Source organism: Coregonus clupeaformis, chromosome 8 (assembly GCF_020615455.1).
Source record: "Coregonus clupeaformis isolate EN_2021a chromosome 8, ASM2061545v1, whole genome shotgun sequence".
NCBI lineage: Eukaryota > Metazoa > Chordata > Actinopteri > Salmoniformes > Salmonidae > Coregonus > Coregonus clupeaformis.
In genome coordinates this window covers 62,166,301-62,238,389 of record NC_059199.1, presented here as the reverse complement: position 1 = coordinate 62,238,389, position 72,089 = coordinate 62,166,301, and the positions used below count along the sequence as shown (strand labels likewise).

General features: G+C 44.3%; 1 protein-coding gene across 1 annotated transcript; it reads right to left on the bottom strand.

Moving 5' to 3' along the window:
• Positions 1-24,862: 24,862 nt before the first annotated feature.
• On the bottom strand, positions 24,863-69,339 carry LOC121572220 (tribbles homolog 1). Its single transcript, XM_041884160.2, has 3 exons — positions 68,080-69,339; positions 65,780-66,072; positions 24,863-25,743 (listed from the first exon to the last, which is right to left on the bottom strand). Exons 1-3 carry the CDS (start codon positions 68,383-68,385, stop codon positions 25,281-25,283), a joined length of 1,062 nt encoding a protein of 353 aa, XP_041740094.1. The 5' UTR covers positions 68,386-69,339; the 3' UTR covers positions 24,863-25,280.
• Positions 69,340-72,089: the final 2,750 nt, after the last annotated feature.

The following is a 72,089-nucleotide window of genomic DNA, read 5'->3' as shown; positions in this document are numbered from 1 at the left end:
TTCCAGAAGGAGACACTGGGAATAATGAAGGATATTCCAGAGAGAGACCCTGTGAATAATGAAGGATATTCCAGAGAGAGAGACACTGGGAATAATGAAGGATATTCCAGAGAGAGACACTGGGAATTATGAAGGATATTCCAGAGAGAGACACTGGGAATAATGAAGGATATTCCAGAGAGAGAGACTGGGAATAATGAAGGATATTCCAGAGAGAGACACTTGGAATAATGAAGGATATTCCAGAGAGAGACACTGGGAATAATGAAGGATATTCCAGAGAGAGACACTGGGAATAATGAAGGATATTCCAGAGAGAGACACTGGGAATAATGAAGGATATTCCAGAGAGAGACACTGGGAATAATGAAGGATATTCCAGAGAGAGACACTGGGAATAATAAAGGATATTCCAGAGAGAGACCCTGGGAATAATGAAGGATATTCCAGAGAGAGACCCTGGGAATAATGAAGGATATTCCAGAGAGAGAGACAATGGGAATAATGAAGGATATTCCAGAGAGAGACACTGGGAATAATGAAGGATATTCCAGAGAGAGACCCTGGGAATAATTAAGGATATTCCAGAGAGAGAGACACTGGGAATAATGAAGGATATTCCAGAGAGAGAGACACTGGGAATAATGAAGGATATTCCAGAGAGAGAGACACTGGGAATAATGAAGGATATTCCAGAGAGAGACACTGGGAATAATGAAGGATATTCCAGAGAGAGACACTGGGAATAATGAAGGATATTCCAGAGAGAGACACTGGGAATAATGAAGGATATTTCAGAGAGAGACACTTGGAATAATGAAGGATATTCCAGAGAGAGACACTGGGAATAATGAAGGATATTCCAGAGAGAGACCCTGGGAATAATGAAGGATATTCCAGAGAGAGACATTGGGAATAATGAAGGATATTCCAGAGAGAGAAACTGGGAATAATGAAGGATATTCCAGAGAGAGACACTGGGAATAATGAAGGATATTCCAGAGAGAGACACTGGGAATAATAAAGGATATTCCAGAGAGAGACCCTGGGAATAATGAAGGATATTCCAGAGAGAGACCCTGGGAATAATGAAGGATATTCCAGAGAGAGAGACACTGGGAATAATGAAGGATATTCCAGAGAGAGACACTGGGAATAATGAAGGATATTCCAGAGAGAGACCCTGTGAATAATGAAGGATATTCCAGAGAGAGAGACACTGGGAATAATGAAGGATATTCCAGAGAGAGACACTGGGAATTATGAAGGATATTCCAGAGAGAGACACTGGGAATAATGAAGGATATTCCAGAGAGAGAGACTGGGAATAATGAAGGATATTCCAGAGAGAGACACTTGGAATAATGAAGGATATTCCAGAGAGAGACACTGGGAATAATGAAGGATATTCCAGAGAGAGACACTGGGAATAATGAAGGATATTCCAGAGAGAGACACTGGTAATAATGAAGGATATTCCAGAGAGAGACACTGGGAATAATGAAGGATATTCCAGAGAGAGACACTGGGAATAATAAAGGATATTCCAGAGAGAGACCCTGGGAATAATGAAGGATATTCCAGAGAGAGACCCTGGGAATAATGAAGGATATTCCAGAGAGAGAGAGACAATGGGAATAATGAAGGATATTCCAGAGAGAGACACTGGGAATAATGAAGGATATTCCAGAGAGAGACCCTGGGAATTATTAAGGATATTCCAGAGAGAGAGACACTGGGAATAATGAAGGATATTCCAGAGAGAGAGACACTGGGAATAATGAAGGATATTCCAGAGAGAGAGACACTGGGAATAATGAAGGATATTCCAGAGAGAGAGACACTGGGAATAATGAAGGATATTCCAGAGAGAGACACTGGGAATAATGAAGGATATTCCAGAGAGAGACACTGGGAATAATGAAGGATATTCCAGAGAGAGACACTGGGAATAATGAAGGATATTTCAGAGAGAGACACTTGGAATAATGAAGGATATTCCAGAGAGAGACACTGGGAATAATGAAGGATATTCCAGAGAGAGACACTGGGAATAATGAAGGATATTCCAGAGAGAGACACTTGGAATAATGAAGGTTATTCCAGAGAGAGACACTGGGAATAATGAAGGATATTCCAGAGAGAGACACTAGGAATAATGAAGGATATTCCAGAGAGAGACACTGGGAATAATGAAGGATATTCTAGAGAGAGACACTGGGAATAATAAAGGATATTCCAGAGAGAGACCCTGGGAATAATGAAGGATATTCCAGAGAGAGAGACACTGGGAATAATGAAGGATATTCCAGAGAGAGACACTGGGAATAATGAAGGATATTCCAGAGAGAGACACTGGGAATAATGAAGGATATTCCAGAGAGAGACACTGGGAATAATGAAGGATATTTCAGAGAGAGACACTTGGAATAATGAAGGATATTCCAGAGAGAGACACTGGGAATAATGAAGGATATTCCAGAGAGAGACACTGGGAATAATGAAGGATATTCCAGAGAGAGACACTGGGAATAATGAAGGATATTCCAGAGAGAGACACTGGGAATAATGAAGGATATTCCAGAGAGAGACACTGGGAATAATGAAGGATATTTCAGAGAGAGACACTTGGAATAATGAAGGATATTCCAGAGAGAGACACTGGGAATAATGAAGGATATTCCAGAGAGAGACACTGGGAATAATGAAGGATATTCCAGAGAGAGACCCTGGGAATAATGAAGGATATTCCAGAGAGAGACATTGGGAATAATGAAGGATATTCCAGAGAGAGACACTGGGAATAATGAAGGATATTCCAGAGAGAGACACTGGGAATAATGAAGGATTTTCCAGAGAGAGACACTGGGAATAATAAAGGATATTCCAGAGAGAGACCCTGGGAATAATGAAGGATATTCCAGAGAGAGACCCTGGGAATAATGAAGGATATTCCAGAGAGAGAGACACTGGGAATAATGAAGGATATTCCAGAGAGAGACCCTGTGAATAATGAAGGATATTCCAGAGAGAGAGACACTGGGAATAATGAAGGATATTCCAGAGAGAGACACTGGGAATTATGAAGGATATTCCAGAGAGAGACACTGGGAATAATGAAGGATATTCCAGAGAGAGAGACTGGGAATAATGAAGGATATTCCAGAGAGAGACACTTGGAATAATGAAGGATATTCCAGAGAGAGACACTGGGAATAATGAAGGATATTCCAGAGAGAGACACTGGGAATAATGAAGGATATTCCAGAGAGAGACACTGGGAATAATGAAGGATATTCCAGAGAGAGACACTGGGAATAATGAAGGATATTCCAGAGAGAGACACTGGGAATAATAAAGGATATTCCAGAGAGAGACCCTGGGAATAATGAAGGATATTCCAGAGAGAGACCCTGGGAATAATGAAGGATATTCCAGAGAGAGAGACAATGGGAATAATGAAGGATATTCCAGAGAGAGACACTGGGAATAATGAAGGATATTCCAGAGAGAGACCCTGGGAATTATTAAGGATATTCCAGAGAGAGAGACACTGGGAATAATGAAGGATATTCCAGAGAGAGAGACACTGGGAATAATGAAGGATATTTCAGAGAGAGAGACACTGGGAATAATGAAGGATATTCCAGAGAGAGAGACACTGGGAATAATGAAGGATATTCCAGAGAGAGACACTGGGAATAATGAAGGATATTCCAGAGAGAGACACTGGGAATAATGAAGGATATTCCAGAGAGAGACACTGGGAATAATGAAGGATATTTCAGAGAGAGACACTTGGAATAATGAAGGATATTCCAGAGAGAGACACTGGGAATAATGAAGGATATTCCAGAGAGAGACACTGGGAATAATGAAGGATATTCCAGAGAGAGACACTTGGAATAATGAAGGTTATTCCAGAGAGAGACACTGGGAATAATGAAGGATATTCCAGAGAGAGACACTGGGAATAATGAAGGATATTCCAGAGAGAGACACTGGGAATAATGAAGGATATTCTAGAGAGAGACACTGGGAATAATAAAGGATATTCCAGAGAGAGACCCTGGGAATAATGAAGGATATTCCAGAGAGAGACCCTGGGAATAATGAAGGATATTCCAGAGAGAGAGACCCTGGGAATAATGAAGGATATTCCAGAGAGAGACACTGGGAATAATGAAGGATATTCCAGAGAGAGACACTGGGAATAATGAAGGATATTCCAGAGAGAGAGACTGGGAATAATGAAGGATATTCCAGAGAGAGACACTGGGAATAATGAAGGATATTCCAGAGAGAGACACTGGGAATAATGAAGGATATTCCAGAGAGAGAGACTGGGAATAATGAAGGATATTCCAGAGAGAGACACTGGGAATAATGAAGGATATTCCACCCACAGCTAGGATGGAAGGTCATTCAAATATCACTACATGACTGTTCATAGATGTATAATTTTTTTGCGGCAGCAGAACCCCCCTCCATCCATCCATCCCTCCCCCCTCCCCTAAGTATCCTTTTTGATCCCCAGAGGTGTCTAGGGAGTGTAATAGGGTAAATGAACACAGTTGTATTAATTGCTGATGATTTGCATAAATGCATCATGAATGATTCCAGCATGGTGACATTTGAGGTGGCAGCTGTGGATCCATCCAATCTAATGGGCTGCTGGTATGCCTCTGGAGATATCTACAGAAGTGCTCTGTCCTGTAAAAGATTGTTACACCGTAGCTACTGAAGGTAGTTGCAGTGGGACTGGCGATCCATCGTCTCACTGAGATTGACCTCTAAACTAACTGTCTCTCTATCCTTCTGGTGTGTCGAAAATCCTGGTAAACCACAACACCACTCTGGGTAGAGAAAGGTTATAGTTGCCTGTTGGCCAGAGAATGAAAGTTAACCCTAGCTCGAGGGGGGCGGTGATGTCGCTGTTAAAAAGAGTTGGGTGATATAATTCCATGGTAGGAATAACAGGACAGGGGTTATCTAGTGGATCTAAGGTTGAGGTCAGTGATAAAGTAGTCTACAGTACTACTGCCAAGAGATGAGCTATAGGTGTACCTACCATAGGAGTCCCCTCGAAGCCTACCATTGACTATGTACATACCCAGTGTGCGACAGAGCTGCAGGATTTGTGACCCGTTTTTGTTGGTTATGTTGTCGTAGTTGTGCCTAGGGGGGCATATTTGGGAGGGAATGCTGTCACCTCCAAGTAGGTGTTTGTCCCCCTTTGTGCTAAGAGTGTCAGGTTCTTGTCCAGTTCTGGCATTTAGGTCGTCACAGACTTGTACATGTCCCTGGGCCTGGAAATGGTTGATCTCTCTGTCTCTGTCTCTGTCTCTGTCTCTGTCTCTGTCTCCCTCTCCCTCTCCCTCTCCCTCTCCCTCTCCCTCTCTCTCTCTCTCTCTCTCTCTCTCTCTCTCTCTCTCTCTCTCTCTCTCTCTCTCTCTCTCTCTCTCTCTCTCTCTCTCTCTCTCTCTCTCTCTCTCTCTCTCTCTCTCTCTCTCTCTCTCTCTCTCTCTCTCTCTCTCTCCCTCTCTCCATCTCTCCATCTCTCTATTTTATCACCCCTGTCTTCATTTGAACCCCTCACACTATCAGTTCTCTTGTCTTCCTAGAATATTGAAAATATTCAAACAACAGCCTTTTTCTTAATTCGTCTAACAACACTGAACATGTTTTTCTTGGTGTTAACATTGTCATGAATATTCCACAAGGGGTTCATCTCCAGCAGAGTTCCTTGTATGTCATTATGATGTTGGTCTAAAACACAGGCAGTCAGTTAGAATGATCTCACATATCCAAATGCTTGACTTTTCATATACAGAGTACAGTTAGTCGTAGGTCATTATGATGTTGGTCTAAAACAGTTGTAGGTTATTCTAGCAATGGCCCAAAGTACTATACACAAGTAAAATCCCCCGAATGCTTCACTGCCTTCTCCATTAGGAGTGAGTGGCTAATATTACTGGCAGACTTTACAGAGGCTTATCTGGACCAACTGCTTAAGCCTCAGCACTATGCATCAAGACTGAAAGAAAAGAAGGAAAAGCCTTTTCACAACCAACCTCTCTGCTCCTGACCCTGTTCACCCAGCTAAATGCCAAGAAGGAGGGGAAGGAGGGTGGCAGCCATTGTGTAACTACGACTGATGGAGACTTAATTCAGTCCTATTTCCAGCACTGCTGGCTCTATGCTCTAACAGTGTTGTCCTGTCTTACCATATAACTTAAGGAGTATCCTCTGCCACTGGTTCTATGCTCTAACAGTGTTGTCCTGTCTTACCATATAACGTAAGGAGTATCCTCTGCCACTGGTTCTATGCTCTAACAGTGTTGTCCTGTCTTACCCTGTAACTTAAGGAGTATCCTCTGCCACTGGTTCTATGCTCTAACAGTGTTGTCCTGTCTTACCATATAACTTAAGGAGTATCCTCTGCCACTGGTTCTATGCTCTGACAGTGTTGTCCTGTCTTACCATATAACTTAAGGAGTATCCTCTGCCACTGGTTCTATGCTCTAACAGTGTTGTCCTGTCTTACCATATAACTTAAGGAGTATCCTCTGCCACTGGTTCTATGTGCTAACAGTGTTGTCCTGTCTTACCATATAACTTAAGCCTCTACCACTGGCTCTATGCGCTAACAGTGTTGTCCTGTCTTACCATATAACTTAAGGAGTATCCTCTGCCACTGGTTCTATGTGCTAACAGTGTTGTCCTGTCTTACCCTGTAACTCAAGCCTCTACCACTGGCTCTCATCTCAACATGAGTGAAGTCTGGGGGCCGAGGCCACTTAAGGACAACAAGTCTTCCTGACGATAAAATTGTAAATACTGTGAAATGCCCATGACTCCCCTGCCTGAGGGCAGACCTAGCCAATAGACAGACCTAGCCAATGGACATACCTATCCAATGGACAGACCTAGCCAATGGACATACCTAGCCAATGGACAGACCTAGCCAATGGACAGACCTAGCCAATGGACAGACCTAGCCAATGGACAGACCTAGCCAATGGACAGACCTTGTCAACGGACAGACCTTGTCAACGGACAGACAAGCCAGTGGACAGACCTAGCCAATGGACAGACCTTGTCAACGGACAGACAAGCCAGTGGACAGACCTAGCCAATGGACAGACCTAGCCAATGGGCAGACCTAGCCAGTGGACAGACCTAGCCAGTGGACAGACCTAGCCAATGGACAAACCTAGCCAGTGGACAGACCTAGCCAATGGACAGACCTAGCCAATGGGCAGACCTAGCCAATGGACAGACCTAGCCAATGGACAGACCTAGCCAATGGACAGACAAGCCAGTGGACAGACCTAGCCAGTGGGCAGACAAGCCAGTGGACAGACCTAGCCAGTGGACAGACCTAGCCAATGGGCAGACCTAGCCAGTGGACAGACCTAGCCAATGGGCAGACCTAGCCAGTGGACAGACCTAGCCAGTGGACAGACCTAGCCAATGGGCAGACCTAGCCAGTGGACAGACCGAGCCAGTGGACAGACCTAGCCAATGGGCCATGGGGATATAAAGTGATGAGCCTGTAGAAACCATCATTAAGTGGGTGGATTAAGATTTAAAGATGTATTCCGCAGTAGGGGGAAACAGCAGCACTATCATTGTTATTGTTTTTGTTGCCGAGCTGAGGAGTGTCACGCAGCTTGGTAAAGAAAAAATATCAGTACATATTATGCCCTTTTATCACACATGACATGATGTCCGTGGGGAAAAAAACTGTGTTCGTTGTCTACAATAACTTCTTAGTTGTTGTAATATCGCAAACGGATGTGGCAGTTTCACCACTAAGGATTCCAGCTTTAAGTTACACTGCAGTTCATATCAGGATACATCTATTGTTGTTGTTGCTTACACTGCAGTTCATATCAGTTCACTACAGTTCATGTCTAATCCGCGGGGGAATTGTTGTCATACCAAGGATCATTTAGTTATTTGATTTGGAATTTTAAGACCCCTTAAGGTATCCCAAAAAATATATATACACTACCAATCAAAGGTTTGGACACACCAACTCATTCAAGGGTTTTTCTTAATTTTTTTACTATTTTCTACATTGTAGAATCAAAACTATGAAATAACACATATGGAATCATGTAGTAACCAAAAGGTGTTAAACAAATCAAAATATATTTTATATTTGAGATTCTTCAAAGTAGCCACCCTTTGCCTTGATGACAGCTTTGCACACTCTTGGCATTCTCTCAACCAGCTTCATGAGGATTGCTTTTCCAACAGTCTTGAAGGACTTCCCACATATGCTGAGCACTTGTTGGCTGCTTTTCCTTCGCTCTGCGGTCCATCTCATCCCAAACCATCTCAATTGGGTTGAGGTTGGTTGATTGTGGAGGCCAGGTCATCTGATGCAGCACTCCATCACTCTCCTTGGTCAAATAGCCCTTACACAGCCTGGAGGTGTGTTGGGTCATTGTCCTGTTGAAAAACAAGATGGGATGGCATATCGCTGCAGAATGCTGTGTGCCTTAAATTCTAAATAAATCACAGACAGTGTCACCAGCAAAGCACCCCCACAACATCACACCTCCTCCTCCATGCTTCACAGTGGGAACCACACATGCGGAGATCATCTGTTCACCTAATCTGCGTCTCACAAAGACACGGCGGTTGGAACAAAAAATCTCAAATTTGGACTCATCAGACCAAAGGACACATTTCCACCGGTCTAATGTCCATTGCTCGTGTTTCTTGGCCCAAGCAAGTCTCTTCTTCTTATTGGTGTCCTTTTGTAGTGGTTTCTTTGCAGAAATTCGACCATGAAGGCCTGATTCACGCTGTCTCCTCTGAACAGTTGATGTTGAGATGTGTCTGTTACTTGAACTCTGTGAAGCATTTATTTGGGCTGCAATTTCTGAGGCTGGTAACTCTAATGAACTTATCCACTGCAGCAGAGGTAACTCTGGGTATTCCATTCCTGTGGCGGTCCTCATGAGAGCCAGTTTCATCATAGCGCTTGATGGTTTTGCGGCTGCATTTGAAGAAACGTTCAATGTTCTTGAAATGTTCCGTATTGACTGGCCTTGATGTCTTAAAGTAATGATAGACTGTCGTTTCTCTTTGCTTATTTGAGCTGTTCTTGCCATAATGTGGTCTTGGTTGTTCTCTCTCTCTCTCTCTCTCTCTCTCTCTCTCTCTCTCTCTCTCTCTCTCTCTCTCTCTCTCTCTCTCTCTCTCTCTCTCTCTCTCTCTCTCACTCACTCACTCACTCACTCACTCACTCACTCACTCACTCACTCACTCACTCACTCACTCACTCACTCACTCACTCACTCACTCACTCACTCACTCACTCACACACACACACACACACACACACACACACCACTTTATGCTTCCTGGTAGATTCCAGCTGGTCCACTCCATTTTATTTTTTTGACCCTTATTTTACCAGGTCAGTTGACTGAGAACACATTCTCATTTACAGCAACAACCTGGAGAATAGTTACAGGGGAGAGGAGGGGGGATGAATGAGCCAATTGGTAGCTGGGGATGATTAGGTGGCCATGATGGTATGAGGGCCAGATTGGGAATTTAGCCAGGACAACGCCTCTTACAATAAGTTCCATGGGATCTTTAGTGACCACAGAGAGTCAGGACACCCGTTTAACGTCCCATCGGAAAGAAAGCATCCTACACAGGGCAATGTCCCCAATCACTGCCCTGGTGAATTGTGATATTTTTTGGACTAGAGGAAAGAGTGCGGCCTACTGGCCCTCCAACATCACTTCCAGCAGCATCTGGTATCCCATCCAGGACCAACCCTGCTTAGCTTCAGAGGCAAGACAGCAGTGGGATGCAGGGTGGTATGCTGCTGGCCCATCACCTTATTCTTCCTGGAAGATTCCAGCTGGTCCAATCCATCACTTTATTCTTCCTGGAAGATTCCAGCTGGTCCAATCCATCACTTTATTCTTCCTGGTAGATTCCAGCTGGTCCAATCCATCACTTTATTCTTCCTGGTAGATTCCAGCTGGTCCAATCCATCACTTTATTCTTCCTGGTAGATTCCAGCTGGTCCAATCCATGACTTTATTCTTCCTGGTAGATTCCAGCTGGTCCAATCCATCACTTTATTCTTCCTGGTAGATTCCAGCTGGTCCAATCCATCACCTTATTCTTCCTGGTAGATTCCAGCTGGTCCAATCCATGACTTTATTCTTCCTGGTAGATTCCAGCTGGTCCAATCCATCACTTTATTCTTCCTGGTAGATTCCAGTTGGTCCAATCCATCACTTTATTCTTCCTGGAAGATTCCAGCTGGTCCAATCCATCACTTTATTCTTCCTGGTAGATTCCAGCTGGTTCAATCCATCACTTTATTCTTCCTGGTAGATTCCAGCTGGTCCAATCCATCACTTTATTCTTCCTGGTAGATTCCAGCTGGTCCAATCCATCACTTTATTCTTCCTGGTAGATTCCAGCTGGTCCAATCCATCACTTTATTCTTCCTGGTAGATTCCAGCTGGTCCAATCTATCACTTTATTCTTCCTGGTAGATTCCAGCTGGTCCAATCCATCACTTTATTCTTCCTGGTAGATTCCAGCTGGTCCAATCCATCACTTTATTCTTCCTGGTAGATTCCAGCTGGTCCAATCCATCACTTTATTCTTCCTGGAAGATTCCAGCTGGTCCAATCCATCACTTTATTATTCCTGGTAGATTCCAGCTGGTCCAATCCATCACTTTATTCTTCCTGGTAGATTCCAGCTGGTCCAATCCATCACTTTATTCTTCCTGGTAGATTCCAGCTGGTCCAATCCATCACCTTATTCTTCCTGGTAGATTCCAGCTGGTCCAATCCATGACTTTATTCTTCCTGGTAGATTCCAGCTGGTCCAATCCATCACCTTATTCTTCCTGGTAGATTCCAGCTGGTCCAATCCATCACCTTATTCTTCCTGGTAGATTCCAGCTGGTCCAATCCATCACCTTATTCTTCCTGGTAGATTCCAGCTGGGTCGCGTGGGGAGAAGAAGGAGAACAATGGCTGAGGTTGTTGCTGAGACAACTGATCCAGGATTTAACCAGAGGTACAATGGGAGCTGTGTGTGTGTGTGTGTGTGTGTGTGTGTGTGTGTGTGTGTGTGTGTGTGTGTGTGTGTGTGTGTGTGTGTGTGTGTGTGTGTGTGTGTGTGTATGTGTGTGAGTGGGGGCTGTTTTGTTAGATTTCAGTGACATTATCGATCATAGTCTGCTGCTGGAAAAACGTATGTGTTATTTCAAAAACTAAAAGCATTGTATTTGGGACAAATCGTTCACTAAACCCTAAACCTCAACTCAATATTGTACTAAAAATTTGGAAATTGAGCAAGTTGAGGTGACTAAACTGCTTGGAGTAACCCTGGATTGTTTTTTTAATTTTTTAATGTAAATTTTTTTTTATTTCACCTTTATTTAACCAGGTAAGCCAGTTGAGAACAAGTTCTCATTTACAACTGCGACCTGGCCAAGATAAAGCATAGCAGTGCGATAAAAACAACAACACAGAGTTACATATGGGGTAAACAAAACATAAAGTCAAAAATACAACAGAAAATATATATACAGTGTGTTCAAATGTAGCAAGTTATGGAGGTAAGGCAATAAATAGGCCATAGTGCAAAATAATTACAATTTAGTATTAACACTGGAATGATAGATGTGCAAGAGATGATGTGCAAATAGAGATACTGGGGGTGCAAATTAGCAAAATAAATAACTAATATGGGGGATGAGGTAGTTGGGTGGGCTAATTACAGATGGGCTGTGTACAGGTGCCGTGATCGGTAAGGTGCTCTGACAACTGATGCTTAAAGTTAGTGAGGAGATAAGTGTCTCCAGCTTCAGAGATTTTTGCAGTTCGTTCCCGTCATTGGCAGCAGAGAACTGGAAGTAATGGCGGCCAAAGGAGGTGTTGGCTTTGGGGATGACCAGTGAGATATACCTGCTGGAGCGCATACTACGGGTGGGTGTTGCTATGGTGACCAATGAGCCAAGATAAGGCAGGGATTTGCCTAGCAGTGATTTATAGATGGCCTGGAGCCAGTGGGTTTGGCGACGAATATGTAGTGAGGACCAGCCAACGAGAGCATACAGGTCACAATGGTGGGTAGTATATGGGGCTTTGGAGACAAAACGGATGGCACTGTGATAGACTACATCCAATTTGCTGAGTAGAGTGTTGGAGGCTATTTTGTAAATGACATCGCCGAAGTCAAGGATCGGTAGGATAGTCAGTTTTACGAGGGCATGTTTGGCAGCATGAGTGAAGGAGGCTTTGTTGCGAAATAGGAAGCCGATTCTAGATTTAACTTTTGATTGGAGATGCTTAATGTGAGTCTGGAAGGAGAGTTTACAGTCTAACCAGACACCTAGGTATTTGTAGTTGTCCACATACTCTAGGTCAGACCCGTCGAGAGTAGTGATTCTAGTCGGGTGGGCGGGTGCAAGCAGCGTTCGGTTGAAGAGCATGCATTTAGTTTTACTAGCGTTTAAGAGCAGTTGGAGGCTACGGAAGGAGTGTTGTATGGCGTTGAAGCTCGTTTGGAGGTTTGTTAACAGAGTGTCCAATGAAGGGCCAGATGTATACAAAATGGTGTCGTCTGCGTAGAGGTGGATCTGAGAGTCAACAGCAGCAAGAGCGACATCATTGATATACACAGAGAATAGAGTCGGCCCGAGAATTGAACCCTGTGGCACCCCCATAGAGACTGCCAGAGGTCCAGACAACAGGCCCTCCGATTTGACACATTGAACTCTATCTGAGAAGTCGTTGGTGAACCAGGCGAGGCAGTCATTAGAGAAACCAAGGCTATTTAGTCTGCCAATAAGAATGCGGTGATTGACAGAGTCGAAAGCCTTGGCCAGGTTGATGAAGACGGCTGCACAGTACTGTCTTTTATCGATCGCGGTTATAATATCGTTATTGTAAACTGTCATGGTCAAAACATATTGATACAACAGTAGCTAAGATGGGGAGAAGTCTGTCCATAATTAAGCGCTGCTCTGCCTTCTTAACAACACTATCAACAAGGCAGGTCCTACAGGCCCTAGTTTTGTCACACCTGGACTACTGTTCAGTCGTGTGGTCAGGTGCCACAAAGAGGGACTTAGGAAAATTGCAATTGGCTCAGAACAGGACAGCACGGCTGGCCCTTGGATGTACACAGAGAGCAAACATTAATAATATGCATGTCAATCTCTCCTGGCTCAAAGTGGAGGAGAGATTGACTTCATCACTAGATGTATTTGTGAGAGGCATTGACATGTTGAATGCACCGAGCTGTCTGTTTAAACGACTTACACACAGCTCAGACACCCATGCATACCCCACAAGACATGCCAGCAGAGGTCTCTTCACAGTAGAATCAGATTTAAAAAAACAGATATAAATACACCTTACAGAACAGCGGGGACCTTGAAGCAACACAAACATAGGCACAGCCACATGTGTTTGTGTTTTAGATATGTGGTAGTGGAGTAGAGGACTGAGGGTTCAGACTTAGTGTGCTGTGAAATCTGTTATGAGTGTCTTGTAATGTTTTTGAAATTGTATAACTGCCTTAATTTTGCTGGACCCCAGGAAGAGTAGCTGCTGCCTTGGCAGGAACTAATGGGGATCCATAATAAACCCCAGGAAGAGTAGCTGCTGCCTTGGCAGGAACTAATGGGGATCCATAATAAACCCCAGGAAGAGTAGCTGCTGCCTTGGCAGGAACTAATGGGGATCCATAATAAACCCCAGGAAGAGTAGCTGCTGCCTTGGCAGGAACTAATGGGGATCCATAATAAACCCCAGGAAGAGTAGCTGCTGCCTTGGCAGGAACTAATGTGGATCCATAATAAACCCCAGGAAGAGTAGCTGCTGCCTGGCAGGAACTAATGAGGATCCATAATAAACCCCAGGAAGAGTAGCTGCTGCCTTGGCAGGGAACTAATGGGGATCCATAATAAACCCCAGGAAGAGTAGCTGCTGCCTTGGCAGGAACTAATGGGGATCCATAATAAACCCCAGGAAGAGTAGCTGCTGCCTTGGCAGGAACTAATGGGGATCCATAATAAACCCCAGGAAGAGTAGCTGCTGCCTTGGCAGGAACTAATGGGGATCCATAATAAATACAAATAACCATCAGGTAGGCCTCCTGTAGCTCAGTTGGTAGAGCATGGCGCTTGCAATGCCAGGGTTGTGGGTTCGATTCCCACGGGGGGCCAGTATGAAAAATGTATGCACTCACTAACTGTAAGTCGCTCTGGATAAGAGCGTCTGCTAAATGACTAAAATGTAAATTAACCATCATAACCACCTAATGTTAATGCTACCTATCTCCCTATTCATCAACGCAACACACACACACACACACACACACACAGAGCGTACAAGGCCGACAGGGCAGGAAATAACTAAGTGTCGTGAGTTGAGCAGCGAAGGCTGTGATTGGCTCCTCTCTTCTCTCTGTATGATGCTGGCCCTTACTGGAGGGCTGTGTGTGTGTGTGTGTGTGTGTGTGTGTGTGTGTGTGTGTGTGTGTGTGTGTATCCTTGTTTATACCAGAAGTCCTCACTAGGAAAACAAGGAACATTCTGACAAGTGGGGACATTTTGCCGTCTCCACAAGGAAACATTTTATTTTAGGCTTAGGGGTTAGGTTTAGGATTAGGGTCAGGAGTTACTGTTAGGTTTAGGATTAGTTTTAGGGTCAGGGTTTGGGGTTAAGGTTAGGCTTAGGGTTAAGGTTATGGTTAGGGTTAGATTTAGGATTAGGGGTTAGGGAAAATAGGATTTTGTTATTTTATTTGGGCCCCACATGGATAGCAATACAAAACTGTGAGTGCGTGCGTGTGCTTAGTCGAGTTTAAGGCTGTAACACAGTCAATCAATGAAACCTTGGTTGTGGAAATTGATTTTGAACACAAATGTTTTTTTGTCGTACAATGTCTGTTGAACAAGCAGTATTGGAAGTGAGAGGAGATGAGAGGAGAGGAGAGGAGAGAGGAGGGAGGGGGGGGAGAGGAGGAGGAGAGGAGAGGGGAGAGGAGGGAGAGGGGAGGGAGAGAGGGAGAGGGGAGGAGAGGAGAGGAGAGGAGAGGAGAGGGGGAGGAGGGAGGGAGAGGAGAGGAGAGGGAGAGGAGAGGAGAGGAGGGAGAGGAGAGGAGAGGAGAGGGAGAGGAGAGGGAGGAGAGGAGAGGGAGAGGGAGAGGGAGAGGAGAGGGAGAGGAGAGGAGAGGAGAGGAGAGGAGAGGAGAGGAGAGGAGGACCTGTAGATTGTTGTATTTCTTTCTGTCTTTGGCCGTTTTCACTAAAATGCTGCCCTCTAGTGACCAGTGGATGAAATGTATTGAGAGAAAATATAGTCCATATTTGAACAACGTTTTAAAGAGAATCGCCCCTACACAATGCCCCTACACAAGGCCCCTACACAACGCCCCTACACAATGCCCCTACACAAGGCCCCTACACAATGCCCCTACACAATGCCCCTACACAATGCCCCTACACAATGCCCCCTACACAACGCCCTCTACAACGCCCACAAGCCCTACACAACGCCCCTACACAACCCCTACACAACGCCCTACACAACGCCCCTACACAACGCCCTACACAACGCCCCCACACAACGCCCTACACATGCAGCCCCTACCACACAACGCCCCTACACAACGCCCTACACAAGGCACCTACACAACGCCCCTACACAATGCCCCTACACAAGGCCCCACACAAGGCCCCTACACAAGGCACCTACACAACGCCCTACACAACGCCCCTACACAACGCCCCTACACAACGCCCCTACACAACGCCCCTACACAAGGCACCTACACAACGCCCCTACACAACGCCCCTACACAAGGCCCCTACACAAGGCCCCTACACAAGGCACCTACACAACGCCCCTACACAATGCCCCTACACAAGGCACCTACACAACGCCCCTACACAACCCACGTAAGAGGTTTGGGTTAGATGAAACACTACAGGACTGCAGGCAGCGCATGGTGATTGACATCAGAGTATACAGTAGGAGGCCCCTACACAACGCCCCTACATCAGAGTATACAGTAGGAGGCCCCTACATCAGAGTATACAGTAGGAGGCCCCTACACAACACCCCTACATCAGAGTATACAGTAGGAGGCCCCTACACAACGCCCCTACACAACGCCCCTACATCAGAGTATACAGTAGGAGGCCCCTACACAACGCCCCTACATCAGAGTATACAGTAGGAGGCCCCACACAACGCCCCCTACACAACGCCCCTACATCAGAGTATACAGTAGGAGGCCCCTACACAACGCCCTACATCAGAGTATACAGTAGGAGGCCCCTACACAACGCCCCTACACAACGCCCCTACATCAGAGTATACAGTAGGAGGCCCCTACACAACGCCCCTACATCAGAGTATACAGTAGGAGGCCCCTACATCAGAGTATACAGTAGGAGGCCCCTACATCAGAGTATACAGTAGGAGGCCCCTACATCAGAGTATACAGTAGGAGGCCCCTACATCAGAGTATACAGTAGGAGGCCCCTACATCAGAGTATACAGTAGGAGGCCCCTACATCAGAGTATACAGTAGGAGGCCCCTACACAACGCCCCTACATCAGAGTATACAGTAGGAGGCCCCTACATCAGAGTATACAGTAGGAGGCCCCTACACAACGCCCCTACATCAGAGTATACAGTAGGAGTAATGTGTCTCAAACGGAACCATAGTTACTAGAGCGACATCAAGAGCGACATCATTGATATACACAGAGAATAGTCGGCCCGAGACTTGAACCCTGTGGCAGCCCCATAGAGACGGCCAGAGGTCCAGACAACAGGCCCTCCGATTTGACACATTGAACTCTATCTGAGAAGTAGTTGACATTAGGTGACATTAAGTAGTTAACGTTAGGTGGTTGGTAGCTGCTGTACTTAATTTCGGCTACTGATTGCAGTCTGCCAGTTTGGCTTTATACATAGCTTGGGCTTTGTCGAGTAAGGCTTAAACTATGTATTTAGATTGTAGTTAGGTACTATAGGTAGGCATCGTGGGCTGTATATTATTAAGTAGTATAGGTAGGCATCGTGGGCTGTTGTGGGTAGCTGCTGTGTAGTTATTGTAGGTTACTTTTGTATTCGGCGGTGCCGGATGTACACGAAGCTAGCTAGCTAACTCACCTCCTGGATTAGCTGGCGAGTTGCTATTAGCAACGGTTGCAACTAAAAACAATATCCTTTTAGCCAGCTACATTCGTTCGCAGCGTACGCCGTTTTTCAAACAAAGTCAACACAGTAGCCATTGCTAGCCAGCCAACACTACCAGCAGGCTGTGGTAGCTAAATACAATATCTTTGTGCTAGCTACCCAACGTTTAATCGTTGCTGCGTTATGAAAGGTAAGCTTGGCTTCTTATATGGTGTTGAGTTAAGCTTAAACCATGTATTTAGATTGTAGGTAGGTATTGTAGTTTGGTATTATAGGTAGCTTACTCAGGTAGTTATTGAAGGTTATTGTAGGTAATTATTGTAGGTAAGGACTGTATTCGGCGGACTCGGCGAAGCACGAGGCTAGCCTACCCACTACTTGGACCAACAAAGCTAGCTAGCTAGCGGGTAGCTACTGGTAACTTTTTGCAACTATGGTTAATTGTTTCCAATGTTATTTCATGCTTAAGAGTACCTGTGATTGAGCCAGCTAGCTGCCACCATTCAGCTGTTTTTCTAACCTCATCCGAGGCATTAACGTTAGGTGGTTGGTAGCTGCTGTACTTAATTACAGCTACTGATAACAGTCTGCTGTAGTTTACAACAATTCTAATTTCTAAAGTGGAAGTTGGGAGAGTTTTACTCGGGTGGTTCAGTGAAACAATTATAGTTTCTGAGGTGGAAGTTGGGAGAGTTATATATATATATATTTTTTGGTGAGGGAGGCCTGCTCTCTCCTTTCCCTGATGTTTAGTTCATTTCATCCCGATCTCCTCTGCATTATTGTAGCCATCTGCTGCAGCCTGTCAACTATGCCTCTGCCTATCCCTGTTCTCTCCTCTCCGCACAGGCTACACAAACGCCTCACACCGCGTGGCTCCTGCCTCTCTAACCTGGTGGTCCCTGCATGCACCACACACCTGGAGTTCCAGGTCTCAGGCAGCCTCTGGAACTGCCGTTCTGCCGCCAACAAGGCTGACTTCATCCCAGCCTATGCCACCCTCCAGTCCCTCGACTTCCTGGCACTGACGGAAACATGGATTACCACTGAAAACACTGCTACTCCTACTGCTCTCTCCTCGTCTGACCATGTGTTCTCGCATACCCGAGCATCTGGTCAGAGGGGTGGTGGCACAGGAATCCTCATCTCTCCCAAGTGGTCATTCTCAATTTTTCCCCTAACCCATCTGTCTATCTCCTCATTTGAATTCCACGCTGTCACAGTCACTAGCCCATTTAAGCTTAATATCCTTGTCATCTATCGCCCCTCCAGGTTCCCTTGGAGAGTTCATCAATGAGCTTGACGCCTTGATAAGTTCCTTTCCTGAGGATGGCTCACCCTTCACAGTCTTGGGGGATTTCAACCTCCCCACGTCTACATTTGACTCATTTCTCTCTGCCTCCTTCTTTCCACTCCTCTCCTCTTTTGACCTCACCCTCTCACCATCCCCCCACTCACAAGGCAGGCAATACGCTTGACTTCATTTTTACTAGATGTTGCTCTTCTACTAATCTCACTGCAACTCCCCTCCATGTCTCCGACCACTACTTTGTATCCTTTTCTCTCTGCTCTCCTCCAACACTACTCACTCTGCCCCTACACAGATGGTAACGCGCCGCCGCAACCGCTCTCTCTCTCCCACTACTCTCTCCTCTTCCATCCTATCATCTCTTCCCTCTGCTCAATCCTTCTCCTCCAATCTCCCTGATTCTGCCTCCTCAACCCTCCTCTCCTCCCTTTCTGCATCCTTTGACTCCCTGTGTCCCCCTATCCTCCCGGCCGGCTCGGTCCTCCCCCTCCAGCTCTGTGGCTTGATGACTCATTGCGAGCTCACAGAACAGAGCTCCGTCAACCCCCCTCCTCCCTCTCTGTGGATGACTTTGTCAACCACTTTGAAAAGAAGGTTGACGACATCCGATCCTCGTTTGTTAAGTCTAATGACACCGCTGGTCCTGCTCACACTGCCCTACCCTATGCTTTGACTTCTTTCTCCCCTCTCTCCAGATAAAATCTTGCGACTGAGTGACTGCAGGCCGCCCAACAACCTGCCCGCTTGACCCCATCCCCTCCCTCTTCTCCAGACCATCTCCGGTGACCTTCTCCCCTACCTCACCTCGCTGATCAACTCATCCTTGACCGCTGGCCATGTCCCTTCCGTCTTCAAGAGAGCGAGAGTTGCACCCTTCTCAAAAAACCAACACTCAATCCCTCTGATGTCAACAACTACAGACCAGTATCCCTTCTTTCTTTTCTTTCCAAAACTATTGAGCGTGCCGTCTTTAGCCAACTCTCTTGCTATCTCTCTCAGAATGACCTTCTTGATCCAAACCAGTCAGGTTTCAGGACTGGTCATTCAACTGAGACTGCTCTTCTCTGTGTCACGGAGGCTCTCCGCATTGCTAAAGCTAACTCTCTCTCCTCTGCTCTTGTCCTTCTAGACCTGTCTGCTGCCTTTGATACAGTGAACCATCAGATCCTCCTCTCCACCCTCTCCGAGCTGGGCATCGCCGGCGCGGCTCACTCCTGGATTGCGTCCCTACCTGACCGGTCGCTCCTACCAAGTGGCGTGGCGAGAAGCTGTCTCCGCACCACGTGCTCTCACCACTGGTGTCCCCAGGGCTCAGTTCTAGGCCCTATCCTTTTCTCCCTATACACCAAGTCACTTGGCTCTGTCTTATCTCTCACATGGCCTCTCCTATCATTGCTACGCTGACGATACACAACTAATCTTCTCCTTTCCCCTTCTGATAACCAGGTGGCGAATCGCATCTCTGCATGTCTGGCCGACATATCAGTATGGATGACGGATCACCACCTCAAGCTGAACCCTGGCAAGACGGAGCTGCTCTTCCTCCCGGGAAGGGACTGCCCGTTCCATGATCTCGCCATCACGGTTGACAACTCCGTTGTGTCCTCCTCCCAGAGTGCGAAGAGCCTTGGCGTGACCCTGACAACACCCTGTCGTTTCTCCGCCAACATCAAGGCGGTGACCCGATCCTGCAGGTTCATGCTCTACAACATTCGGAGAGTACGACCCTGCCTTACACAGGAAGCGGCACAGGTCCTAATCCAGGCACTTGTCATCTCCCGTCTGGATTACTGCAACTCGCTGTTGGCTGGGCTCCTGCCTGTGCCATTAAACCCCTACAACTCATCCAGAATGCCGCAGCCCGTCTGGTGTTCAACCTTCCCAAGTTCTCTCACGTCACCCCCCCTCCTCCGCACACTCCACTGGCTTCCAGTTGAAGCTCGCATCCGTTACAAGACCATGGTGCTTGCCTATGGAGCAGTGAGGGGAACGACACCTCCGTACCTTCAGGCTCTGATCAGTCCCTACACCCCAGGCGAGGGCATTGCGTTCATCCACCTCTGGCCTGCTGGCTCCCCTTCCTCTGCGGAAGCATAGTTCCCGCTCAGCCCAGTCAAAACTGTTCGCTGCTCTGGCACCCCAATGGTGGAACAAGCTCCCTCACGACGCCAGGACAGCGGAGTCACTCACCACCTTCTGGAGACATTTGAAACCCCCACCTCTTTAAGGAACACCTGGGATAGGATAAAGTAATCCTTCTACCCCCAAAAAAAAAGAAGTATAATTGTAAAGTGGTTATCCCACTGGCTATAGGGTGAATGCACCAATTTGTAGTCGCTCTGGATAAGAGCGTCTGCTAAATGACGTAAATGTGCCCTTGAGCAAGGCACTTAACCCTAATTGCTCCTGTAAGTCGCTCTGGATAAGAGCGTCTGCTAAATGACTAAAATGTAAATGTAAATGTACTACTTTAGACCAGGGTTCCATTTGGGAAGCAGCCATGAGGTCATCTAGAGGTCATCTAGAGGTCATTGGATATCAAAGATCTAAAGAAATGAAAATGTTTTTCTTTACTATAATACTATTGCTTATATATTGTTGTTTCTATCTATTGTATGTGGAGTTGTAATAATGTTTATTTGTAATAAAGAGGTCGACGGTACTGTATATGATTGTAGGTCTGGGTGTTGACGACACTGGTGGAATAGTAACTGCAGTTCTATAAATGTCCACACGGGAGCAGCAGAGTTGACAAGATAAATCCTGAGGTAAGGATGACTGGTGGTATACCAGCAACAATGTGATTTGTTGTAGCCTGTGTGTGTGGAAATACCATCCATCCATATTCCTCTACAAAGCCTGGAATATTAAGTAAAATAATGGAATTAAGAAATATATAAATATTAGGACGAGCAATGTCAGAGTGGCATAAACTAAATACAGTAAAATAGAATAGAATACAGTATATACATATGAGATGAGTAAAGCAGTATGTAAACATAATTAAAGTGACTAGTGTTCCATTATTAAAGTGACTAGTGTTCCATTATTAAAGTGACTAGTGTTCCATTATTAAAGTGACTAGTGTTCCATTATTAAAGTGACTAGTGTTCCATTATTAAAGTGACTAGTGTTCCATTATTAAAGTGACTAGTGTTCCATTATTAAAGTGACTAGTGTTCCATAATTAAAGTGACTAGTGTTCCATTATTAAAGTGACTAGTGTTCCATAATTAAAGTGACTAGTGTTCCATTATTAAAGTGACTGGTGTTCCATTATTAAAGTGACTGGTGTTCCATTATTAAAGTGACTAGTGTTCCATTATTAAAGTGACTAGTGTTCCATAATTAAAGTGACTAGTGTTCCATTATTAAAGTGACTAGTGTTCCATAATTAAAGTGACTAGTGTTCCATTATTAAAGTGGCCTGTGATGGGGCAGCAGCCTCTAAGGTGCAGGGTTACGTAACCGGGTGGAAGCCGACTTGTGATGGTTATTTAACAGGGGCGGCAGGTAGCTTTGTGGTTAAGAGCGTTGTGCCAGTAACCGAAAGGTCGCTGGTTCTAATCCCCGAGCCGACTAGGTGAAAAATCTGTCGATGTGCCCTTGAGCAAGGCACTTAACCCTAATTGCTCCTGTAAGTCGCTCTGGATAAGAGCGTCTGCTAAATTACCAATTCATTTTTATTTAACAGTCTGATGGCCTTGAGATAGAAGCTGTTTTTCAGTCTCTCGGTCCCAGCTTTGATGAACCTGTACTGAACTCGCCTTCTGGATGATAGCGGGGTGAACAGGCAGTGGCTCGGGTGGTTGTTGTCCTTGATGATCTTTTTGGCCTTCCTGTGACATCGGGTGCTGTAGGTGTCCTGGAGGGCGGGTAGTTTGCCCCCGGTAATGCGTTGTGCAGACCGCACCACCCTCTGGAGAGCTCTGCGGTTGTGGGCGGTGCAGTTGCCGTACCAGGCGGTGATACAGCCCAACAGGATGCTCTCAGTTGTGCATCTGTAAAAGTTTGTGATGGTTTTAGGTGCCAAGCAAAATTTATTCAGCCTCCTGAGGTTGAAGAGACGCTGTTGCGCCTTCTTCACCACACTGTCTGTGTGGGTGGACCATTTCAGATCGTCAGTGATGTGTAGGCCGAGGAACTTGAAGCTTTCCACCTTCTCCACTGCTGTCCCGTCAATTCTGACCAGTTTCCCAGTCCCTGCCGATGGAAAACATCCCCACAGCATGATGCTGCCACCACCATGCTTCACTGTGGGGATGGTGTTCTCAGGGTGATGAGAGGTGTTGGGATTGCGCCAGACATAGCGTTTTCCTTGATGGCCAAAAAGCTCAATTTTAGTCTCATCTGACCAGAGTACCTTCTTCCATATGTTTGGGGAGTCTCCCAAATGCCTTTTGGCAAACACCAAACGTGTTTGCTTATTTTTTTATTTTAGCAATGGCTTTTTTCTGGCCGCTCTTCCGTAAAGCCCAGCCCTGTAGAGTGTACGGCTTAAAGTGGTCCTAAGGACAGATACTCCAATCTCCGCTGTGGAGCTTTGCAGCTCCTTCAGGGTTATCTTTGGTCTCTTTGTTGCCTCTCTGATTAATGTCCTCCTTGCCTGGTCCATGAGTTTTGGTGGGCGGCCCTCTCTTGGCAGGTTTGTTGTGGTGCCATATTCTTTCAATTTTTTAATAATGGATTTAAATGGTGCTCCGTGGGATGTTCAAAGTTTCTGATATTTTTTTATAACCCAACCCTGATCTGTACTTCTCCACAACTTTGTCCCTGACCTGTTTGGAGAGCTCCTTGGTCTTCATGGTGCCGCTTGCTTGGTGGTGCCCCATGTTTAGTGGTGTTGCAGACTCTGGGGCCTTTCAGAACAGGTGTATACAGTTGAAGTCGGAAGTTTACATACACCTTAGCCAAATACATTTAAACTCAGTCTTTCACAATTCCTGCCATTTAATCCTAGTAAATATTCCCTGTCTTAGGTCAGTTAGGATCACCACTTTATTTTAAGAATGTGAAATGTCAAAATAATAGTAGAGAGTGATTTATTTCAGCTTTTATTTCTTTCATCACATTCTCAGTGGGTCAGAAGTTTACATACACTCAATTAGTATTTGGTAGAATTGCCTTTAAATTGTTTAACCTGGGTCAAACGTTTCGGGCAGCCTTCCACAAGCTGCCCACAATAAGTTGAGTGAATTTTGGCACATTCCTCCTGACAAAGCTGGTGTAACTGAGTCATGTTTGAAGGCCTCCTTGCTCGCAAAAACATTTTTCACTTCTGCCCTCAAATTTTCTATAGGATTAAGGTCAGGGCTTTGTGATGGCCACTCCAATACCTCGAATTTGTTGTCCTTAAGCCATTTTGCCACAACTTTGGAAGTATGCTTGGGGTCATTATCCATTTGGAAGACCCATTTGCGACCAAGCTTTAACTTCCTGACTGATGTCTTGAGATGTTGCTTCAATATATCCACATAATTGTCCTTCCTCATGATGCCATCTATTTTGTGAAGTGCACCAATCCCTCCTGCAGCAAAGCACCCTCACAGCATGATGCTGCCACCCCCGTGCTACTCTCCCACCCCTCCACTCTCCCACCCCTCTACTCTCCCACCCCTCTACTCTCCCACCCCTCCACTCTCCCACCCCTCTACTCTCCCACCCCTCCACTCTCCCACCCTCTACTCTCCCACCCCTCACTCTCCCACCCTCCACTCTCCCACCACTCTACTCTCCCACCCCTCCACTCTCCCACCCCTCTACTCTCCCACCCCTCTACTCTCCCACCCTCCACTCTCCCACCCTCCACTCTCCCACCCCTCTACTCTCCCACCGCTCTACTCTCCCACCCTCCACTCTCCCACCCTCCTACTCTCCCACCCCCTCCACTCTCCCACCCCTCCACTCTCCCACCCCTCCACTCTCCCACCACTCTACTCTCCCACCCCCTCCACTCTCCCACCCCTCCACTCTCCCACCCCTCTACTCTCCCACCCTCTACTCTCCCACCGCTCTACTCTCCCACCCCCTCCACTCTCCCACCCCCTCCACTCTCCCACCCTCTACTCCCCACCCTCCACTCTCCCACCCTCCACTCTCCCACCCCCGTGCTACTCTCCCACCCCTCTACTCTCCCACCCCTCCACTCTCCCACCCTCTACTCTCCCACCCCTACTCTCCCACCCTCTACTCTCCCACCCCTCTACTCTCCCACCCCCTCTACTCTCCCACCCCTCTACTCTCCCACCCTCTACTCTCCCACCCCTCTACTCTCCCCACCCCTCTACTCTCCCACCCCTCTACTCTCCCACCCCTCTACTCTCCCACCCTCTATTAGAGTGCCTACTCTGTTAATCCTTCAGCTGTTTATGAAAATAGTGGTGGGGTGACCCGCTTTGTTATTGTTTGAACTGCAGATTGTATCTTTAATCTACTCTAATAAACATAATGTGATGGTGAGCTGGTTTTTAGCACCAAAAGACTTATTATTGTGAAAACACACAACACACAATGAGGGTGGTGTACTTTAAATAACACCCTTAATCTAACATATTGACAACATAATCGTTTGAGTTAAAAGCTTATGTCTGACCTCATACACGACAGTATACAACCATGACAAAAATAACCTTCTAAAATGTGCCACAAAATAAAAAACCTTCTTGAAGGTAACATTTGATCAAATTTTTGGTCCGATTCCACTCGAGGGGTTGAGTGAGTCACAGTGATTCGTCCCAATCGATCAACAGAACAGATCATCCTCCTCTTCCATGTCACAGGAAGGCACTATCTGTTCCGACGAGCCCACTTCCTGTTCACTGACCCCTGTTTCCTGTACGTTGGCGGTGGTGGTGTGGAACCACGGATGGATAAGCACCTCGGCGGCGGTCAGTCTGTCCCATGGTTCTTTCCGCAGCAGGCACTTGGCCCTGGGAGAGAGGCTCTCGGGAAGGCAGCACTTGCCCCAGAGGATCTTGGAGAAGAGGGTAGCTGGGTCTGGGTCGTGGAAAGGGTAGCGTCCCACCAGCATGGTGTAGAGCATCACCCCTAGCGACCAGACGTCCGCCTGCTTCCCGGAGTAGGAGCTGGAGCCATTGAGGATCTCTGGGCTGACGTAGGCTGGGCAGCCGTGGGTTTCTGACATGGAGTCATCATCTCCTTCTAGAATCCTGCAGTCCTCCAGGCCTTCCAGCTTCACATGGGTCCTACAGGACAACAGAGAGCATGGGTTATTAACAGAGAGGCAGAGGCAAAGCAAGAGGCTCCACTCCCTTAAAAATGTGTTCAGGCGGGAATACAGCGATAAGCAGACCAAGTGGGGATTTTTTTATATGGCGGTCTATGAGAGAGTGGCAGATTTGTAAAAAATTAATAAATGTGGTTGATAATTCCAATAGAAGTTCTGTAATCTTTAGATTGTTACGAATGTACTGCTAAAAGTGGATGCATGTGGCATCTTGGCAACTTTGAGAAAAAGTATTTAATATCAGAATTGTGTCTGTTGTTCACACATGTATCTGCCCTCTCATTGGCTAGAATGTTGCCACCTGATCTCTCCTCCTCCTTTGCGACAACGACTCCTGACTCCTATCAATCTATTATTAGTAGACCTTACAATGCTGTCCTATAAAGAACATGGGTTGGTTGTTAGCAACTTATTTTTTTATCAGAAGATATTTCAGCTTCTATGAAGGACAAAGGGCCATCATGCTTAAAGACACAGCATGGTTATTAGAGATAGGACAACACAGCGTGGTTTGGTTATTAGAGATAGGACAACACAGCATGGTTAGGTTATTAGAGATAGGGCAACACAGCGTGGTTTGGTTATTAGAGATAGGACAACACAGCATGGTTAATAGAGATAGGACAACACAGCATGGTTTGGTTATTAGAGATAGGACAACACAGCATGGTTAATAGAGCTAGGACAACACAGCATGGTTTGGTTATTAGAGATAGGACAACACATCATGTTTTGGTTATAAGAGATAGGACAACACAGCATGATTTGGTTATTAGAGCTAGGACAACACAGCATGGTTAATAGAGCTAGAACAACACAGTGTGGTTTGGTTTTTAGAGATCGGACAACACAGTGTGGTTTGGTTATTAGAGATCGGACAACACAGTGTGGTTTGGTTATTAGAGATCGGACAACACAGCGTGGTTTGGTTATTAGAGATAGGACAACACAGCATGGTAATTAGAGCTAGGACAACACAGCATGGTTTGGTTATTAGAGATCGGACAACACAGTGTGGTTTGGTTATTAGAGATCGGACAACACAGTGTGGTTTGGTTATTAGAGATCGGACAACACAGCGTGGTTTGGTAATTAGAGCTAGGACAACACAGCATGGTTTGGTAATTAGAGCTAGGACAACACAGCATGGTTATTAGAGATAGGACAACACAGCGTGGTTTGGTTATTAGAGATAGGACAACACAGCGTGGTTTGGTTATTAGAGATCGGACAACACAGCGTGGTTTGGTAATTAGAGATAGGACAACACAGCATGGTTTGGTTATTAGAGATAGAGCAACAAAGCGTGGTTATTAGAGATAGGACAACACAGCAGGTTTTGGTTATTAGAGATAGGACAACACAGCATGGTTTGGTTATTAGAGATCGACAACACAGCATGGTTATTAGAGATAGGACAACACAGCGTGGTTTGGTTATTAGAGATAGGACAACACAGCGTGGTTTGGTTATTAGAGATCGGACAACACAGCGTGGTTTGGTAATTAGAGATAGGACAACACAGCATGGTTTGGTTATTAGAGATAGAGCAACAAAGCGTGGTTATTAGAGCTAGGACAACACAGCATTGTTTGGTTATTAGAGATAGGACAACACAGCGTGATTTGGTTATTAGAGCTATGAGAAAACAGCATGATTTGATTATTAGAGATAGGACAACACAGCATGGTTTGGTTATTAGAGATAGGGCAACACAGCGTGGTTTGGTTATTAGAGATAGGGCAACACAGCGTGGTTTGGTTATTAGAGATAGGGCAACACAGCATGGTTTGGTTATTAGAGCTAGGGCAACACAGCGTGGTTTGGTTATTAGAGGTAGGACAACACAGCGTGGTTTGGTTATTAGAGATATGAAAACACAGCATGGTTTGGTTATTAGAGATAAGACAACACAGCGTGGTTTGGTTATTAGAGTTCGGACAACACAGCATGGTTTGGTTATTAGAGATAGGACAACACAGCATGGTTTGGTTATTAGAGATAGGACATACCAGCATGGTTAATAGAGCTAGGACAACACAGCATGGTTTGGTTATTAGAGATAGGACAACACAGCATGTTTTGGTTATTAGAGATAGGACAACACAGCATGGTTTGGTTATTAGAGATAGGACAACACAGCATGGTTATTAAGAGATAGGACAACACAGCATGGTTTGGTTATTAGAGATAGGACAACACAGCAAGGTTTGGTTATTAGAGACAGGGCAACACAGCGTGGTTTGGTTATTAGAGATCGGACAACACAGCATGGTTTGGTTATTAGAGATAGGACAACACAGCATGGTTTGGTTATTAGAGATAGGACAACACAGCATGGTTAATAGAGCTAGGACAACACAGCCTGGTTTGGTTATTAGAGATAGGGCAACACAGCGTGGTTTGGTTACTAGAGCTAGGGCAACACAGCGTGGTTTGGTTATTAGAGGTAGGACAACACAGCGTGGTTTGGTTATTAGAGATATGAAAACACAGCATGGTTTGGTTATTAGAGATAAGACAACACAGCATGGTTTGGTTATTAGAGATAGGACAACACAGCATGGTTAATAGAGCTAGGACAACACAGCATGGTTTGGTTATTAGAGCTAGGACAACACAGCGTGGTTTGGTTATTAGAGTTCGGACAACACAGCATGGTTTGGTTATTAGAGATAGGACAACACAGCATGGTTAATAGAGCTAGGACAACACAGCATGGTTTGGTTATTAGAGATAGGACAACACAGCATGGTTTGGTTATTAGAGATAGGACAACACAGCATGGTTTGGTTATTAGAGATAGGAAAACACAGCAATGTTTGGTTATTAGAGACAGGGCAACACAGCGTGGTTTGGTTATTAGAGATCGGACAACACAGCATGGTTAATAGAGCTAGGACAACACAGCATGGTTTGGTTATTAGAGATAGGACAACACAGCATGTTTTGGTTATTAGAGATAGGACAACACAGCATGGTTTGGTTATTAGAGATAGGACAACACAGCATGGTTATTAGAGATAGGACAACACAGCATGGTTTTGTTATTAGAGCTAGGACAACACAGCGTGGTGTGGTTATTAGAGATAGGACAACACAGCGTGGTTTGGTTATTAGAGATAGGACAACACAGCATGGTTTGGTTATTAGAGATAGGACAACACAGCAAGGTTTGGTTATTAGAGCTAGGACAACACAGCATGGTTATTAGAGCTAGGACAACACAGCATGGTTTGGTTATTAGAGATAGGACAACACAGCATGGTTTGGTTATTAGAGCTAGGACAAAACAGCATGATTTGGTTATTAGAGCTAGGACAACACAGCATGGTTTGGTTATTAGAGCTAGGACAACACAGCGTGGTGTGGTTATTAGAGATAGGACAACACAGCATGGTTTGGTTATTAGAGCTAGGACAACACAGCATGGTTTGGTTATTAGAGCTAGGACAACACAGCATGGTTATTAGAGCTAGGACAACACAGCATGGTTTGGTTATTAGAGATAGGATAACACAGCGTGATTTGGTTATTAGAGCTAGGACAACACAACATGGATTGGTTATTAGAGATAGGACAACACATCGTGGTTTGGTTATTAGAGATAGGACAACACAGCATGGTTTGGTTATTAGAGATAGGGCAACACAGCATGGTTTGGTTATTAGAGATAGGATAACACAGCGTGATTTGGTTATTAGAGCTAGGACAACACAGCATGGTTTGGTTATTAAGCTAGGACAACACAGCGTGGTGTGGTTATTAGAGATAGGACAACACAGCATGGTTTGGTTATTAGAGCTAGGACAACACAGCATGGTTATTAGATCTAGGACAACACAGCATGGTTTGGTTATTAGAGATAGGATAACACAGCGTGATTTGGTTATTAGAGCTAGGACAAAACAGCATGATTTGGTTATTAGAGATAGGACAACACAGCATGGTTTGGTTATTAGAGATAGGACAACACATCGTGGTTTGGTTATTAGAGATAGGACAACACAGCATGGTTTGGTTATTAGAGATAGGGCAACACAGCGTGGTTTGGTTATTAGAGCTAGGACAACACAGCGTGGTGTGGTTATTAGAGATAGGACAACACAGCATGGTTTGGTTATTAGAGATAGGACAACACAGCATGGTTTGGTTATTAGAGATAGAACAACACAGCAAGGTTTGGTTATTAGAGACAGCGCAACACAGCGTGGTTTGGTTATTAGAGATCGGACAACACAGCATGGTTTGGTTATTAGAGATAGGACAACACAGCATGGTTTGGTTATTAGAGATAGGACAACACAGCATGGTAAATAGAGCTAGGACAACACAGCATGGTTTGGTTATTAGAGATAGGAAAACACAGCATGGTTTGGTTATTAGAGATAGGAAAACACAGCATGGTTTGGTTATTAGAGATAGGACAACACAGCATGGTTATTAGAGATAGGACAACACAGCATGGTTTGGTTATTAGAGCTAGGACAACACAGCATGGTTATTAGAGCTAGGACAACACAGCATGACTTGGTTATTAGAGATAGGACAACACAGCATGGTTTGGTTTTTAGAGCTAGGACAAAACAGCATGATTTGGTTATTAGAGATAGGTCAACATAGCATGGTTTGGTTATTAGAGATAGGGCAACACAGCGTGGTTTGGTTATTAGAGCTAGGACAACACAGCGTGGTTTGGTTATTAGAGATAGGAAAACACAGCATGGTTTGGTTATTAGAGATAGGACAACACAGCATGGTTTGGTTATTAGAGCTAGGACAACACAGCGTGGTGTGGTTATTAGAGATAGGACAAACAGCATGGTTTGGTTATTAGAGATAGGACAACACAGCATGGTTTGGTTATTAGAGCTAGGACAACACATGCATGGTTTGGTTATTAGAGCTAGGACAACACAGCATGGTTATTAGAGCTAGGACAACACAGCAAGGTTTGGTTATTAGAGATAGGACAACACAGCATGGTTTGGTTATTAGAGCTAGGACAACACAGCGTGGTGTGGTTATTAGAGATAGGACAACACAGCATGGTTTGGTTATTAGAGCTAGGACAACACAGCATGGTTTGGTTATTAGAGCTAGGACAACACAGCATGGTTATTAGAGCTAGGACAACACAGCATGGTTTGGTTATTAGAGATAGGATAACACAGCGTGATTTGGTTATTAGAGCTAGGACAAAACAGCATGATTAGGTTATTAGAGATAGGACAACACAGCATGGTTTGGTTATTAGAGATAGGACAACACAGCGTGGTTTGGTTATTAGAGATAGGACAACACAGCATGGTTTGGTTATTAGAGATAGGGCAACACAGCGTGGTTTGGTTATTAGAGCTAGGACAACACAGCGTGGTTTGGTTATTAGAGATAGGACAACACAGCGTGGTTTGGTTATTAGAGCTAGAACAACACAGCAGGGTTTGGTTATTAGAGATAGGGCAACACAGCTTGGTTTGGCTATTAGAGATAGGACAACACAGCATGGTTTGGTTATTAGAGCTAGGACAACACAGCATGGTTTGGTTATTAGAGCTAGGACAACACAGCGTGGTTGGTTATTAGAGATAGGACAACACAACATGGTTTGGTTATTAGAGATAGGACAACACAGCATGTTTATTAGAGATAGGACAACACAGTGTGGTTTGGTTATTAGAGATAGGACAACACAACATGGTTTGGTTATTAGAGATAGGACAACACAGCATGGTTATTAGAGATAGGACAACACAGCGTGATTTGGTTATTAGAGCTAGGACAACACAGCATGGTTTGGTTAGTTATTAGAGTTAGGACAACACAGCGTGGTTTGGTTATTGGAGATAGGACAACACAGCATGGTTGGTTATTAGAGATAGGACAACACAACATGGTTATTAGAGATAGGACAACACAGCGTTATTTGGTTATTAGAGCTAGGACAACACAGCGTGGTTTGTAATTAGAGATAGGACAACACAGCATGGTTTGTAATTAGAGATAGGACAACACAGCATGGTTTGGTTATAAAAAATAGGACAACACAGCATGGTTATTAGAGATAGGACAAAACAGCATGGTTTGGTTATTAGAGCTAGGACAACACAGCATGGTTTGGTTACAAGAGATAGGACAACACAGCGTGATTTGGTTATAAAAGATAGGACAAAACAGCATGGTTTGGTTATTAGAGCTAGGACAACACAGCATGGTTTGGTTACAAGAGATAGGACAACACAGCGTGATTTGGTTATAAAAGATAGGGCAACACAGCATGGTTTGGTTATTAGAGCTAGGACAACACAGCATAGTTATTAGAGATAGGGCAACACAGCATGGTTTGGTTATTCGAGATAGGACAACACAGCATGGTTATTCGAGATAGGACAACACAGCGTGGTTTGGTTATTAGAGATAGTGCAACACAGCATGGTTTGATTATTAGAGATAGGACAACACAGCATGGTTTGGTTATTAGAGAGAGGACAACACAGCATGGTTTGGTTGTTAGAGATAGGACAACACAGCATGGTTAATAGAGATAGGACAACACAGCATGGTTATTAGAGATAGGACAACACAGCATGGTTTGGTTATTAGAGATAGGACAACACAGCATGGTTATTAGAGATAGGACAACACAGCATGGTTTGGTTATTAGAGATAGGGCAACAAAGCGTTTTTTGGTTATTAGAGATAGGGCAACACAGCATGGTTTGGTTATTAGAGATAGGACAACACAGCATGGTTAATAGAGATAGGACAACACAGCATGGTTATTAGAGATAGGACAACACAGCATGGTTTGGTTATTAGAGATAGGACAACACAGCATGGTTATTAGAGATAGGACAACACAGCATGGTTTGGTTATTAGAGATAGGGCAACAAAGCGTTTTTTGGTTATTAGAGATAGGGCAACACAGCATGGTTTGGTTATTCGAGATAGGACAATACAGCATGGTTATTAGAGATAGGGCAACACAGCGTGGTTTGGTTATTTGAGATAGGGCAACACAGCATGGTTTGGTTATTAGAGATAGGGCAACACAGCATGGTTTGGTTATTAGAGATAGGACAACACAGCATGGTTTGGTTATTAGAGATAGGGCAACACAGCATAATATAATATAATATAATAATAATATGCCATTTAGCAGACGCTTTTATCCAAAGCGACTTACAGTCATGCGTGCATACATTTTTGTGTATGGGTGGTCCCGGGAATCTAACCCACTACCTTGGCGTTACAAGCGCCGTGCTCTACCAGCTGAGCTACAGAGGACCACATGGTTTGGTTATTAGAGATAGGACAACACAGCATGGTTTGGTTATTAGAGATAGGACAACACAGCATGGTTTGGTTATTAGAGATAGGACAACACAGCGTGGTTTGGTTATTAGAGATAGGACAACACAGCATGGTTATTAGAGATAGGACAACACAGCGTGGTTTGGTTATTAGAGATAGGACAACACAGCGTGGTTTGGTTATTAGAGATAGGACAACACAGCGTGGTTTGGTTATTAGAGATAGGACAACACAGCATGGTTATTAGAGATAGGACAACACAGCGTGGTTTGGTTATTAGAGATAGGACAACACAGCGTGGTTTGGTTATTAGAGATAGGACAACACAGCGTGGTTTGGTTATTAGAGATAGGACAACACAGCATGGTTATTAGAGATAGGACAACACAGCATGGTTTGGTTATTAGAGCTAGGACAACACAGCATGGTTATTAGAGATAGGACAACACAGCATGGTTTGGTTATTAGAGATAGGACAACACAGCGTGGTTTGGTTATTAGAGATAGGACAACACAGCGTGGTTTGGTTATTAGAGATAGGACAACACAGCGTGGTTTGGTTATTAGAGATAGGACAACACAGCGTGGTGATAGGGCAACACAGCATGGTTATTAGAGATAGGACAACACAGCATGGTTTGGTTATTAGAGATAGGACAACACAGCGTGGTTTGGTTATTAGAGATAGGACAACACAGCGTGGTTTGGTTATTAGAGATAGGACAACACAGCATGGTTTGGTTATTAGAGATAGGGCAACACAGCGTGGTTTGGTTATTAGAGATAGGACAACACAGCATGGTTTTGTTATTAGAGATAGGACAACACAGCATGGTTTGGTTATTAGAGATAGGACAACATAGCGTGGTTTGGTTATTAGCAGGCCTTATAATGCTGTTACAATGTTGACCTTCGATAAAAAGTATGGTTGGATTATTACCAATTTATTTCTTTGTTGATTACATGACATCCCAGTTTGTTTGCAGAACAGAGAGCTACGGCATGACATAATGCTATGCATCAGCTACGGCATGACATAATGCTATGTAACAGCTACGGCATGACATAATGCTATGTAACAGCTACGGCATGACATAATGCTATGTAACAGCTACGGCATGACATAATGCTATGTAACAGCTACGGCATGACATAATGCTATGTAACAGCTACGGCAGGCATGACATAATGCTATGTAACAGCTACGGCATGGCATAATGCTATGTAACAGCTACGGCATGACATAATGTTATGTAACAGCTACGGCATGACATAATACTATGTAACAGCTACGGCATGACATAATGCTATGTAACAGCTACAGCATGACATAATGCTATGTATCAGCTACGGCATGACATAATGCTATGTAACAGCTACGGCATGACATAATGCTATGTAACAGCTACGGCATGACATAATACTATGTAACAGCTACGGCATGACATAATGCTATTTAACAGCTACGGCATGCATGACATAATGCTATGCAACAGCTACGGCATGGCATAATGCTATGTAACAGCTACGGCATGACATAATGCTATGTATCAGCTACGGCATGACATAATGCTATGTAACAGCTACGGCATGACATAATGCTATGTATCAGCTACGGCATGACATAATGCTATGTAACAGCTACAGCATGACATAATGCTATGTAACAGCTACAGCATGACATAATGCTATGTATCAGCTACGGCATGACATAATGCTATGTAACAGCTACGGCATGACATAATACTATGTAACAGCTACGGCATGACATAATGCTATGTAACAGCTACGGCATGATATAATGCTATGTATCAGCTACGGCATGACATAATGCTATGTAACAGCTACGGCATGACATAATGCTATGTAACAGCTACGGCATGACATAATGCTATGTAACAGCTACGGCATGACATAATGCTATGTAACAGCTACGTTATGACATAATGCTATGTAACAGCTACGGCATGACATAATGCTATGTATCAGCTACGGCATGACATAATGCTATGTAACAGCTACAGCATGACATAATGCTATGTAACAGCTACGGCATGACATAATGCTATGTAATAGCTACGGCATGACATAATGCTATGTATCAGCTACGGCATGACATAATGCTATGTAACAGCTACGGCATGACATAATGCTATGTAACAGCTACGGCATGACATAATGCTATGTAACAGCTACGGCATGGCATATTGCTATGTAACAGCTACGGCATGACATAATGCTATGTAACAGCTACGGCATGACATAATGCTATGTATCAGCTACGGCATGACATAATGCTATGTAACAGCTACGGCATGACATAATGCTATGTAACAGCTATGGCATGGCATAATGCTATGTAACAGCTACGGCATGGCATAATGCTATGTAACAGCTACGGCATGGCATAATGCTATGTATCAGCTACGGCATGACATAATGCTATGTAATAGCTACGGCATGACATAATGCTATGTAACAGCTACGGCATGACATAATGCTATGTATCAGCTACGGCATGACATAATGCTATGTAACAGCTACGGCATGACATAACCGCAATGCTATGTATCAGCTACGGCATGACATAATGCTATGTAACAGCTACGGCATGACATAATGCTATGTAACAGCTACGGCATGACATAATGCTATGTAACAGCTCACGGCATGGCATAATGCTATGTAACAGCTACGGCATGGCATAATGCTATGTAACAGCTACGGCATGGCATAATGCTATGTAACAGCTACGGCATGGCATAATGCTATGTAACAGCTACGGCAGCTAGCTTGTACAGCTACGGCATGACATAATGCTATGTAACAGCTACGGCATGACATAATGCTATGTATCAGCTACGGCATGACATAATGCTATGTAACAGCTACGGCATGACATAATGCTATGTAACAGCTACGGCATGGCATAATGCTATGTAACAGCTACGGCAGGCATGACATAATGCTATGTAATAGCTACGGCATGACATAATGCTATGTATCAGCTACGGCATGACATAATGCTATGTAACAGCTACGGCATGACATAATGCTATGTAACAGCTACGGCATGACATAATGCTATGTAACAGCTACGGCATGACATAATGCTATGTAACAGCTACGGCATGGCATAATGCTATGTCAATCAATTCAATCAATTTTATTTTATATAGCCCTTCTTACATCAGCTAATATCTCGAAGTGCTGTACAGAAACCCAGCCTAAAACCCCAAACAGCTAGTAATGCAGGTGTAGAAGCACGGTGGCTAGGAAAAACTCCCTAGAAAAGCCAAAACCTAGGAAGAAACCTAGAGAGGAACCAGGCTATGAGGGGTGGCCAGTCCTCTTCTGGCTGTGCCGGGTGGAGATTATAACAGAACCATGCCAAGATGTTCAAAAATGTTCATAAGTGACAAGCATGGTCAAATAATAATCAGGAATAAATCTCAGTTGGCTTTTCATAGCCGATCATTAAGAGTTGAAAACAGCAGGTCTGGGACAGGTAGGGGTTCCATAACCGCAGGCAGAACAGTTGAAACTGGAATAGCAGCAAGGCCAGGCGGACTGGGGACAGCAAGGAGTCACCACGGCCGGGTAGTCGCGACGTATGGTCCTAGGGCTCAGGTCTCTCAGTTGGCTTTTTTTTTTTTTGTAACAGCTACGGCATGACATAATGCTATGTAACAGCTACGGCATGACATAATGCTATGTAACAGCTACGGCATGACATAATGCTATGTATCAGCTACGGCATGACATAATGCTATGTAACAGCTACGGCATGACATAATGCTATGTAACAGCTACGGCATGACATAATGCTATGTAACAGCTACGGCATGACATAATGCTATGTAACAGCTATGGCATGGCATAATGCTATGTAACAGCTACGGCATGGCATAATGCTATGTAACAGCTACGGCATGGCATAATGCTATGTATCAGCTACGGCATGACCTAATGCTATGTAACAGCTACGGCATGACATAATGCTATGTAACAGCTACGGCATGACATAATGCTATGTAACAGCTACGGCATGACATAATGCTATGTAACAGCTACGGCATGACATAATGCTATGTAACAGCTACGGCATGACATAATGCTATGTAACAGCTACGGCATGACCTAATGCTATGTAACAGCTACGGCATGACATAATGCTATGTAACAGCTACGGCATGACATAATGCTATGTAACAGCTACGGCATGACATAATGCTATGTAACAGCTACGGCATGACATAATGCTATGTATCAGCTACGGCATGACATAATGCTATGTAACAGCTACGGCATGACATAATGCTATGTATCAGCTACGGCATGACATAATGCTATGTATCAGCTACGGCATGACATAATGCTATGTAACAGCTACGGCAGGCATGACATAATGCTATGTAACAGCTACGGCATGGCATAATGCTATGTAACAGCTACGGCATGACATGATGCTATGTAACAGCTACGGCATGGCATAATGCTATGTATCAGCTATGGCATGACATAATGCTATGTAACAGCTACGGCATGACATAATGCTATGTAACAGCTACTGACATGACATAATGCATAACAAAAAGCTACGGCATGACATCAATCTCAATCAATCAATCAATTTTATTTTTATATAGCCCTTCTTACATCAGCTAATATCTCGAAGTGCTGTACAGAAACCCAGCCCAAAACTCCAAACAGCCAGTAATGCAGGTGTAGAAGCACAATTGTGAAGCTAGGAAAAACTCCCTAGAAAGGCAAAACCTAGGAAGAAACCTAGAGAGGAACCAGGCTATGAGGGGTGGCCGGAGTCCTCTTCTGGCTGTGCCGGGTGGAGATTATAACAGAACCATGCCAAGATGTTCAAAAATGTTCATAAGTGACAAGCATGGTCAAATAATAATCAGGAATAAATCTCAGTTGGCTTTTCATAGCCGATCATTAGAGTTTAAAACAGCAGGTCTGGGACAGGTAGGGGTTCCATAACCAGGCAGAACAGTTTAAACTGGAATAGCAGCAAGGCCAGGCGGACTGGGACAGCAAGGAGTCACCACGGCCGGTAGTCCCACGTATGGTCCTAGGGCTCAGGTCTCTCAGTTGGCTTTTCATACCGATCATTTAGAGGTTGAAAACAGCAGGTCTGGGACAGGTAGGGCAGCCGAGGCAGAACAGGAAACGAATAGCAGCAAGCTTAATGTAACAGCTACGGCATGACATAATGCTATGTAACAGCTACGGCATGACATAATGCTATGTAACAGCTACGGAGGCATGACATAATGCTATGTAACAGCTTACGGCATGACATAATGCTATGTATCAGCTACGGCATGACATAATGCTATGTAACAGCTACGGCATGACATAATGCTATGTAACAGCTACGGCATGACATAATACTATGTAACAGCTACGGCATGACATAATGCTATGTAACAGCTACGGCATGACATAATGCTATGTAACAGCTACGGCATGACATAATGCTATGTAACAGCTCACGGCATGACATAATGCTATGTAACAGCTACGGCATGACATAATGCTATGTATCAGCTACGGCATGACATAATGCTATGTAACAGCTACGGCATGACATAATGCTATGTAACAGCTACGGCATGACATAATGCTATGTAACAGCTACGGCATGACATAATGCTATGTAACAGCTACGGCATGACATAATGCTATGTATCAGCTACTGGCATGACATAATGCTATGTAACAGCTACGGCATGACATAATGCTATGTATCAGCTATGGCATGACATAATGCTATGTATCAGCTACGGCATGACATAATGCTATGTAACAGCTACGGCATGACATAATGCTATGTAACAGCTACGGCAGGCATGACATAATGCTATGTAACAGCTACGGCAGGCATGACATAATGCTATGTAACAGCTACGGCATGGCATAATGCTATGTAACAGCTACGGCATGACATAATACTATGTAACAGCTACGGCATGGCATAATGCTATGTAACAGCTACGGCAGGCATGACATAATGCTATGTAACAGCTACGGCATGACATAATGCTATGTATCAGCTACGGCATGACATAATGCTATGTAACAGCTACGGCATGACATAATGCTATGTAACAGCTACGGCATGGCATAATACTATGTAACAGCTACGGCATGACATAATGCTATGTAACAGCTACGGCATGGCACAATGCTATGTAACAGCTACGGCAGGCATGACATAATGCTATGTAACATCTACGGCATGACATAATGCTATGTATCAGCTACGGCATGACATAATGCTATGTAACAGCTACGGCATGACATAATGCTATGTAACAGCTACGGCATGACATAATGCTATGTAATAGCTACGGCGTGACATAATGCTATGCAACAGCTACGCGCATGACATAATGCTATGTAACAGCCTACGGCAGGCATGACATAATGCTATGTAATAGCTACGGCATGACATAATGCTATGTATCAGCTACGGCATGACATAATGCTATGTAACAGCTACGGCATGACATAATGCTATGTAACAGCTACGGCATGACATAATGCTATGTAATAGCTACGGCATGACATAATGCTATGTAACAGCTACGGCATGACATAATGCTATTTAACAGCTACGGCATGCATGACATAATGCTATGTAACAGCTTACGGCATGGCATAATGCTATGTAACAGCTACGGCATGGCATAATGCTATGTAACAGCTACTGCATGGCATAATGCTATGTAACAGCTACGGCATGACATAATGCTATGTATCAGCTACGGCATGACATAATGCTATGTATCAGCTACGGCATGACATAATGCTATGTAACAGCTACGGCATGACATAATGCTATGTAACAGCTACTGCATGACATAATGCTATGTATCAGCTACGGCATGACATAATGCTATGTAACAGCTACAGCATGACATAATGCTATGTAACAGCTACGGCATGACATAATGCTATGTAACAGCTACGGCATGACATAATGCTATGTAACAGCTACGGCATGACATAATGCTATGTAACAGCTACGGCATGACATAATGCTATGTAACAGCTACGGCATGACATAATGCTATGTAACAGCTACGGCATGACATAATGCTATGTATCAGCTACGGCATGATATAATGCTATGTAACAGCTACAGCATGACATAATGCTATGTAACAGCTACGGCATGACATAATGCTATGTATCAGCTACGGCATGACATAATACTATGTAACAGCTACGCATGACATAATACTATGTAACAGCTACGGCATGACATAATGCTATGTATCAGCTACAGCATGACATAATGCTATGTAACAGCTACTGGCATGACATAATGCTATGTAACAGCTACGGCATGACATAATGCTATGTAACAGCTACGGCATGACATAATACTATGTAACAGCTACAGCATGACATAATGCTATGTAACAGCTACGGCATGACATAATGCTATGTAACAGCTACGGCATGACATAATGCTATGTAACAGCTACGGCATGACATAATGCTATGTATCAGCTACGGCATGACATAATGCTATGTAACAGCTACGGCATGACATAATGCTATGTATCAGCTATGGCATGACATAATGCTATGTATCAGCTACGGCATGACATAATGCTATGTAACAGCTACGGCATGACATAATGCTATGTAACAGCTACGGCAGGCATGACATAATGCTATGTAACAGCTACGGCAGGCATGACATAATGCTATGTAACAGCTACGGCATGGCATAATGCTATGTAACAGCTACGGCATGACATAATACTATGTAACAGCTACGGCATGGCATAATGCTATGTAACAGCTACGGCAGGCATGACATAATGCTATGTAACAGCTACGGCATGACATAATGCTATGTATCAGCTACGGCATGACATAATGCTATGTAACAGCTACGGCATGACATAATGCTATGTAACAGCTACGGCATGGCATAATACTATGTAACAGCTACGGCATGACATAATGCTATGTAACAGCTACGGCATGGCACAATGCTATGTAACAGCTACGGCAGGCATGACATAATGCTATGTAACATCTACGGCATGACATAATGCTATGTATCAGCTACGGCATGACATAATGCTATGTAACAGCTACGGCATGACATAATGCTATGTAACAGCTACGGCATGACATAATGCTATGTAATAGCTACGGCATGACATAATGCTATGTAACAGCTACGGCATGACATAATGCTATGTAACAGCTACGGCAGGCATGACATAATGCTATGTAATAGCTACGGCATGACATAATGCTATGTATCAGCTACGGCATGACATAATGCTATGTAACAGCTACGGCATGACATAATGCTATGTAACAGCTACGGCATGACATAATGCTATGTAATAGCTACGGCATGACATAATGCTATGTAACAGCTACGGCATGACATAATGCTATTTAACAGCTACGGCATGCATGACATAATGCTATGTAACAGCTACGGCATGGCATAATGCTATGTAACAGCTACGGCATGGCATAATGCTATGTAACAGCTACGGCATGGCATAATGCTATGTAACAGCTACGGCATGACATAATGCTATGTATCAGCTACGGCATGACATAATGCTATGTATCAGCTACGGCATGACATAATGCTATGTAACAGCTACGGCATGACATAATGCTATGTAACAGCTACTGCATGACATAATGCTATGTATCAGCTACGGCATGACATAATGCTATGTAACAGCTACAGCATGACATAATGCTATGTAACAGCTACGGCATGACATAATGCTATGTAACAGCTACGGCATGACATAATGCTATGTAACAGCTACGGCATGACATAATGCTATGTAACAGCTACGGCATGACATAATGCTATGTAACAGCTACGGCATGACATAATGCTATGTAACAGCTACGGCATGACATAATGCTATGTATCAGCTACGGCATGATATAATGCTATGTAACAGCTACAGCATGACATAATGCTATGTAACAGCTACGGCATGACATAATGCTATGTATCAGCTACGGCATGACATAATACTATGTAACAGCTACGGCATGACATAATACTATGTAACAGCTACGGCATGACATAATGCTATGTATCAGCTACAGCATGACATAATGCTATGTAACAGCTACGGCATGACATAATGCTATGTAACAGCTACGGCATGACATAATGCTATGTAACAGCTACTGCATGACATAATACTATGTAACAGCTACAGCATGACATAATGATATGTAACAGCTACGGCATGACATAATGCTATGTAACAGCTACGGCATGACATAATGCTATGTAACAGCTACGGCATGACATAATACTATGTAACAGCTACAGCATGACATAATGCTATGTAACAGCTACGGCATGACATAATGCTATGTAACAGCTACGGCATGACATAATGCTATGTAACAGCTACGGCATGACATAATGCTATGTATCAGCTACGGCATGACATAATACTATGTAACAGCAACGGCATGACATAATACTATGTAACAGCTACGGCATGACATAATGCTATGTATCAGCTACAGCATGACATAATGCTATGTAACAGCTACGGCATGACATAATGCTATGTAATAGCTACGGCATGACATAATGCTATGTAACAGCTACGGCATGACATAATGCTATGTAACAGCTACGGCATGACATAATGCTATGTAACAGCTACGGCAGGCATGACATAATGCTATGTAACAGCTACGGCAGGCATGACATAATGCTATGTAACAGCTACGGCATGGCATAATGCTATGTAACAGCTACGGCATGACATAATACTATGTAACAGCTACGGCATGGCATAATGCTATGTAACAGCTACGGCAGGCATGACATAATGCTATGTAACAGCTACGGCATGACATAATGCTATGTATCAGCTACGGCATGACATAATGCTATGTAACAGCTACGGCATGACATAATGCTATGTAACAGCTACGGCATGGCATAATACTATGTAACAGCTACGGCATGACATAATGCTATGTAACAGCTACGGCATGGCACAATGCTATGTAACAGCTACGCAGGCATGACATAATGCTATGTAACATCTACGGCATGACATAATGCTATGTATCAGCTACTGCATGACATAATGCTATGTAACAGCTACGGCATGACATAATGCTATGTAACAGCTACGGCATGACATAATGCTATGTAATAGCTACGGCATGACATAATGCTATGTAACAGCTACGGCATGACATAATGCTATGTAACAGCTACGGCAGGCATGACATAATGCTATGTAATAGCTACGGCATGACATAATGCTATGTATCAGCTACGGCATGACATAATGCTATGTAACAGCTACGGCATGACATAATGCTATGTAACAGCTACGGCATGACATAATGCTATGTAATAGCTACGGCATGACATAATGCTATGTAACAGCTACGGCATGACATAATGCTATTTAACAGCTACGGCATGCATGACATAATGCTATGTAACAGCTACGGCATGGCATAATGCTATGTAACAGCTACGGCATGGCATAATGCTATGTAACAGCTACGGCATGGCATAATGCTATGTAACAGCTACGGCATGACATAATGCTATGTATCAGCTACGGCATGACATAATGCTATGTATCAGCTACGGCATGACATAATGCTATGTAACAGCTACGGCATGACATAATGCTATGTAACAGCTACTGCATGACATAATGCTATGTATCAGCTACGGCATGACATAATGCTATGTAACAGCTACAGCATGACATAATGCTATGTAACAGCTACGGCATGACATAATGCTATGTAACAGCTACGGCATGACATAATGCTATGTAACAGCTACGGCATGACATAATGCTATGTAACAGCTACGGCATGACATAATGCTATGTAACAGCTACGGCATGACATAATGCTATGTAACAGCTACGGCATGACATAATGCTATGTATCAGCTACGGCATGTATAATGCTATGTAACAGCTACAGCATGACATAATGCTATGTAACAGCTACGGCATGACATAATGCTATGTATCAGCTACGGCATGACATAATACTATGTAACAGCTACGGCATGACATAATACTATGTAACAGCTACGGCATGACATAATGCTTGCATCAGCTACGGCATGACATAATGCTATGTAACAGCTACTGGCATGACATAATGCTATGTAACAGCTACGGCATGACATAATGCTATGTAACAGCTACGGCATGACATAATGCTATGTAACAGCTACGGCATGACATAATGCTATGTAACAGCTACGGCATGACATAATGCTATGTAACAGCTACAGCATGACATAATGCTATGTAACAGCTACGGCATGACATAATGCTATGTAACAGCTACAGCATGACATAATGCTATGTAACAGCTACGGCATGACATAATGCTATGTAACAGCTCAATGCATGACATAATGCTATGTAACAGCTACGGCATGACATAATGCCATGTAACAGCTACGGCATGACATAATACTATGTAACAGCTACGGCATGACATAATGCTATGTAACAGCTACGGCATGACATAATGCTATGTAACAGCTACGGCATGACATAATGCTATGTAACAGCTACGGCATGACACTAATGCTATGTAACAGCTACGCATGACATAATGCTATGTAACAGCTACGGCATGACATAATGCTATGTAACAGCTACGGCATGACATAATGCTATGTAACAGCTACGGCATGACATAATGCTATGCAACAGCTACGGCATGACATAATGCTATGTAACAGCTACGGCATGACATAATGCTATGTAACAGCTACGGCATGACATAATGCTATGTAACAGCTACGGCATGACATAATGCTATGTAACAGCTACGCATGACATAATGCTATGTAACAGCTCACGTACATGACATAATGCTATGTATCAGCTACGGCATGACATAATGCTATGTAACAGCTTGCATGACATAATGCTATGTAACAGCTACGGCACACATAATGCTATGTAACAGCTACGGCATGACATAATGCTATGTAACAGCTCACGGCATGACATAATGCTATGTAACAGCTACGGCATGACATAATGCTAATGTAACAGCTACGGCATGACATAATGCTACGTAATAAACAGCTATGGCTGCATAATGCTATGTATCAGCTACGCATGACATAATGCTATGTAACAGCTACGGCATGACATAATGCTATGTAACAGCTCGGCAGGCATGACATAATGCTATGTAATAGCTACGGCATGACATAATGCTATGTAACAGCTACGGCATGACATAATGCTATGTAACAGCTAAGGCATGGCATGACATATATGCATCAGCTACGGCATGACATAATGCTATGTATCAGCTACGGCACGACATAATGCTATGTAACAGCTACGGCATGACATAATGCTATGTATCAGCTACGGCATGACATAATGCTATGTAACAGCTACAGCATGACATAATGCTATGTAACAGCTACCATGACATAATGCTATGTATCAGCTACGGCATGACATAATGCTATGTAACAGCTACGGCATGACATAATACTATATAACAGCTACGGCATGACATAATGCTATGTAACAGCTACGGCATGATATAATGCTATGTACCAGCTACTGCATGACATAATGCTATGTAACAGCTACGGCATGACATAATGCTATGTAACAGCTACGGCATGACATAATGCTATGTAACAGCTACGGCATGACATAATGCTATGTAACAGCTACGTTATGACATAATGCTAACAGCTACGGCATGACATAATGCTATGTATCAGCTACGGCATGACATAATGCTATGTAACAGCTACAGCATGACATAATGCTATGTAACAGCTACGGCACGACATAATGCTATTAATCAGCTACGGCATGACATAATGCTATGTAACAGCTACGGCATGACATAATGCTATGTAACAGCTACGGCATGACATAATGCTATGTAACAGCTACGGCATGACATAATGCTATGTAACAGCTACGGCATGACATATTGCTATGTAACAGCTACGGCGATGACATAATGCTATGTAACAGCTACGGCATGACATAATGCTATGTAACAGCTACGGCATGACATAATGCTATGTAACAGCCTACGGCATGACATAATGCTATGTAACAGCTATGGCATGACATAATGCTATGTATCAGCTACGGCATGACATAATGCTATGTAACAGCTACGGCATGACATAATGCTATGTAACAGCTACGGCATGACATAATGCTATGTAACAGCTACGGCATGACATAATGCTATGTAACAGCTACGGCATGACATAGTGCCATGTATCAGCTCTGGCATGACATAATGCTATGTACAGCTACGGCATGACATAATGCTATGTAACAGCTACGGCATGACATAATGCTATGTAACAGCTACGGCATGACATAATGCTATGTAACAGCTACGGCACGGCATAATGCTATGTAACAGCTACGGCATGGCATAATGCTATGTATCAGCTACGAGGCATGACATAATGCTATATAGCAGCTGCATGACATAATGCTATGTACAGCTAATGCATGACATAATGCTATGTAACAGCTACGGCATGACATAATGCTATGTAACAGCTACGGCATGACATAATGCTATGTAACAGCTACGGCAGGCATGACATAATGCTGCGTAACAGCTACGGCATGACATAATGCTATGTATCAGCTACGGCATGACATAATGCTATGTAACAGCTACGGCATGACATAATGCTATGTAACAGCTACGGCATGACATAATGCTATGTAACAGCTACGGCATGACATAATGCTATGTAACAGCTACGACATGGCATAATGCTATGTCAATCAATTCAATCAATTTTATTTATATAGCCCTTCTTACATCAGCTAATATCTCAAGGTGCTGTACAGCAACCCAGCCTAAACCCCAGCTAGTAATGCTGGTGTAGAAGCACGGTGGCTAGGAAAACTCCCTAGAAAAGCCAAAACCTAGGAAGAAACCTAGAGAGGAACCAGGCTATGAGGGGTGGCCAGTCCTCTTCTGGCTGTGCCGGGTGGAGATTATAACAGAACCATGCCAAGATGTTCAAAAATGTTCATAAGTGACAAGCATGGTCAAATAATAATCAGGAATAAATCTCAGTTGGCTTTTCATAGCGATCATTAAGAGTTGAAAACAGCAGGTCTGGGACAGGTAGGGGTTCCATAACCGCAGGCAGAACAGTTGAAACTGGAATAGCAGCAAGGCCAGGCGGACTGGGGACAGCAAGGGAGTCACCACGGCCGGTAGTCCCGATTATGGTCCTAGGGCTCAGGTCTCTCAGTTGGCTTTTTCTTTTTTTTTGAAACAGCCGCTTAAGGCGCGACGACAATGCTATGTCAGCTGCCTGACATAACGCTATGTAACAGCTACGGCATGACATAATGCTATGTATCAGCTACGACATGACTATGCTATGCAATAGCTACGGCATGACACAATGCTATGTACGCAGCTACGGCATGACATAATGCTATCGTAACAGCTACGGCATGACATAATGCTATGTAACAGCTATGGCATGGCATAATGCTATATAACAGCTACTACGGCACAATGCTATGTAACAGCTACGGCATGACATAATGCTATGTAACAGCTACGGCATGACATAATGCTATGTAACAGCTACGGCATGACATAATGCTATGTAACAGCCACGCATGACATACATGCATGTGTATATAACAGCATACTGACATACGACCCTAATGCTATGTAACAGCTACACGGGCATGACATAATGCTATGTAACAGCTACGGCATGACATAATGCTATGTAACAGCTACGGCATGACATAATGCTATGTAACAGCTACGGCATGACATAATGCTATGTATCAGCTACGGCATGACATAATGCTATGTAACAGCTACGGCATGACATAATGCTATGTATCAGCTACGGCATGACATAATGCTATGTATCAGCTCACGGCATGACATAATGCTATGTAACAGCTACGGCAGGCACGACTACAATGCTATGTAACAGCTACGGCATGGCATAATGCTATGTAACAGCTACGGCATGACATGATGCTATGTAACAGCTACGGCATGGCATAATGCTATGTATCAGCTACGGCATGACATAATGCTATGTAACAGCTACGGCATGACATAATGCTATGTAACAGCTACGGCATGACATAATGCTATGCAACAGCTACGGCATGACATAATGCTATGTAACAGCTACGGCATGACATAATGCTGTATCAGCTACGGCATGACATAATGCTGTGTAACAGCTACGGCACGACATAATGCTATGCTCAGCTATGCAGACATAATGCTATGTATCAGCCACGGCATGACATAATGCTATGTAACAGCTACGGCACGACATAATGCTATGTAACAGCTCACGGCAGGCATGACATAATGCTATGTAACAGCTACGGCAGCATGACATAATGCTATAATAACAGCTGACATGGCATAATGCTATATAACAGCTACGGCATGACATAATACTATGTAACAGCTACGGCATGGCATAATGCTATGTAACAGCTACGGCAGGCATGACATAATGCTATGTAACAGCTACGCATGACATAATGCTATGTATCAAGCCACTGGCATGACTAATGCTATGTAACAGCTCACGGCATGACAATAATGCTATGTAACAGCTCACGGCTGGCATAATACTATGTAACAGCTACGGCATGACATAATGCTATGTAACAGCTACGGTATGGCACAATGCTATGTAACAGCTCAGCGGCAGGCATGACATAATGCTATGTAACATCTACGGCATGACATAATGCTATGTATCAGCTACGGCATGACATAATGCTATGTAACAGCACGGCATGACATAATGCTATGTAACAGCTACGGCATGACATAATGCTATGTAATAGCTACGGCATGACATAATGCTATGTAACAGCTACGGCGACATAATGCTATGTAACAGCTACGGCAGGCATGACATAATGCTATGTAACAGCTACGGCATGACATAATGCTATGTATCAGCTACTGGCATGACATGCTATGTAACAGCCACTGCATGACATAATGCTATGTAACAGCTACGGCATGACATAATGCTATGTAACAGCTACGGCATGACATAATGCTGTTTAACAGCTACGACATAATGCTATTAACAGCTGCATGGCATAGCTGGCATAACGCTACGGCATGGCATAATGCTATGTAACAGCTACGGCATGGCATAATGCTATAACAGCTACGGCATGACATAATGCTATGTATCAGCTACGGCTGCGACATAATGCTATCTATCAGCTACGGCATGACATAATGCTCATGTAACAGCTAACGGCATGACATAATGCTATGTAACAGCTACTGCATGACATAATGCTTGTATCAGCTACGGCATGACATAATGCTATGCAACAGCTACAGCATGACATAATGCTATGTAACAGCTACGGCATGACATAATGCTATGTAACAGCTACTGGCATGACATAATGCTATGTAACAGCTACGGCATGACACAATGCTATGTAACAGCTACGGCACGACATAATGCTATGTAACAGCTACGGCATGACATAATGCTATGTAACAGCTACGCACGACATAATGCTATGTATCAGCTACGGCATGATATAATGCTATGTAACAGCTACAGCATGACATAATGCTATGTAACAGCTACGACATGACATAATGCTATGTTCAGCTACGGCATGACATAATCCATGTAACAGCTCACGCATGACATAATACTATGCAACAGCTACGGCATGACATAATGCTATGTATCAGCTACAGCATGACATAATGCTATGTAACAGCTACGGCATGACATAATGCTATGTAACAGCTACGGCATGACATAATGCTATGTAACAGCTCGCGCATGACATAATACTCATGTAACAGCTACAGCATGACATAATGCTATGTAACAGCTACGGCATGACATAATGCTATGTAACAGCTACGGCATGACATAATGCTATGTAACAGCTACGGCATGACATAATACTATGCCAACAGCTACAGCACGACATAATGCTATGTAACAGCTCTGCGGCATAATGCTATGTAACAGCTACGGCATGACAGAATGCGTATGTAACAGCTACGGCACGACATAATGCTATGTAACAGCTACGCATGACACAATGCTATGTAACAGCTCACGGCACGACACAATGCTATGTAATAGCTACGGCATGACATAATGCTATGTAACAGCTACGGCATGACATAATGCTGTCGTAACAGCTACGGCCAGGCATGACATAATGCTATGTAATAGCCACGCGACATAATGCCATGTATCAGCTTCGCATGACATAATGCTCTAACAGCTGACATGACATGCATAACAACTGCATGACATAATGCTATGTACATAGCTAACGGCATGACATAATGCTATGTAACAGCTCCGGCATGACATAATGCTATTTAACAGCTCAGCATGCATGACATAATGCTATGTAACAGCTACGGCATGGCATAATGCTATGTAACAGCTACGGCACGGCATAATGCTATGTAACAGCTACGGCATGGCATAATGCTATGTAACAGCTACTGGCATGACATAATGCTATGTATCAGCTACGGCATGACATAATGCTATGTATCAGCTACGGCATGACATAATGCTATGTAACAGCTACGACGCATGACATAATGCTATGTAACAGCTACTGCATGACATAATGCTATGTATCAGCTACGGCATGACATAATGCTATGTAACAGCTACAGCATGACATAATGCTATGTAACAGCTACGGCATGACATAATGCTATGTAACAGCTACGGCATGACATAATGCTATGTAACAGCTACTGGCATGACATAATGCTATGTAACAGCTACGGCATGACATAATGCTATGTAACAGCTACGGCATGACATAATGCTATGTAACAGCTACGGCATGACATAATGCTATGTCATCAGCTACGACATGATATAATGCTATGTAACAGCTACAGCATGACATAATGCTATGTAACAGCTACGGCATGACATAATGCTATGTATCAGCTACGGCATGACATAATACTATGTAACAGCTACGAGCATGACATAATACTATGTAACAGCTACGGCATGACATAATGCTATGTATCAGCTACAGCATGACATAATGCTATGTAACAGCTACGGCATGACATAATGCTATGTAACAGCTACGGCATGACATAATGCTATGTAACAGCTACGACATGACATAATACTATGTAACAGCTACAGCATGACATAATGCTATGCAACAGCTACGGCATGACATAATGCTATGTAACAGCTACGGCACGACATAATGCTATGTAACAGCTACGGCATGACATAATACTATGTAACAGCTACAGCATGACATAATGCTATGTAACAGCTACGGCATGACATAATGCTATGTAACAGCTACGGCATGACATAATGCTATGTAACAGCTACGGCATGACATAATGCTATGTATCAGCTACGGCATGACATAATACTATGTAACAGCTACGGCACGACATAATACTATGTAACAGCTACGGCATGACATAATGCTATGTATCAGCTACAGCATGACATAATGCTATGTAACAGCTACGGCATGACATAATGCTATGTAACAGCTACGGCATGACATAATGCTATGTAACAGCTACGGCATGACATAATGCTATGTAACAGCTACGGCATGACATAATGCTATGTAACAGCTACGGCAGGCATGACATAATGCTAATGTAACAGCTACTGGCAGGCATGACATAATGCTATGTAACAGCTACGGCATGGCATAATGCTATGTAACAGCTACGGCATGACATAATACTATGTAACAGCTACGGCATGGCATAATGCTATGTAACAGCTACGGCAGGCATGACATAATGCTATGTAACAGCTACGGCATGACATAATGCTATGTATCAGCTACGGCATGACATAATGCTATGTAACAGCTACGGCATGACATAATGCTATGTAACAGCTACGGCATGGCATAATACTATGTAACAGCTACGGCATGACATAATGCTATGTAACAGCTACGGCATGGCACAATGCTATGTAACAGCTACGGCAGGCATGACATAATGCTATGTAACATCTACGGCATGACATAATGCTATGTATCAGCTACTGGCATGACATAATGCTATGTAACAGCTACGGCATGACATAATGCTATGTAACAGCTACGGCATGACACAATGCTATGTAATAGCTACGGCATGACATAATGCTATGTAACAGCTACGGCATGACATAATGCTATGTAACAGCTACGGCAGGCATGACATAATGCTATGTAATAGCTACGGCACGACATAATGCTATGTATCAGCTACGGCATGACATAATGCTATGTAACAGCTACGGCATGACATAATGCTATGTAACAGCTACGGCATGACATAATGCTATGTAATAGCTACGGCATGACATAATGCTATGTAACAGCTACGGCATGACATAATGCTATTTAACAGCTACGGCATGCATGACATAATGCTATGTAACAGCTACGGCATGGCATAATGCTATGTAACAGCTACGGGCATGGCATAATGCTATGTAACAGCTACGGCATGGCATAATGCTATGTAACAGCTACGGCATGACATAATGCTATGTATCAGCTACGGCATGACATAATGCTATGTATCAGCTACGGCATGACATAATGCTATGTAACAGCTACGGCATGACATAATGCTATGTAACAGCTACTGCATGACATAATGCTATGTATCAGCTACGGCATGACATAATGCTATGTAACAGCTACAGCATGACATAATGCTATGTAACAGCTACGGCATGACATAATGCTATGTAACAGCTACGGCACGACATAATGCTATGTAACAGCTACGGCATGACATAATGCTATGTAACAGCTACGGCGCATGACATAATGCTATGTAACAGCTACGGCATGACATAATGCTATGTAACAGCTACGGCATGACATAATGCTATGTATCAGCTACGGCACGATATAATGCTATGTAACAGCTACAGCATGACATAATGCTATGTAACAGCTACGGCATGACATAATGCTATGTATCAGCTACGGCATGACATAATACTATGTAACAGCTACGGCATGACATAATACTATGTAACAGCTACGGCATGACATAATGCTATGTATCAGCTACAGCATGACATAATGCTATGTAACAGCTACGGCATGACATAATGCTATGTAACAGCTACGGCATGACATAATGCTATGTAACAGCTACGGCATGACATAATACTATGTAACAGCTACAGCATGACATAATGCTATGTAACAGCTACGGCATGACATAATGCTATGTAACAGCTACGGCATGACATAATGCTATGTAACAGCTACGGCATGACATAATACTATGTAACAGCTACAGCATGACATAATGCTATGTAACAGCTACGGCATGACATAATGCTATGTAACAGCTACGGCACGACATAATGCTATGTAACAGCTACGGCATGACATAATGCTATGTATCAGCTACGGCATGACATAATACTATGTAACAGCTACGGCATGACATAATACTATGTAACAGCTACGGCATGACATAATGCTATGTATCAGCTACAGCATGACATAATGCTATGTAACAGCTACGGCATGACATAATGCTATGTAATAGCTACGGCATGACATAATGCTATGTAACAGCTACGGCATGACATAATGCTATGTAACAGCTACGGCATGACATAATGCTATGTAACAGCTACGGCATGACATAATACTATGTAACAGCTACGGCATGACATAATGCTATGTAACAGCTACGGCATGACATAATGCTATGTAACAGCTACGGCATGACATAATGCTATGTAACAGCTACGGCATGACATAATGCTATGTAACAGCTACGGCATAACATAATGCTATGTAACAGCTACGGCATGACATAATGCTATGTATCAGCTACGGCATGACATAATGCTATGTATCAGCTACGGCATAACATAATGCTATGTAACAGCTACGGCATAACATAATGCTATGTAACAGCTACGGCATGACATAATGCTATGTAACAGCTACGGCATGGCATAATGCTATGTAATAGCTACGGCATGACATAATGCTATGTAACAGCTACGGCATGACATAATGCTATGTAACAGCTACGGCATGACATAATGCTATGTAACAGCTATGGCATGGCATAATGCTATGTATCAGCTACGGCATGACATAATGCTATGTAACAGCTACGGCATGACATAATGCTATGTAACAGCTACGGCAGGCATGACATAATGCTATGTAATAGCTACGGCATGACATAATGCTATGTAACAGCTACGGCATGACATAATGCTATGTAACAGCTAAGGCATGCATGACATAATGCTATGTATCAGCTACGGCATGACATAATGCTATGTAACAGCTACGGCATGACATAATGCTATGTATCAGCTACGGCATGACATAATGCTATGTAACAGCTACGGCATGCATGACATAATGCTATGTAACACGCTACCTTTAACAAGCAAGTAAGCATTAGTTAGCAGGACTTGTTGTTCACTAGTTTACTCCAAGTAGGGAAAGGGTGGAGGGGTTGGAAAGTAATAAAGGGGAATATATGTATATATATATTTTAAAGGTTATGTATATGTATGTATGTATGTATGTATGTATGTATGTGTGTATGTATGTGTGTGTGTGTGTGTGTGTGTGTGTATTTGTGTATGTGTATGTGTATGTACAGTGAGGGAAAAAAATATTTGATCCCCTGCTGATTTTGTACGTTTGCCCACTGACAAAGACATGATGTCACGCCCTGGCTCTGGGGACTCTAAATGTTGAGCCAGGGTGTGGATTTTCTATGTTTAGTTTCACGGGGTAGCTTCTATGTTGTGTTTTCTATGTTTTGGGTTTTGTTCTAGATCATATAGATCTATGTTGGTCAGGGTGGTTCCCAATCAGAGGCAGCTGTTGCTCGTTGTCTCTGATTGGGAGCCATACTTAGGTAGGCTGTTTTCAGCTATTCTTTGTGGGATCTTGTTCTGATTTGGTTTGTGTTATACCGTAGACGTCACGTTATCGTTGTTGTTTTGATCGTGTGATCATTCTAAATAAATAATATGTTCACCTTCAACGCTGCGCCTTGGTCCGCTTCATCATGTGTCAACGATCGTGACACATGATCAGTCTATAATTTTAATGGTAGGTTTATGTGAACAGTGAGAGACAGAATAACAACAAAATAATCCAGAAAAACGCATGTCAAAAATGTTTTAAATTGATTTGCATTTTAATGAGGGAAATAAGTATTTGACCCCTCTGCAAAACATGACTTAGTACTTGGTGGCAAAACCCTTGTTGGCAATCACAGAGGTCAGACGTTTCTTGTAGTTGGCCACCAGGTTTGCACACATCTCAGGAGGGATTTTGTCCCACTTCTCTTTGCAGATCTTCTCCAAGTCATTAAGGTTTCGGGGCTGATGTTTGGCAACTTGAACCTTCAGCTCCCTCCACAGATTTTCTATGGGATTAAGGTCTGGAGACTGGCTAGGCCACTCCAAGACCTTAATGTGCTTCTTCTTGAGCCACTCCTTTGTTGCCTTGGCTGTGTGTTTTGGGTCATTGTCATGCTGGAATACCCATCCATGACCCATTTTCAATGCCCTGGCTGAGGGAAGGAGGTTCTCACCCAAGATTTGACGGTACATGGCCCCGTCCATCGTCCCTTTGATGCGGTGAAGTTGTCCTGTCCCCTTAGCAGAAAAACAACCCCAAAGCATAATGTTTCCACCTCCATGTTTGACGGTGGGGATGGTGTTCTTGGGGTCATAGGCAGCATTCCTCCTCCTCCAAACACGGCGAGTTGAGTTGATGCCAAAGAGCTCCATTTTGGTCTCATCTGACCACAACACTTTCACCCAGACAGGTGTCTTTTATACAGGTAACAAACTGAGATTAGGAGCACTCCCTTTAAGAGTGTGCTCCTAATCTCAGCTCGTTACCTGTATAAAAGACACCTGGGAGCCAGAAATCTTTCTGATTGAGAGGGGGTCAAATACTTACTTCCCTCATTTAAATGCAAATCAATTTATAACATTTTTGACATGCGTTTTTCTGGATTTTTGTTTTGTTATTCTGTCTCTCACTGTTCAAATAAGCATACCATTAAAATGGTAGACTGATCATTTCTTTGTCAGTGGGCAAACGTACAAAATCAGCAGGGGATCAAATACTTTTTTCCCTCACTGTAAATGTATATATATATATGTGTATGTGTGTGTGTATATATATATATATATAACATGGGGGATTGGAAGTGATGCAGACAATTACATTGATGGAAGTTACAATCTATCTGCAATATTAAAGCTGATCTATCCCCCCAAAAAAAAAAGCATTAGTTAGCATGGTGCTCCTAACCGCTTCCTACTAGAAATGTGCAGAAAAGCTCCCAAAACTTGGCTTGTGTCCCAAACGGTACCCTATTCCCAAAGGACTCTGGTCTAAAGTAGTGCACTATATAAGGAATAGGGTGTCATTCTCTAGTCTAAAGTAGTGCACTATATAGGGAATAGGGTGCCATTCTCTGGTCTAAAGTAGTGCACTATATAGGGAATAGGGTACCATTCTCTGGTCTAAAGTAGTGCACTATCTAGGGAATAGGGTGCCATTCTCTGGTCTAAAGTAGTGCACTATATAGGGAATAGGGTGTCATTCTCTGGTCTAAAGTAGTGCACTATATAGGGAATAGGGTGCCATTCTCTGGTCTAAAGTAGTGCACTATCTAGGGAATAGGGTGCCATTCTCTGGTCTAAAGTAGTGCACTATCTAGGGAATAGGGTGTCATTCTCTGGTCTAAAGTAGTGCACTATATAGGGAATAGGGTGCCATTCTCTGGTCTAAAGTAGTGCACTATATAGGGAATAGGGTGCCATTCTCTGGTCTAAAGTAGTGCACTATCTAGGGAATAGGGTGCCATTATCTGGTCTAAAGTAGTACACTATATAGGGAATAGGGTGCCATTCTCTGGTCTAAAGTAGTGCACTATATAGGGAATAGGGTGCCATTCTCTGGTCTAAAGTAGTGCACTATATAAGGAATAGGGTGCCATTCTCTGGTCTAAAGTAGTGCACTATATAGGTAATAGGGTGCCATTCTCTGGTCTAAAGTAGTGCACTATATAGGGAATAGGGTGTCATTCTCTGGTCTAAAGTAGTGCACTATATAGGGAATAGGGTGCCATTCTCTGGTCTAAAGTAGTGCACTATATAGGGAATAGGGTGTCATTCTCTGGTCTAAAGTAGTGCACTATATAGGGAATAGGGTGCCATTCCTCTGGTCTAAAGTAGTGCACTATATAGGGAATAGGGTGCTCTGGTCTAATGTAGTGCACTATATAGGGAATAGGGTGCCATTCTCTGGTCTAAAGTAGTGCACTATATAGGGAATAGGGTGCCATTCTCTGGTCTAAAGTAGTGCACTATATAGGGAATAGGGTGTCATTCTCTGGTCTAAAGTAGCGCACTATATAGGGAATAGGGTGTCATTCTCTGGTCTAAAGTAGTGCACTATATGGGAATAGGGTTCCATTCTCTGGTCTAAAGTAGTGCACTATATAGGGACTAGGGTGTCATTCTCTGGTCTAAAGTAGTGCACTATATAGGGAATAGGTGCCATTCTCTGGTCTAAAGTAGTGCACTATATAGGGAATAGGGTTCCATTCTCTGGTCTAAAGTAGTGCACTATATAGGGAATAGGGTGCCATTCTCTGGTCTAAAGTAGTGCACTATATAGGAATAGGGTTCCATTCTCTGGTCTAAAGTAGTGCACTATATAGGGAATAGGGTGCCATTCTCTGGTCTAAAGTAGTGCACTATATAGGGAATAGGGTGCCATTCTCTGGTCTAAAGTAGTGCACTATATAGGGAATAGGGTGCCATTCTCTGGTCTAAAGTAGTGCACTATATAGGGAATAGGGTGCCATTCTCTGGTCTAAAGTAGCGCACTATATAGGGAATAGGGTGCCATTTGAGACACACCCTAGTTCATTCATATTCATGACCTATGTGTGTCTGTTCCTGACAGTGATCACAGCACTGAGACCATTCAAACAGCTCACAGATTGTTGCATCATGGAAAACACAGTGAGTTCAGGCCAGAGGCAACAAGGTCCTCACACACTGAACAAACTAATGAAGTATGGATGGATCATTACCTAGTAATGGCCTTGGTTAGTATGGATGGATCATTACCTAGTAATGGCCTTGGTAAGTATGGATGGATCATTACCTAGTAATGGCCTTGGTAAGTATGGATGGATCATTACCTAGTAATGGCCTTGGTAAGTATGGATGGATCATTACCTAGTAATGGCCTTGGTAAGTATGGATGGATCATTACCTAGTAATGGCCTTGGTTAGTATGGATGGATCATTACCTAGTAATGGCCTTGGTAAATATGGATGGATCATTACCTAGTAATGGCCTTGGTAAGTATGGATGGATCATTACCTAGTAATGGCCTTGGTAAGTATGGATGGATCATTACCTAGTAATGGCCTTGGTTAGTATGGATGGATCATTACCTAGTAATGGCCTTGGTAAGTATGGATGGATCATTACCTTGTAATGGCCTTGGTAAGTATGGATGGATCATTACCTAGTAATGGCCTTGGTAAGTATGGATGGATCATTACCTAGTAATGGCCGTGGTAAGTATGGATGGATTAGTCAAAAGCATGCACCCAAGTTTCCACCAACCCCCTTTCCTTCTCTAGGCTCACACACAGACAGACGTACTACAGTATCCAGTACATCACTTCACACCCAGACTCGTCCAAGCCAAACACACATTCACTCACACACTGTGCTATGTTTAGTCATATTAATAACAGAGCTTGGGAGGTGGACAAGTTAATGATCTGAGGCTTCATGGGATGCGTCCCAAATGGCACCCTATTCCCTACACAGGGCCCATAGGGTTCTGGTCAAAAGCAGTGCACTAAATACACTGAGTGGACAAAACATTAGGAACACCTTCCTGATTTTGAGTTGCACCCCCTTTTACCCTCAGAACAGCCTCAATTCGTCGGGGCATGGACTCTACAAGGTGTCGAAACGCGTTCCACAGGGATGCTGGCCCATGTTGACTCCAATGCTTCCCACAGTTGTGTCAAGTTGGCTGGATGTCCTTTGGGTGGTGGACCATTCTTGATACACACGGGAAACTGTTGAGCAGTGTTTCCGTTCTTGACTCAAACCAGTGCACCTGGCACCTACTACCGTACCCCGTTCAAAAGGCACTTTAATTTGTTGTCTTGCCCAGTCACCTTGTGAATGACACACATACACAATCCATGTCTCAATTGTCCCAAGGCTTATAAATCCTTCTTTAACCTGTCTCCTCCCCTTCATCTACACTGATTGAAGTGGATTTAACAGGTGACATCAATAAGGGATCATAGCTTTCACCTGGATTCACCTGGTCAGTCTGTCATGGAAAGAACAGGTGTTAATGTTTTGTCCACTCAGTGTATAGATAGGGTGCCATTTGAAACCCAAGAAAGACCATGTAAAGTATTGAGTTTTAACAGCGGCTAACATTGTGGTCTGTCAGAGAGAAAGGCTGCTAACAGCCCTGGTGCATAGTGACAGAAAGAGAGTAATCTCCATGTGGCGTGGGTAGAGACCTTACCTCTCCTCTGGCAGGTCAAGCTGTCATCTAGGTCAAATGTCTGGTGGGTCAGCCTGCCTGCCTGCCTGCCTGCCTGCCTGCCTGCCTGCCTGCCTGCCTGCCTGCCTGCCTGGGTGTGTGTGTGTGTGTGTGTGTGTGTGTGTGTCTATGTATCTATGTATCTGGCCTGGCAGCAGTGTTGCAATGTCAGCCATCCACCCAATGTCAACGTCTAGCTTGCTAATATTATCTCTGTGCAAGGCTGGCTGTGTACACAAAGTCTCGGTACATGATCTCCAACTTTCTCTGAGCGCCTCCCTCCCTCCCTCCCTCCCTCCCTCCCTCCCTCCCTCCCTCCCTCCCTCCCCCCTCCCTCCCTCCCTCCCTCCCTCCCTCCCTCCCTCCCTCCGTGCAGTGGAGTGACCCTTTTGCGGCCGTATTGCTATCAGAGAGACTCGAGCAGAGCGACTCCAGCTTCTCACACAATACAACACAACACAACACACAGAGGACTCAGGCTACTTAGGCTGTCTGTCTGCTTTCATTCATTCACTTTTCCCTTGCTATCAAAGGTCACTGGGAAGGAAGCGTTGCTGTTGAAAGTAACTGCTGTTGAAACTCTGCATGGAACAGTTCTATTAAGAGAGGAGAGAACTATGGGAAAAGGAGATGTTCTTACAGTAAAGACATTGAGGAGTAGGGAGGAGGTGGTGATAGCACATGACCAATAAACTCTGAAACGATTTATATGAAGGAATTCTGAATGTAGTAGACAACAGTACTGTGAATAGGTGACCGTGAAAAACAATAAACATTGTATTTGGCCAATAACCCCAATTACACCGTGAAACCAAAGTCTTCTTCCTCATCCGACTAAAGGTACAGAGTTGGGTAACACTTGACTTAAAGCTTGCGGTTATAAATCTTGGTTACCCAGAAGTAAAACGATCGCAAAGTTGTCACTTTCCGTTTAACTTCTGGGGGGAATGTGTTGTGAAGGAAAACCACAGACAGTACAGTATGAAGGCTAAAACTGCTTCTCCAATAGAAATCCCTGATCACACCTGTATGCTACGTCATGGCAACATTGGCTAGCTAAACTCATGCGTAGAAACACGTCATCGGGTCTAACGGTCGTCCCGCTCCGAACTGTGCAGGCCGTCAAATCAAAGGCATTCCTTCGATATAAAGTTGTTTTTGACTAAAATGAAAACATGTCTGTTTGTCACTTTCACGAGGTTGGAGTAATAATATGTTCAACTACTTAAGACATTGGCTCCAATCTAGGTTGTGCCTTTAGATTTCAGGAAAATTAACAACTAAGGAATAATTTTTCACTTCTCGTATTGACTTCTCAAACCCCAGCCTGGTCTGTTTCGTAAGCGTTCCCTGAAGTCTTGCGATGTTGCCCCTCTGGGTTTAGAAACTCTGTGAGGAACCTCTTGGCCAAACCCCTCCCTTCCATCCCGCATAGTAGGTGGCTGGAGGCCAATATACCACAGAAGAAGAAGAAGAACCCCCTCCCTTCCGCTAATTTACATTTAAGTAATTAAGCAGACACTAGGACTGGCAGTGGAGCGGTTGATATGACTGGCAGTGGAGCGGTTGATAGGACTGGCAGTGGAGCGGTTGATAGGACTGGCAGTGGAGCAGTTGATAGGACTGGCAGTGGAGCGGTTGATAGGACTGGCAGTGGAGTGGTTGGTTGATAGGACTGGCATTGGAGCGGTTGATATGACTGGCAGTGGAGCGGTTGATAGGACTGGCAGTGGAGCGGTTGATAGGACTGGCAGTGGAGCGGTTGATAGGACTGGCAGTGGAGCAGTTGGTTGATAGGACTGGCAGTGGAGCGGTTGATAGGACTGGCAGTGGAGCGGTTGATAGGACTGGCAGTGGAGCGGTTGATAGGACTGGCAGTGGAGTGGTTGGTTGATAGGACTGGCAGTGGAGTGGTTGGTTGATAGGACTGGCAGTGGAGCGGTTGATAGGACTGGCAGTGGAGCGGTTGGTTGATAGGACTGGCAGTGGAGCGGTTGATAGGACTGGCAGTGGAGCGGTTGATAGGACTGGCAGTGGAGTGGTTGATAGGACTGGCAGTGGAGCGGTTGATAGGACTGGCAGTGGAGCGGTTGATAGGACTGGCAGTGGAGTGGTTGGTTGATAGGACTGGCAGTGGAGTGGTTGATAGGACTGGCAGTGGAGTGGTTGGTTGATAGGACTGGCAGTGGAGTGGTTGGTTGATAGGACTGGCAGTGGAGCGGTTGATAGGACTGGCAGTGGAGCGGTTGGTTGATAGGACTGGCAGTGGAGCAGTTGATAGGACTGGCAGTGGAGCGGTTGGTTGATAGGACTGGCAGTGGAGCGGTTGGTTGATAGGACTGGCAGTGGAGCGGTTGATAGGACTGGCAGTGGAGCGGTTGGTTGATAGGACTGGCAGTGGAGCGGTTGGTTGATAGGACTGGCAGTGGAGCGGTTGATAGGACTGGCAGTGGAGCAGTTGGTTGATAGGACTGGCAGTGGAGCGGTTGATAGGACTGGCAGTGGAGCGGTTGATAGGACTGGCAGTGGAGCGGTTGATAGGACTGGCAGTGGAGTGGTTGGTTGATAGGACTGGCAGTGGAGTGGTTGGTTGATAGGACTGGCAGTGGAGCGGTTGATAGGACTGGCAGTGGAGCGGTTGGTTGATATGACTGGCAGTGGAGCGGTTGGTTGATAGGACTGGCAGTGGAGCGGTTGATAGGACTGGCAGTGGAGCGGTTGGTTGATAGGACTGGCAGTGGAGCGGTTGATAGGACTGGCAGTGGAGCGGTTGATAGGACTGGCAGTGGAGCGGTTGATATGACTGGCATTGGAGCGGTTGATAGGACTGGCAGTGGAGCGGTTGATAGGACTGGCAGTGGAGCAGTTGATAGGACTGGCAGTGGAGCGGTTGATAGGACTGGCAGTGGAGTGGTTGGTTGATAGGACTGGCACTGGAGCGGTTGATATGACTGGCAGTGGAGCGGTTGATAGGACTGGCAGTGGAGCGGTTGATAGGACTGGCAGTGGAGCGGTTGATAGGACTGGCAGTGGAGCAGTTGGTTGATAGGACTGGCAGTGGAGCGGTTGATAGGACTGGCAGTGGAAACATGAAAACCTCTTGGCCAAACCCCTCCCTTCCATCCTGCGTAGTAGGTGGCTGGAGGCCAATATACCACAGAAGAAGAAGAAGAACCCCCTCCCTTCCGCTAATTTACATTTAAGTAATTTAGCAGACACTAGGACTGGCAGTGGAGCGGTTGATAGGACTGGCAGTGGAGCAGTTGATAGGACTGGCAGTGGAGCGGTTGATAGGACTGGCAGTGGAGTGGTTGGTTGATAGGACTGGAGTGGAGCGGTTGGTTGATAGGAATGGCAGTGGAGCGGTTGGTTGATAGGACTGGCAGTGGAGCGGTTGGTTGATAGGACTGGCAGTGGAGCGGTTGGTTGATAGGACTGGCAGTGGAGCGGTTGATAGGACTGGCAGTGGAGCGGTTGATAGGACTGGCAGTGGAGCGGTTGATAGGACTGGCAGTGGAGCGGTTGATAGGACTGGCAGTGGAGCGGTTGATAGGACTGGCAGTGGAGCGGTTGATAGGACTGGCAGTGGAGTGGTTGATAGGTTGATAGGACTGGCAGTGGAGTTGTTGATAGGACTGGCAGTGGAGCGGTTGATAGGACTGGCAGTGGAGCGGTTGATAGGACTGGCAGTGGAGCGGTTGGTTGATAGGACTGGCAGTGGAGCGGTTGGTTGATAGGACTGGCAGTGGAGCGGTTGGTTGATAGGACTGGCAGTGGAGCGGTTGATAGGACTGGCAGTGGAGCGGTTGATAGGACTGGCAGTGGAGCGGTTGATAGGACTGGCAGTGGAGTGGTTGATAGGTTGATAGGACTGGCAGTGGAGCGGTTGATAGGACTGGCAGTGGAGCGGTTGATAGGACTGGCAGTGGAGCGGTTGATAGGACTGGCAGTGGAGCGGTTGATAGGACTGGCAGTGGAGCGGTTGATAGGACTGGCAGTGGAGTGGTTGATAGGTTGATAGGACTGGCAGTGGAGTTGTTGATAGGTTGATAGGACTAGCAGTGGAGCGGTTGATAGGACTGGCAGTGGAGCGGTTGATAGGACTGGCAGTGGAGCGGTTGGTTGATAGGACTGGCAGTGGAGTGGTTGATGGGACTGGCAGTGGAGCGGTTGATAGGATTGGCAGTGGAGTGGTTGTTAGGTTGATAGGACTGGCAGTGGAGCGGTTGATAGGACTGGCAGTGGAGCGGTTGATAGGACTGGCAGTGGAGCGGTTGGTTGATAGGACTGGCAGTGGAGTGGTTGATAGGACTGGCAGTGGAGCGGTTGATAGGACTGGCAGTGGAGTGGTTGTTAGGTTGATAGGACTGGCAGTGGAGCGGTTGATAGGACTGGCAGTGGACGAAGTGCACATTGTTGTTGACCAGTAAGTCTACATTTCACACAGTCATGGCTGGCCATTGGCTGTGCAGCTAGCTGTTTCATTCATCCTACTTTAGTATCAACTGGCCAGCTGTATCAGCTTTAGATGCCAGGGAAAACAAATGTATTTGCTAGCTATCCATCTGATTGATTGATTGAGAATGCCATTAACTAGTTCGCTAGATTGAAACTGCTGGGGGAAAGAAACACTACACAACCAAAAGTATGTGGACACCTGCTCGTCGAACATCTCATTCTAAAATCATGGGCATTAATATGGAGTTGGTCCCCCTTTGCTGCTATAACAGCCTCCACTCTTCTGGGACGGCTTTCCACTAGATGTTGGAACATTGCTGCGGGGACTTGCTTCCATTCAGCCACAACAGCTTAGTGAGGTCGGGCACTGATGTTGGGCGATGAGGCCTGGCTCGCAGTCGGCGTTCCAATTCACCCCAAAGGTGTTCGATGGGGTTGAGGTCAGGGCTCTGTGCAGGCCAGTCAAGTTCTTCCACAACGATCTCGATAAACCATTTCTGTATGGACCTCGCTTTGTGCACAGGGGCATTTTCATGCTGAAACAGGAAAGGGCCTTCCCCAAACTGTTGCCATAAAGTTGGAAGCACAGAATCTCCTAGAATTTAATTGTATGCTGTAGCTTTAAGATTTCCCTTCACTGAATAAGGGGCCTGGCTCGAACCATGAAAAATAGCCCCATATACTGTCCATATTGTCTACAGCACTAAACATTGTTTGGGGGGTGCTAATGTGAAACATGGCATTTAATGAAAATATCAATGTAGGATGAACGGTCCGTCTTCAATGTTTCCCCGGGGGTACAATAACTACTGAGCACAGGGCTTGATATCACTGCCCCAGTTTAAGCACCGCCTTCGCCTAATCCTGATTCGTCTAAATAATCAATGAAGAAAAACCAAACCAGGAACTACTTCTGATCGTAATGACATAATTCTACACGAGTCTTGACATTCTCGCCGTTTACATGTGAATCTGTCCACGAGAGATTACTACAGTTATAATGCATTATAAGACTTTCTATAAGCATGTACGACCCTGTTATAATGCCTTATTATAGCCTCCTCCGCCCACCCTGCCTTGCTGGGTGCACTACGTGTCGCTACTATAATACCAATGATATCAATCAAGGGCCCTTTCACACTACAGAGCTAAACTGAGCCAAGCTGAGCCAAGCTGAACCAAGCTGAGCCAAGCTGAGCCAAGCTGAGCCAAGCTGATTCTTGCTGAGCCAAGCTGAGTCAAGCTGAGTCAAGCTGAGCCAAGCTGAGCCAAGCTGAGTCAAGATGAGTCAAGCTGAACCAAGCTGAGCCAAGATGAGTCAAGCTGAGCCAAGCTGAGTCAAGCTGAGCCAAGCTGAGCCAAGCTGTGCCACACTGGCCTGGTTATATATCCACCATATGTGCTGGAACGGTCAAAAGAAAGTCAATATCTGGTCCGGTCTGGTTTGGGTTGACAGGATAGTGTGTGAAAACGGTACACGTCATCTCAAGTCTCTCTCTACCTTTTCCTGTCGGAGAAGACAAACTTGCATAGCTTCAGGTCTCCTAATACGATGCCATGCTGGTGACAGTGTGCCACGGCCGACGCCACCTGGTGAAAGAGCTGTGCCGCCCGCTCCTCGTCCAGACGCTTGCAGCTCTTAACGAAGGTGTGCATGTCCCCGTGATCCTTCTCTAGGAAGACGTATGCCCAGCGCTCCCCCAGGACAATGTCTCGGATACAGGCGATGTTCCTGTGGACTGGCAGGATGCTGTAGGTCCGGATCTTCTCCTGGTACAGACCCATGTCAAACACCTGGGAGAATAGAGAGAGGAGACAGGATGTATCAGGGTGGATTCAGATGTATTAGTTTAGAGTTGTGCCCCATTGGTGTGAGGCAACACGTATTATAGTTGTCTAACAAATCCAATCCTTTGAAAACAACTGATAACAAATTATTAGTATTGACACCCGAGGAGAGACAGATGGTGGAGGCTATCAGCTTATTTATCCTCTTAAGGATCGGACCCTTTTTTTTCAAATTTTCGCCTAAAATGACATACCCAAATCTAACTGTCTGTTAGATGTTGTCCACCAGATGGCAGCAGTGTGCGTACAAAGTTTCAGACTGATCCAGTGAAGAATTACATCACTACACAATATTTTGTACCAGGAGTTTTCCCAACTGTGCCGAATTGGTTTTCAAGTACATAACTATAGAGAACATTAGTCCCCTGTAGCTCATTTGGTAGAGCGTGGCGCTTGCAACGCCAGGGTTGTGGGTTAGTTTCCCACGGGGGGCCAGTATGAAAAATGTATGCACTCACTAACTGTAAGTCGCTCTGGATAAGAGCGTCTGCTAAATGACTAAAAATTAAATAAATAAAAAATAAACATACAAAAATGCTATGGTAATACAACATTTAAGTTTTCACACTCTCAGGAATGTCATAAATGATGGATCATTAGCTTCCCTACAGAAAAGACAAACCTTCACACATCTAAATGGCCGGGCGGGGTGGGTGTGGAGTCAGAGGTCAAACTGTAGAACCCAGTTCCTACATTTTGAATATAAAAATTGATTTCTCAAACAAAACTACACTACATTTTATCTCTGGGACCCTGAGGATGACAAATCAGAGCAAGACTACTTTATTTACCTTCAGAGGTGAATGTATCAAACCAGTTGCCGTGATAAAAGAGTTTTGTTGTTGTGCACTATCCTCAAACAATAGCATGGTATTTTTTAGCTGTAATAGCTACTGTAAATTGGACACTGCAGTTAGATTAACAGGAATGTAAGCTTTCTGCCCATATAAGACATGTCTATGTCCTGGAAAGTTTACTGTTGTTTACACCATTAGTCAGATATCGCATATTGAGCAACAACCGTCCCGTATAAGGGACACCGATCCTGTAGAGGTTATGAGAGTTATGCCCCCAAGGGAGCAGACTTCCACCAAGGGGTGGAATGAGTCAGTTATTTATATGTTCAATTTTGGGGACCCAGGTCTCCCAAACGACACCTGGCTTTAATCTCATCTGTGATCAAGGTTGCTCTTTATTTAAGCATCTGGAACAGGAGAAAGATAGCTCTCCATTTCTACTCCTATGTTTGCATATCTTATTTCAGCCATGGCTTAGTCTACTGACTTGAACTCAAATGAGAGGAGTTGATAGACAAGGGAGACGGTGGGATGTGTGAAGTCATTCCTTACATAACATAAACTCTAATAAAAGGTGGCCCAGGTGAAGTAGGCTTTTACCTTATTATTAGGTTATTACCTTATTATTAGGTTATTACCTTATTATTAGGTTATTACCTTATTACTATGTTATTACCTTATTATTAGGTTATTACCTTATTATTCGGTTATTACCTTATTACTAGGTTATTACCTTATTATTAGGTTATTACCTTATTATTCGGTTATTACCTTATTACTCGGTTATTACCTTATTATTACCTTATTACCTTATTAATAGACTATTACCTTATTATTAGGGTATTACCTTATTATTAGGTTATTACCTTATTATTACTTAATGCACAATAGGCGCACAAGGTATTGGATCATTGGCCACTGCTCATCAATGCATTGACTGAACATAATGGATAAATTAATGATTTCCGATTATTTAAATAGGCTACTGTCACATTATTGTCTCAGTTAAAACATTGTATAATGACACCAAAGGGTTAATGAAGATCAGGATATGCATCATTTGAGATTGGTGCTTTTGAGCAACACAGGACATCTCAGAAACAGTCATTCATTCAAAAGAAATTGCACAATGAATGGTTATAGTCTGTGCGCTTACTTTGCACACCAGCGCGTCTCCCGTGTCAATGTTGAGTGCGCTGTGTATCCTGTCCTGATCCGCCATATGAAGGAGCAGAAACTGGCTTATCCGGGACGGACCTTGATGGGTCGGGGAGCCGCTCAAGAGGACCGGGGAAACAGGGGATCCCGGCGAGCTACCGAGGAGCCCCACGTCACCCAGACACTCGATCAGCCTAGCGCATTTGGACACCGGCTCGTCACCTGTTTCTGAGTCCACACGTTTCTGTCCGACTCTTCCACTGCGGATGCATGGGACCGGGTTGCTCCACTGAACGTTCATCATTCTGATACAGCGAATTGTTATGATGAATTGCAAATTGGTGTGTTCTATTATTGTAGCTTATGCACACGGAGCAGCTGTTGTCCTGATGATTTCCCTCCAACTGCAAATCTAACTTCTCAGGCTAATTCTATATTTGCATGCTGCATCAGGGACTTGGTTTTGGAATGTATCCTTCAAATATTACAAATTCCTTCCTTCATCCAGGTTCTGTGTCAAGCACTGTCGTCGGTTTTGGAGGACATTCCCAGTCAGTCCACAAAAGGTCTCTCAACGGTCCGTCTGGACTGGAGACAGACGTCCGGGGAGAGCGCGCCGTATCGACCCGGAGTAGTGAGAGACTGTCTAGCTCAAGCAGAGAGAGAGAGAGCGCTACACAGCTCCGCTGGACCTCCGCCCAGTTCAGCCTCTTGAATGACACTGCACCGCCCCGGCGATGTAGCAATCCACACAGGCACACACACACCACTTGAAGCCGCCCGGGTCGAGTAAAATAACCTTGGTTGGTTCCGCCATCCACTGTCAAAACAACATCACACCAACATGTGAATGGTTAGGCTACGTATTGTTATGTTATGACAATAACAAACCATATGACGCAAATGCAATAATGTTTGATTCGTCAAAACCAGTGACCCAGACAATGATTAACTTCTTTATTTCGACACTTCTTCCTCTTCTGATAAACACGGCACACTAGCCTAGGCTACATGATGATATAACCCCTAATCATAATTTAATGTCAGTCATATGTGACAAGGTCTCAATAAACCGTGCATGTGAACCAAATAGTCCTACTATGAAAGGGGTTAATACTGTAGTAGGGATTTTCCACAGGAGGAGCACCGGCATGATCTAAAGCGTTAGTGTTCAGCGGCAGAACATGTTAGTTAGGTTCATGACTCACCTCCATGAAGGTACATGCCTATAGTCTGACTCACTCACATAAACTGCAGGACTTCTTGTCAGGGGTGTAAAGTACTTAAGTAAAAATATTTTAAAGTACTGCTTAAGTATTTTTTTTAGGAGTATCTGTACTTTACATTTACATTTTTACATTTACGTCATTTAGCAGACGCTCTTATCCAGAGCAACTTACAGTTAGTGAATACATTATTTTTTTTTTCATACTGGCCCCCCGTGGGAATCGAACCCACAACCCTGGCGTTGCAAACGCCATGCTCTATCAACTGAGCTACATCCCTGCCGGCCATTCCCTCCCCTACCCTGGACAACGCTGGGCCAATTGTGCGCCGCCCATGAGTCTCCCGGTCGCGGCCGGCTGCGACAGAGCCTGGATTCGAACCAGGATCTCTAGTGGCACAGTTAGCACTGCGATGCAGTGCCTTAGACCACTGTGCCACTGTACTATTTGTATTTTTGACAACTTTTACTTCACTACATTCCTAAAGAAAATAATGTACTTTTTACTCCATACATTTTACCTGACACCCAAAAAGTAATTGTTACATTTTGAATGCTTAGCAGGACAGGAAAATGGTCCAATTCATGTACTTATCAAGAGAACACCCCTGGTCATCCCTACTGCCTCTGATCTGATGGATTCACTAAACACAAATGCTTTGTTTGTAAATTATGTCTGAGTGTTGGAGTGTGCCCCTGGCTATCCTTAAATTAAAAAAACAAGAAAATTGTGCCATCTGGTTGGCTTAAAAGGAATTTGAAATGATTTATACTTTAAATTTTGATACTTAAGTATATTTTAGCAATTACATTTACTTTTGATAGTTAAGTATATTTTAAACCAAATACTTTTAGACTTTTACTCAAGTAGTATATTACTGGGTGACTTTTACTTGAGTCATTTTCTATTAAGGTATCTTTACTTTTACTCAAGTAGGACAGTTAGGTACTTTTTCCCCCACTGCTTCTTGTGCACAAGACAATAGCAGGACCACAGAGAGAGAGAGACAGTGTATTCCCATGCAGCCAAAGTTCAGTGTATCTCAACCAAAATAACAAGGAACATAATCATTATATAGCAAAGGGAACAGTCAGCAAATGTTTTATGTTGACTACAAAGTTAAAGTGAGATTCAGAGTCCATGTCCCGAATGGCACACTGTATATAGTGCACAATAAAGGGAGAAGCCTGCTCTGCTCTACTCCAAACAAGGAGTGGCGTGTTATTGTAAGAAGCTATGCATTCTCTGTGGTCTCCCAGTTGGCGAGTCATTCTCTTTTTAGTGGTCTCCCAATTGACGAGTCATTCTCTGTGGTCTCCCAGTTGGCGAGTTATTCTCTGAGGTCTCCCTGTTGGCGAGTAATTCTCTGTGGTCTCCCAGATGGTGAGTCATTCTCTGTGGTCTCCCAGTTGGCGAGTCATTCTCTGTGGTCTCCCAGTTGGCGAGTCATTCTCTGTGGTCTCCCAGTTGGCGAGTTATTCTCTGAGGTCTCCCAGTTGGTGAGTCATTCTCTGTGGTCTCCCAGATGGTGAGTCATTCTCTGTGGTCTCCCAGTTGGTGAGTCATTCTCTGTGGTCTCCCAGTTGGTGAGTCATTCTCTGTTTAGTGCTCTCCCAGTTGGTGAGTCATTCTCTGTGGTCTCCCAGTTGGTGGGTCATTCTCTGTGGTCTCCCAGTTGGCGAGTCATTCTCTGTGGATTCCTAGTTGGCGAGTCATTCTCTGTGGTCTCCCAGTTGGTGAGTCATTCTCTGTTTAGTGCTCTCCCAGTTGGTGAGTCACTATCCAGCTGGCTGACTGGTGTGTGTGTGTGTTTGTCATGCAGTGTAACAGGACTGACTGACAGTGTAACAGGACTGACTGACAGTGTAACAGGACTGACTGACAGTGTAACAGGACTGACTGACAGTGTAACAGGACTGACTGACAGTGTAACAGGACTGACCTGTCATAGGCGAGCTGCTGTAGAGTATACAGGACAGTGTGTAACAGGGTGTGTGTGTGTGTCTCTCTGTCTGTCTGTGTATTTGTCTCTGTGTGTGTGAATGCGCAAACACACGCGTGTGTGTGTGTGTGTTTGTGTGTGTGTGTGTGTGTGGTTGTATTCTGAGGTCCTTCCCATAGTGCACAATGTAGGGAATTAGGGTGCCATTTTGGACGCAGACGAAGAGACATTGTGAAATGTATCACTCTCCACGACCATAGAATAGTCTAATCTGATCTGGCAGGCTTCCAGAAGCTTCCAGAAGCAGAGTCAATTATTATCTCCTTGGGTGATGACCTCTGACCTCCATCAGAGGTTGGCTGCTGACTAATGTAGTCAAATTGCACAGGCACTACAGACACACCCACCCACCCACCCACCCACCCACCCCAGGCATAGCCAGCTTTCACTACAGACACACCCACACACCCACCCACCCACCCCAGTGGCGTAGCGCAGTTTATTTTTAAATGGGGAGAAAAATGTGCGGTATTATTGCTATTTTGCACATTTTGCCACGAGGCTGAGATACACTGTTGCTGTTTTAGAGCTCAGGGATTCTTGAGGAAAAGCAACTTTTGTTCAGCAAATATGTGTCTTAATATTAACAAAGTTTGAATTATATATTTTGATAGACCAAAGTATCAGCTATCACACCATGTAAAGGAACAACCTCCAACGGTCTCCCGGTTGCGGCCGGCTACAGCAGAGCCTGGATTCGAACCAGGATCTCTAGTGGCACAGCTAGCACTGCGATGCAGTGCCTTAGACCACTGCGCCACTCGGGAGTTAGTATGTTAC

Bases quoted from the DNA above. Each gene is read 5' to 3' on its own strand.
- LOC121572220 (XM_041884160.2), bottom strand. From the start codon at position 68,385: ATGATGAACGTTCAGTGGAGCAACCCGGTCCCATGCATCCGCAGTGGA. The intron at 66,073-68,079 runs GTAAGCGCACAG...CTATTCTCCCAG, and splicing joins GAGACGCGCTGGTGTGCAAA to GTGTTTGACATGGGTCTGTA. The intron at 25,744-65,779 runs GTAGAGAGAGAC...GTTGTCCTGTAG, and splicing joins GTCTTCTCCGACAGGAAAAG to GACCCATGTGAAGCTGGAAG.